The sequence below is a fragment of the Pezoporus flaviventris genome, unplaced genomic scaffold (genome assembly GCF_033815535.1).
Source record: "Pezoporus flaviventris isolate CSIRO_AGI_PZ_B2104156 unplaced genomic scaffold, CSIRO_AGI_Pfla_v1 ptg000068l, whole genome shotgun sequence".
NCBI classification, from domain to species: Eukaryota; Metazoa; Chordata; class Aves; order Psittaciformes; family Psittacidae; genus Pezoporus; species Pezoporus flaviventris.
The window spans coordinates 878124-950212 of record NW_026892616.1 but is presented as its reverse complement, the minus strand read 5'-3'; positions in this window follow the sequence as shown (position 1 = coordinate 950212).

Genomic DNA, 72089 nt, shown 5'->3' with positions numbered 1-72089 from the left:
AGGCAGAAAGGCAGGCAGGCAGGGAGGAATGCAGGCAGGAAGGCAGGCAGGAAGGCAGGCAGGAAGGAAGGCAGGCAGGAAAGAAGGCAGGAAGGCAGAAGGAAGGCAGGCAGGAACACAGGAAGGCAGGCAGGCAGGAACACAGGAAACAGGCAGGCAGGAACACAGGAACACAGGGAGGAATTCAGGAAGGCAGGCAGGCAGGCAGACGGAAGGCAGGAGGGCAGGCAGGAAGGCAGGAAGTATGCTGTTCTAGTTTTCAGATCTTTTTACAATGAAAAACATATTTTCAACATCTTATATACCTGAAAAAAAAAAAAAATCATACATTGCAAAAGCAGTTAATACAGCCTGGAAAACAATCAGACTGCTTTAGGATGCTGATGAGTTCTTTTGATGTTAATTCCCATGTTCTTGACATGTCTCTCCCACTATCTTCTGTTATTAACTTCTACAAATGAAAATGTTAAATAATCTTGTACAACCTTAACAAGACTCTGTATAAGCACAGAGTCATCTTAGAATTAGTAGTGTATACTGTCATGACATTAATTTGTTTTGTTCTACTTTTCCATTCAGGACTTTACACTACAATTTTTCTTTTGATGCTTTATTAATATTCTTGTGAAATTAAATAAATTAAAAATAAAATTTTCATTAAAACCCAGGACAAGGCTGATATTTTCAGGAAATAGGACCTGTACAAGGGCAAAATCCAATTTTACTATAAATATTTTCTTGAACAATCAAAATAGACAACTTCATTAAAATTTCATTTCATCTTCACTTTCCTATTATACATGTCTAGATTAATATTCTTAGAGTGTTGGTTGAAATTCCTCATTGATATGCCTAGGCACTCTAACCTTGCAACGTTAATCTGAACACAAACATTCAACTCTGCCTTGTCACTGTTTTAGCTTGTGTCTTATGATCAAATCCCTTAGATGGGTGGATATCTATCACTTTGCTGCCATTGGTCTGAGCTGATTTATGGATGACATCTAGAAGCAATAGTCATTTTGAACAGTTTAATGCTTCATAAAAGAGAGCAAGAAATTTCATAGTACTCCTGTGCTCTCGTAACTACAACTATTCAATATTTCTCAGTACAATTTATTATACTGTGGAATAATACATTGACTTCTTTTTCCATTGCTTAAGGCTTGTACTAGCCAGTAAGATCCTGTGTATTAGCTATATATCTGAAAGTGAAAAGAATCAAAGTAAAATGCAAACATACATTGACAATGTTGCAAGTAGATTTTACTCATGCTGTTATACTTTGGGAGCTGTGAAATTTTAACACTGTTTTGTAACATTCTACCCAGCAAAGCAGAGACATGAAAGCTTTCTCAGTTTTCCCACAAAACAGTAACTAATATCAAAATAGAACAGATGTAAAAATATAGTTGAATATGAAGCACAGTGAACTTATTTCTATACATTTATGATGAGAGAAAAATCATATTAATTAGAGGAAAATCATATTAATTAATAATTGATAATGCTGTAAAAAATAAAATCTCTATTTATCTTCCTCTACAGAAAAAAAAGAAAGTAAAAGAGACATTTTTCAGATGAAGTAACATTCTTAAAGTTGTCTTTTCTATTAGATAAATAGTTCAAGAGAAAAAATAATAATGAGAAGTTTTGCCTTATCATTTTTGTTTAGTTAACTGGTTTACTCATATGATATGATTAATCCTTTGTATATTTAATTTTAGTGTTTGAAAGACCAATCTGTGAAGTGAGAAAAATGAAGGTCTAATACATCATATAATAGAGGTGCTGGTGTAATAAAATAATAAACAACACTGTTTATGTGGATATGTGTTCTGGTGTTATAATTTTATTTTATTTTCAATTAGGAATTCTAGTATAGCGGGCAGTTTGTGCAAACTGTGAGGTTGCCCAGGGAGGTTGTGAATGCTACACCTCTGGCAGTGTTCAAGACCAGGTTGTACGAGGCCTTGGGTGATATGATTTAGCGTGACGTGTCCCTGCCCATGGCAGCAGGGTTGGAACTTGATGATCTTAAGGTCCTTTCCAACCCTAACTATTCTATGATTCTATGATTCTATGATATCTCCGTTGCCTCACATTTTGCTGTGAAGAAGTCACACTGCAATCATCCTGAAACAAGGAAGAAGCAATAAAATACATTGCTAAAATTTACCCTTGAATGAATCCTGGCACATTATTATTGTAAAAGCCTTGTTTGACCATTTTCCTTCTATTCTGTTAATCTGTATGTATTTAAAAAAAACTACTCTGCTCAGTTTCACTTAGAACAGCAAATAACATTGCTGAGCCCCACACCAGTATTAAATAGAAGTGGAGAAAATATATCCTTCTTTTCAGTAATTTTTTTGTCCAGAATTGAGTGTCCCTTTTTCAAAGGAAAAAATTGTTTGCTTTCACAATTTTCACTCAGTGAAGAAAGGGAGAGGGATAAAAATGAAGGGGAGGAGTAAGAGAAGGCTTCTTAACTTTGTTGCCAACCTGTTATGTAGAAAATACACAAATGGATAATAGAAATAACATGCAAGCTTTATATAGCTTTTGATTAAACTTAAAGACAGCGTAAGTAATTCCATAGTAGAACAAAAAATGAAATACAGTAAAGGAATAGGAACACCCTGATTTGCCAAAGCTGTATACCACTGGCAGAGTTTACAATTGTCTCCCTAAACATTTGGCATCAGCTTAGAATCATAGAATCATGGAACAGTTAGGGTTGGAAAGGACCTTAAGATCATCTAGTTCCAAACTCCCTGCCATGAGCAGGGACACCTCACACTAAACCTTGACACACAAGACTGCATCCAGCCCGGCCTTGAACACTGCCAGGGATGGAGCAATCACAACCTCCCTGGGCAACCCATTCCAGGGCCTCACCACTGTCCTGGGTGCACAGCACTGCACCAGTCAACACAAAGAAAAAAACATGACTGCTACTGCTGAACCCAGGACAACCACCCTCATAGTGAAGAACTTCTTCCTTATATCCAATCTAAACTTCCCCAGTTTAAGTTTGAACACCTTACCCCCTGTCCTATCACTACAGTTCCTAATGAAGAGTCCCTCCACAGCATCCTTATAAGTCCCCTTCAGACACTGGAAGGGTGCTATGAGGTCTCCACGCAGCCTTCTCTTCTCCAGGCTGAACAGCTCCAACTTTCTCAGCCTCTCTTCATACAGGAGGTGCTCCAGCCCCCTGATCATCCTCATGGCCCTTCTCTGGACTTGTTCCAACAGATCCATGTCCTTTTTATGTTGAGGACACCAGAACTGCACACAATACGCCAGGTGAGGTCTCACAAGAGCAGAGTAGAGGGGCAGGATCACCTCCTTCCACCTGCTGGTCACGCTCCTTTTGATGCAGCTCAGGATACAGTTGGCTTTCTGGGCTGCTAGCACACACTGCCAGCTCATGTTTATTTTCTCATCAACCAACACCCCCAAGTCCTTCTCTGCAGGGCTGCTCTGAGTCTCTTCTCTGTTCAGCCTGTATCTGTGCCTGGGATTGCTGCAACCCTGGTGTAGGACCTTGCACTTGTCATGGTTAAACTTCATGAGGTTGACATCAGCCCACCTCACAAGAGTATCAAGGTCCCTCTGGATGGCATTCCTTCCCTCCAGCGTATCAACTGAACCACACAGCTTGGTGTCATCGGCAAACTTGCTGAGGACACACTCAATCCCAACGTCCATGTCAATGACAAAGATGTTGAAGAAGACCGGTCCCGACACCGATCCCTGAGGGACACCACTCGTTACTGGTCTCCAGCCAGACATTGAGCCATTGACCACAACTCTTTGCGCTCAGTGATCCAGGCAGTTCTTTATTCACCGAGTGGTCCATCTATCAAATTGATGTCTCTCCAATTTAGAGACAAGGATGTCATGTGGGACAGTGTCAAGGCTTTGCACAAGTCCAGGTAGATGACATCAACTGCTCTACCCCTGTCCATCTGTTCTGTAGCCCCATCACAGAAGGCCACCAAATTGGTCAGGCAGGATTTCCCCTTAGTGAAGCCATGCTGGCTGTCACCAAGCACCTTGTTGTTTTTCATGTTCCTTAGTATGCCTTCCAGGAGAATTTGCTCTATGATCCTGCCAGGCACAGAGGTGAGACTGACTGCTCTGCAGTTCCCTGGGTCATCCATTTTCCCCTTCTTAAAAATGGGGTTATATTTCCCTTTTTCCAGTCATCGGGAACTTTGCCTGTCTGCCATGATTTTTCAAATATGATGGACAGTGGCTTAGCTCATTCGCCAAATGAGTCTCATATTCATGTAATAAATGAACAAAATGTTGCTTTCAGAAAGAAACATACACATTCGGCAATGTAATATAAAGATGTTAAAATCTAATATACGCCGATCCATTTTACACAATGTCTTTACAGTACCACAATTGTGTGGGTCAGCGCTGAGGCTACCTAGTTTTCAGATTTTCCTCTTAAGTTCAGTACTGATGATCTGATTAAATTCTATCACTTAGCTCCAGCAAATTCCTGATCTGTATTTTAACCGCATTTTATGAGTTGAGAAGTACAAATGGTTGCTTCTCTATCTCGCAAAAGCTCCTTGCTTAGCCATAAAATAAATAGACACATAACTAATACCCACTGATTGTGGAAATACCAGCTTCCTATCACTACTCAGACATATGTATGTTGTGTATGTTCTATACACTCTTGTTCTACCAGGCAGATATTTCCTTCTAGCTGTTTATATGCCATAAGGAATTTGAAAACTCAAGCACAATTGTCAACTGGTTTCTTAGCACTCACTTACAGAGCTTTGCAGATGCATTTGTCACAACTGTGAACAGATAAACCAGGGTCATTACCAAAGCAAATGGAACATCGCAGGGCTTATACAGGATTCTTCTTTTTTTTATATACACACAAAGTAACTGGGTGTTTTACGCAGAAAATCCTTAACTTGTTCATGAGTCTAGCCTATTGATTTTAATTGAGAGAAATAAGAACAACAACAAAGAAGCCTTTTATCTTCTCAGTTGTTTTTTCCCCTCTGAAACAGATTCTGTGCACTCCTTTTTGATAAATTAGTGTGTAAAATTGCAGAGAAAGCTCAACTAAAGTAATTTAGAGACAGTAATTACCTCCATATTATTGTTATTGTAGTTCTTACCACACACCACAAAGCAGAAAATAAGAGTCTCTGACTCATAGAATACTTGAAAGATATTCTAAAGATTCTCTACAGTGAGCCTTTTTGTGTCACCTCATTGACAAAACTAGTAAACAGATAATAGCAATCATCTAAGCATGAGTTAGCAAGTATTGGTAATCTTAAAAGGCAATTTTTACACATAAATGCAGATTTAGGCACACCTATAATTGGTGTTTTATCCATATGTCAGTTATATGCTTAGATGAAGAAACCTACCTAAGGAGTTGAATCACTTTAATAGCTTTTACGTTCTGTATTTCAATGGCAATCTCTGGTCAGAGTACAAGTGCAGTGTAGTGAGAGACTGGGATTTAAACAGACCAAGTGAATGGAGAAAAGAAAAAAAAAAAACCCTCATATTCACACAGCTGCAAAACTTTTATTTCATTTAGTGTAAAAAGAAAGCTAATGCAAAGTAAGAATATATGCAGTGTAGCAGCAGCTGCTGTTTGCTACTCACCATGAAGCCCATATCTGTTTCTTGATACTTCCACCTTGTTAAATTGCTTTACAATTTTTTCAAAAGTGAATTGCTTTATTAATCTTCTTTTTTTTTTTTTTTTTTGCATAGGAAAGATGTTATTCGTAATATCTCATCAGAGCAAGCGATTTGAATAAATTATCTAATTATCTTAATCACTGTATACCAGATACTTACAGAAACAAATTTTGCACAATTTATGTAAATATAAAAATAAACTATAATTATTATACATTAATTCTCTAACCGAGTACAACACTGTTCAGGTCACCCTTTCAAGTCGTATAAACTCAGAGATCTGATAACAATTACAACACACTACATTTCTGTATTATGTTTCACATAGAAAGCTTCAATATTTGTTTTCACGGGACAAAAAGCCAAAATACCATCTTTTAAAGATTTTTCTTTTTCAAGAGGATTTGCCAAAAAAATAAAAGTTATTTTGAAAATACAGACCTATACAGCATTAACCTTCTTCTCCCTGAACAGCTGTGAGTCTCTTAGTAATTTTTTTCATGCCACCATTTCCTATTTTCTAACTTGGGTTCTCAAATAGATTGCTTCTCAAATAATGTGTCATGGTTACCTGACTTGAAAGATGCATGTGAGTAATTTATAACAGAAGATGTATTCGGAACAGTGAGACTATTTGGGAGAATATTTATTGTACTAAATACTAAAATCTATATCTTCCAGCTAACATAGTATTGGTATTAAACTGACAGACTAAAAATCTGCATGTATTGTGGCCAGACAATGTACTATTTGAAACTATATTTAGATTAATGCAGCATGAAAACAAGTACTTCCTGTATGGTTTTCGTGGCAAGGTTTTGGCAGGCACGGGAGTGACTTCTATCAGAAGCTCCTAGAATTTTCCCTCATATCTGATAGAGCCAATGCCAGCCGGCTCCAAGAGGGACCTGCCACTGGCCAAGGCCAAGGCCATCAGCAATGGTGGTATCTCTGGGATAACATAGTTAAAAAGGGGGGAAAAGTGCTGTGCAACAACAGCAGTGGAGAAAGGAGTGAGACTATGTGAGAGAAACAGCCCTGCAGACACCAAGGTCACTGAAGAAGGAGGTGGAGGAGGCACTTCAGGTGCAGTGCCAGAGTAGAGATTAACCTGCAGATTGTGGTGAAGACCATGCTGTGGTGAAGACCCGGCTGTCACCCTGCATCCCATGAAGGTACAGAGTACAGCAGGTATCTGGAGGTCCCCATGATGGATCAGGGGCAGAGATAATGCCAATATCTCTAAATGCTTCTCAGCAAGGCTGCTGTCAATCCAGTCTCCATCCAACCTGTATTGGTTCTTGGGGTTGCCCCAACCCACATGCAGGACCTTGTACTTGGCCTTCACAATCTTAACACTGGCCCAACACTCAAGTCTGTCGAGGTCCCTCTGGATGATATTTGTTTCCTCCAGTACACCAGCTACACCACACAGCTTGGTGTCATTGGCAAACTTGCTGAGGGTGTGCTTAATCCCAATGTCCATGTTACCAACAAAGATGTTGAACAGAAAGGAATGTGACTCATCAATGATCTTCACTTGGATGTTGAGCTGCTGACTGCAACTCTATGAGTGATGCCATTGAGCCAATTCCTTATCCACTGAGTAGTCCATTCATCAAATCCACGTCTTTCCAGTTTACAGACAAGGATGTCATGTGGAACAGTGTCACATGTCTTGCACATGTCCAGGAAGGTCCTGGAAGGAACTGTAGCCCTGTGGAGAGAGAAGCTCATACTTAAGCAGGTTTGCTGGCAGGACCTGTGATCCCATGGGGCACCCACTCACTGGAGCAGTCTGTGCCTGAAGGACTGACCCCTGCACAAAGGACCCAGGTCCTGTGGGTTGCTGTCTCTTGTCAGAGGGACTGTATGCTAGAGCAGAGGAAGAATGTGAGGAAGAAGGAATGGCAGAGACAATGTGTGATGAACTGACCACACTCCCCATTCCTCACCCTGCTGTGCCACTTTTGTGGAGGAATCACTGAAACTGGGAGTGAATTTGAGCCAGGGAAGAAGAGAGCAATGGAGTGAAGGTGGTTTAAGATTTGGTTTTATGTGTCATCCTGCTCTAAAATAATGGAAAATAAACTAATTTCCCCAAAGTTGAGTCTGTTTTACCCATTATTGCTGAGTGATCTCTCCCTATCTTTCTCTTGAACCACAAGCCTTGTTTTGTGTTTTGTCTCCAGTCCAGCTAACGAGCAGGAGAGCTATAGCAACCTGTCTGACACCTGTTGAATAGCCAAGGATAAACCACCACAACAATTTTTTTTTCTTATTCAGTTTAAGTAAAATCTGAGAAAATTTTACACTAAAAAAGAAGCAAGGTTTTAAGAATAAGATTGTCAAGCTTTTGACACTGTCCTAAATCTGTTCCAAGAAGAGCCAGTGACTGTATTATTACAGATTTCAAATAAATAAGTCTAAGGATCCTACTGTGGCTCTTTCAAACAGACTAAATCAAGGAGGCAGAAAGTAGAGGCATGGCTGAAAAGCAGTGATTGCTTTAATATTTCCTATTTTTTGAGCTTCACAAGCATCAGTTTTCCCATAGATAGTTGTATAGCTTAGGGTTGCTCAAATCAAGAAAATCAGAGGCAGATCCAGGGTGCTAAATCCAGAAAGTCATGCAGCTGTTTAATGATACTTTTGCTTTCCAAAGTTTAAATTAAATCACTATGTGTTGAGTTGCCTAAATATGGAGATACCTAAAGGCTTTAGGATGGGAACACAAGACAAGACAAGGCAAGGCAAGGAAAAGAAAGGCAAAGAAAGGCAAAGCAAGGGAAAAATGTTCTCTAAATCATTCTGCAATATCATGTACGCTGACCATGCTGTCAGTTTTGCAGTTGTCTTATGTTAAGATGATGTAATATGTAAGTGATTTTGATTTAAGTGATTTAATATTTAAGTGATATGAGAGCTAAAATTCTTGTCATTTCAAACCACGACTTTTAGGAATTTTCAGAAGTTCTGCCACTGCAATTACTTCCCCTTCACGTCTGTCTCCGTAAGAGGAGAAAATAACTAAGCAGTCTCTTCTATTCAATAAACATAGTCATACCTTCATTGAATTAATTAGATGCTTATAAACAGCAGTTCTTTAGGGAAGACTATGTTAATTTGGGATGACAGTTATTTACTTTTGTTCTGTGCTTATGTATTTGGCGGGCGATAACAAATATTCCATTCTGCATTATCTTGTCAGCTCAGCTTGCTGGAGAGCATTCTGGTAAGGTAAACCAACAATGAAACTGAGCTTAAATTAAGATTTCTAGCATAATGAAACTCAATATTCACAGCTCCTATTCCACAGTTGAGATCATGCAGTCATTGTAATACAGTTAAACTGAGGTAGGAAAAGTATATGCTGTAGAATACTGACAATTCTCACTGAATTGCTTTTAAAACTGAGAAAGCAAACCAATAGTGAAACTGAGCTGACACCTGATGTTATCTTCATTTAAATATAAATGCTTTTAAAGAACTTACATTGGTACTGCAGATAATATTGAATTTGCATACCACAAGCTTTATTAATGTGTTGTTAAGAAAAATGTAAAGCATGGTTGTGCTATGAATCTTTTATCTTTACTGAAAAAAGTACATTCCCATGGGAGTGAGGCACCTGATGCAGATTGACACTTTCTCATGTGTACATAGTATCTAGCAATTAACTTTCAGCATAATGTAGTTGTTTGGCACTGTTTCTACATTATATGGCCATTGTTCCACATGAAAATTTTAAAATTCCAATATGGGATTTAAAAGATTCATTTATGTTTTGTGCTGAGACGGATTACATGGTAATCTGGGCTACTCCATTCATGCCCAGAACAACCAAAGCAGGCTCAGAGGCCCAAGGCTTAGTGCATGCATAGGTCTTCATGGCCCAAAAATTCACAGAATATATTTTTTAATGTGTTTATGTATTAATGTTTACATGTATATATATGAGGGTTATCCGCAATCTCCTTTTCACCTGTAATCCATGACTTTGAAGAAGAGAGATTTTGAAAATATATCTGTCACTACTTCAGCCTGAGCCAAATGTCTCAGTATTTATCTGATGCTGTATTTATGCAATGGCCTTTGGCTCCATGAAGGTGGGGGATGATTTTCCTGTGGTGTCTGCCCTGAGGCTGCGAAGATCAAGGGGCCCAGCAACAATGGGCCTGGAAACAAAGGGCACGGAGACAACAGCACAGATCCTGCAGCTGCTGGCACAGCACTGAGCCTCAGGGCACAGAGTGACTGTGGCTGGGGCTCACCTGCCCTGCCTGGAATATCCCAGAGCAGCTCACAGCACGTGCACAGGTGTGGGAATGAGTCTGCGCCTGCAGGAGGGCTCCAAGAGACCCTGACCCAATGGAAAGGGCAACAGGCAGGTTACAGCCGAGCGGTGTGAGCTTGGCATGGTGGGAGCTGGTCGGATCATGGACTGAAATAGAAAGTATTTCAACTCGCTGACTGAGAAGTCATCGCTGGAAACATGACATGGTGAGCCTGTTTATCTTTGATTTCTTTCTTTTCTCATTTTCTCCTTCTACTTGGGATCTTTTCTAACATAAGAACTTGCTGAGGCTTTTGTCCTGTACATAATTCAACAGAATTCTTCCATTGTTCATGGTGAACTTTTAAATAGAGTTGTGCCTCATTTTTAAGTCTCCTCACTTTCTTTGGCATTACAGTAATGCTTGTGAGAAGTATATTCCATATCTCTTGGGACAAGAGGCATATAGCTGGCACACCATTTCATTTGCTTGCAGATATATAAAGAAATATTCATTTAATTGGAGCTAAAACAAGCAGAGCTAAAACAGAGCTAAAACAAAGCCGAAACATATGCTCATTGTGCCATGGAAAACACAAAATTAGGTTGTGAGGTTTTTTTGGTTTGTGAAGTGAAATTAATAGCTCAACAGTTTGCAGGTTGTCATGAATATGAAAATCTAACACTATGTTAGACTAATTAGAGAAAGATTAAGAGAGAGAACAGGAAAGGGGAAATATTTATTTTCAAAATGCCTTTGTCTCCTTTTTTTTTCTGTTTTTTTTTAGTTTGTTTTTGTTTGGGTTTTTTAGTTTTTGGTTGTGGGTTGTTTGTTTTTTTCCCACCATCTTTGCACGTCTGGATACATACCTACAGTTATCAGGCCCAAGTATGAATATTTCTTGAGGGTTTTTTTAATTTGTCTTTTAATAACTGGAAAAGTTACAGCCAAGAAAAAAAACTATTTGGGGAACTTAAGATCATGCAACTTTACACTCTCATAAGGGTCTTGTAATATGATGATGCACATTTCTGGATAATTTTCCCTGGCTACCTTCTCAGTAGGAAATTAAAAAAAAAAAAAATCCTACAAAAAAAACCACAAAAAACACACCAAACTAAACAGCCCTCCCCTCCCCCTCGATTTTTTCTCAGTTAATCAAAATATATTTAAAAATCAACATGTGGAGGAAATATACAGTATTTCTTTATAACTTGTCATCCTTTTTTCCATTTAGAGTGCACTGCATTCTAGTTAGGTTTCCAGAGTGGAAAAGATTAGGCCCAGGACACTAATGTATAAATTCAAGCTGAGTTGATCTCAATGTCAAATGACTGCCCAATATATATTGTTCATCTTCTTCCAGATAGGATTCAGCATCCATAAAAGAAAGTATATGCATGCAATACAATGATATAGTAAAATAAGGTTCCTGGTGTTTTGAATGAAACAATCTGGGATTTGGTGAATTCCCACCTTAAGGGGATTTTTTTCATGGTATTTTCTTTTTTTCATTTTTTTCCCCTCAGTGTCAAAAGACATAGTTTATTAGAAAAATGTGGAAGAGAGTTTAATCTTCAGATTTTGAATATCATAAATTGGCTACTATCAGCCTCTATAATAAAGATGACAACCTGTCTTATGCTAAGCAACTGATAGCTGACATGATCACCCACTCACACACATTAGCACTAACAAATTGAAATACTTGTAAAAAAACAATATCATGACCCTATTTATGACTGAATGAACAACAGATCTACCACCAGATCATTAGAACTGAAGTTTTCAATGTTGTAATGTCTGATGCATGCAATACTAAATAATTCAGCTTATTGCTATTCTGTTAAAATAAGAAACACTACATATGCTGTAGGTTTCCTTAATGCTATTAATGCATGCTAAAACTAGAAATAAATTACAGTTTTTTATTATTTATATTTATTATCTGTCAGTATATTAATTGCAAATCCAACCTTTGGTATCTATCCACTTTGGAATGTGTCTGTGGCACTTTCTTTCAAGTGATTTCAGAATCAGTATTTTAAATTGTCTTCAATATTTCAAAAATTGAGTACTAACTGCAACTAAGCAAATTCAAAGGAGTGAGGTTTGTCTAAACCTGTGTCATTTTTAATGATAAACTGGTTTAGAACACAATGGTAATATTTTAATAGACTGCTTATATTTTCATTACATGAATAATTTATTCCCATGAATGGAACACATTTGTTTAGGGGAAAAAATGTCTTGACTAGATAAATTTCACTTTTCATTAAGCATATTTAGCTTTCTTACCCATTCTGCAAAACATTCATTATTCCACTTTCACTGGAGAAAAATCTAAACAGTTATGTTTGCAAAGATCTCAGGACCATTATTAAAAAATGAAGTATTGTCATGTCTACTGTCATGTCCAGTGATTGCAACTGGAATGAAACTTTCAATCAGTTGTTAAGAAGGCAAGGGGAGGAGAAGAAAGTAAGAAGAATGGGAATAGGCTTTTTTCTTCAAGAACTTTTCACCTTATTCTGCAAAAGCAATTCCTAAAGGAATCTTCCTGTAGACTTCAATAAAAATTGCAATGAGCAATCAATCAGTGAGAGTTGAATATCAAAAGACCAGATAGCAAAGAATTGGTTTTAGTGCTTTTATTCAAAAACTTTTTTTAATCATATGCTTCTTTTTAAGGTTGGCTAAACATTTCTAGGGGGCAATTTCCTACAGTGATTTGAGAAAGGAGCCTTAGTATGGGATTCACTTTGTGAATCTCCTTTTTTCACTTGCTACATAAATAGCTTGAACTAAGTATATACATGCTAAATGACTGACTAACAGCTGAGATTAATTTCCTCATTTGGAGGTTCTTGATTTCCTTACTGATTTGTAACAGTGAAAAAGGGTAAAATAGGTAAATATTTTTAGATATATTTCCTTATTCTTCTCTGTATTTTTCACAGTGATATAATGAATATTGCTTAAGCGCTGGCAGATAAACCTCAGGTGTAAAGGGTGGGGCCAGTTCTGCACTCGCTGTGCCTCACCTAAAAAATCCACTGTGAAGGCCTGAAGGTTTACTCACAGTTGCAAAGCCCTGTAGTGACAGGCAAGGGATGAAATGGCAGGTGATAAGGTGCACTGGAAGCTGCAGACCCAACCCTGCATTCAGGCGGTTCAGGCATTGGTCACTCGAGTATGACCCAAGAGATGGCAGTCTTGTTTGGAAACATCCTGAATTACCAAGCAGCCTTTTTTCCAAAAGGATTTGCCTGTCCCACGTTGCCCTTTTAGTCCTCATCGTGCTTGTAGTAAGCATGGGTAAAGCCCTTCCCAAATCTTTGTTCATGAAGCCAAGCCATCAATAAATATTGCTAGGGTTATTTTTGGTTTTGTGTTTTTTGGTTTTTTTTTGGTTTTTTTTTCTGTGCAGACTGAATAAAGGCTTTCTCTACTATTTATTAACAGAAGCAATAGATAAAGTAGATTCCATCATTCCATTATTGTGGTTCTCAAATGTGCCTTTGAATAAGCTGCATCCAGAGAAAACCTTTAAGAGACAAAACACCGGACAGTTTAACTTCTGGAAAAAAGTTGTAGACACAATTTTTATTTGTGACTAATACTGTTAGGTTTTTTTTCCTATACATATTATGGCTTCTATCAAGTATTTTTCTGAGGAAAAAAATTAAATACATATAGCCATGCGTATCACTTAGCTGAAAAAAATGGAAAATGTATTTTGGTATCTCTCATTAAGAGAAAATAATATTTTTCGTCAGTCATGTTAGCCAGGAACGGGACATATTTGGCACCTGTCGGTACCTCTGTGCTCCATGAGGTTTTGAATATACTCTGACAGACAACAGCTAACTTTCTTCTAAGCAAGTAATATTTCCTCCCTGATGTAATAGAGGCTCAATACATAGAGGTCCCATAAATACAAATTATTGAGCTACATGTGAAAAGTAAGGCAGGCTTAATTTTTATGAATGTCTTTTGTTTTTTACATGGTGAATAACACTTTTAATGAAAATAAAGTAGTAAGAATATATTTTACAGTGGAGGAGCTTTTTTTTTAGAATGTCCTGAATCATGGGGAAGCAGAATTGCACTTTGTTGGAGAAAGTGGAATACTGAAAGAACCCATAGCACTGTAAACTTTAAAAGAACTTAAATTGCATAAAATTTAAAAGAATATAAAGGAAGTGGTTATGCACACAATACACACAGAAAAGCTAAATAAAACATTACTATGAACATCTTGCATTTCATAGACAACTAACAAGGGAATAAAGGGGGTAGAAAAAAAATGCATCGCAGATGTAATTTCTAGCCTCTGTTTCTGCAAATATTTTTTTTGCATTCTTGAGACAAACTAAGTACTCTTTTGTTGCTAAGCTCCATCAACAAGTGTCTTAAGACTCAAACCAGATGTTTGTGTATTTCAGGCCCATTGCTGCCAATATTCAGTGTACCTTTGCCCAGAGGAGTAAGGGAACTAATAGAGTATATCTGTGGCATTAACTTGCTGAGAAATGGTCCAGCTACTCCAGAGATTTGCTTCAGAGAACACAGACTTTGATTCAGATTTTTTTTCCCCACAGTGCTTATCACAGATATCCCAAATACCTGTGAGTCACTCTGGTGTAAATGGGAAAAGATAAGTAATGGACTGGGTTGCATTATAGCTAATTTCCCAAAGAAACAAAGAAAAGCTAAAAAAGTTTATAGTTAAAAATGCATGCATATAAACTTTTACAGCTTAAACACACTGGATTGCAAGGAAATCGAGGATCACTTTCTTCCTTGAAACACCATAATCAAGGAATAAAATTGTATTTATGGATTTTGCCACTCACAAAGTAAGATAAAAAAAAGTACTTTTTCCCAGAGATAAAATCTATTTTTTTAATGACTATTTTTCATTAATACTTCTCACTCCAGGAAAACTGTAAGTTTATTTTCAGGAGTAAATAGATGGAGAAAGGACTCAACACATCAGTGGTTCACTTGGAAAGTTCAGAGAAATATACAAGCTTAGGAAGAATGACTGTGAAAGCATAAATAAGGTTGATGACAGAATTCACAAGAATAACATATTTGTGTCTGCATCCTGTGGTATCTGGAGTATATGGATTTTCTTCTGAATGCTCTTTTACTAGTCATAAGGAACTGTGATTTAGTTTCAACCTGTAAGAGCATTTGGTCTGCATAATTTTGGAGGGAGTTTTGAGTGGGAGTGGTAAAATTGTATCTTTTCTGTTAATTTCACTAGCAAGATATTGGTTCATTTCATTTCAATATTTTAAACAAAACAACACCCATCTCCTTGATATCCTTTAGAACTAGTGTGTAAAACCCGTTTATGAATAATGCATTTCTGTTATTTATCAGATAAAGTATTGCATATAACTCATGGATGGCAAACTCACTGTGTTCCAGATGTTCTACATCTCCTGTACATATGCTGTTTAGAATGTCTGTACACAAACAGTAAACCTAATGAATAAATATTTGTACCTTATTTGAGGGAAATATATAGGGCATCTGCCCAGCAAGATCATTGCAGTTCATCTGCATCAGACCCTTTCCATGTGCTTGTATTTGATCTGTCAGAGATGGGGTTAACTTTCCCCAGAGCAGCCTCTGTTGGGCACCTGCTATCTAGCCAGTGTCAGCCCACCACAGGGCTCAGTAGAGGTGAACTTTATATTCCCAGGATTTCTGGAAGTATGGAAACTTTAAACACCCTCTGAGCAAATTGGCAGATATTCAAAAAGTCAAGGTTCCAGAATACTGCGAATACAACTTACATGCAAATTCCAAGTGGCCAGTGAAGGTTTTAGAAAAATCTGAATACATGCATGACATTCAATTCATGAAAATGCTTGATGTCTACAAATTTCTTTAGACATCATCTTTGATTATTCCAAGATTAAAGATTATTAATTTTTTTAAGAATATATATCCTGCATGCCAAAATGTGAGATGGAACTTTGATTAACAACTCTGTACAGGTTCATGACCAGACACTTTCTTTTTCCAAGAAGTGTCCTACTTCTTCAGTTCTTAAAAAAAAATGTAGACTTTAATGAGACATGATTGGAAATTTGTATATAATAGGCAAATCTGTATTTCAGAGTTCAAATAAGATTGCACGTGTGACCAAAAATATGGGACACCTTTCTGAGTTTGTTAGAAAGTTTTCTTTTTCCATCCAAGTGGTCACTTCTATTTATAAGCAACCTGTAGTTTCTTTTGGAGGAAAAAGAGTTTCAAGGACATCTGTTACCTTAAAAAATATTAAAAGTTCTGTTCTGTATTTTATGATATTTTATGCTATTCTTAAATAATTTTCTAACTTTCAGTATGAAACAGAATACATTTAGGGGGAGGAAGAGTCACTTTTGTTCACTGTTCTGCATTTAATAATAAACAGGTCCTCCTGACAGTCTTTTGAGAGTGGAAGAAGTCACATACAGGCAGACCCTTAAAAGGACTATGCATAAGCCGTTTAACTTGAAGTCTGCCTTAGTCATAAACTTCAGAGTGGAGAGGGTTGGACAAGGCTATTACTAGCAAGGTTCATAACTCACTGGACAGTCTAAATGGCATGCATGAAGCATGATCAGCATGTTACTCGATTATTCTTTCACAGTCACAGTCCCAGGTGCAGTTCCAGGTCTCTGATTGTCAGTGGTAACCCTGTGTTTTTAGAAGGCCAGAGCTCATACACAGTGTTTCTTTTGAGCTCGAGGCCATTATATAAAGGCACAAGCAATCTAAAGACACTTTTTGGGGCCTGAATATGTGAGTAGTTTATATTAGATTGTTACAGAAAGTGAAAGAAAATGCACCAAGTATATGATGCTCGAGAGCTGATACCAAAAATAAAACACACAAAAATTCCTTAATTTTTAAGCATTTCCTATTGACTAAGCTTAGAAATCTCTTCACATATTGTTCTAGTTGTGAATTTCCATTTTGGCTGCTTAATACCACTCCTCGAATGAAAGAAAATTTAACTTACTGACTTAGCATTGTGAAAATGATTCCTGGAGCTGACCCTTTTATTTAGCCATGATGGAACTGAACTGTCTTAAAAACTATAACTCTTCTTTTAATACCATTTTCTTGTTTTTTTTAGTTTTGTTTTTTTGGGGGGGGTGGGTTGGAGAAAAAGGTATGTTAAGCTAAATTCTTTCCAATGCTTTCTATTCATTGTACTACTAGGAGATAGTACTAAGAGATTTCTGACGATTAATTGCGATTACTATTTCAGAGACATAGACTTTCTGCATTCTTCCATTAAATTTTACTATACGAAGTGGCTGAAATCTGAAGAAACCTGATAATGAGATAATGGAGAAAATAGCATCTACAAGAGGAAGTGTACGTCTTCACCTGTAAGTACCTCCCATGAGACAATAATTGCAAATTATTAAACATCCTCTTAAATACTACACTCTGTTTAAAACAATCATGCATTTGGGAGTTAGGTTTTGTGAGATGAATCCATTCCTATACTAAGTTTAAAAAACGAGGGATGGCTCAAACTTTCTATGCTCTTTTTAAAAGGAGCTGTCAACATCTGACTGTTATTTGGCACTCCACTTTGATAGAAAATAGAGAAAATGCCATTTAAACAGAACTAAACTTTTTCCATGTGAGGGCAGTCAAACACTGGAACAGTTTTTCCAAAGAAGCTGTGGGACTGTGGGATCTACATCCTTGATGATTCCTGGATGGTATTCAGAACCTGACTTGACATGTCCCTGGGCAACCTGCTGTAGTTGGTTTAGCTCTGAGTCAGTAGAATTTGGACTAGATCTCTAAAGGTACCTTCCAAAATCAGCCATCCCATTGTTTTCTAAATACCACCTGCCCTGGGATACATAGATAATGAAAATACTTACCATATGACTCATATAAAGCACTTAGAGTTTGTTCTGGTCTAACAAAAGATGTAATTAACAATATTGAAAAAATCATTTTTTTTAAAATGAAAAAATAATTTACAAGTCCTGAACTTCGTACTTTTTCAGTCTCTCGAGTTTTTTTTTTGGTTTGTTTTTTTTCCCCACAGTGTCACACTTAAGTTCTTCAATATAACATATGTCTTAGTTTCATGCTGAAGGCATGGCTGACCAATGGCCCACCAAAGCACCATTTCCTCCCAGACCCATTCAGACTGAGCAGTCTGTGAAGAATGGAAGAGACCTGCATTACTCCAACAGTGCTCTTTGTCTTGATTGTAAAAATTCTGTTAGGTACCCTCAGCATGTCATCAGTTTAATCAAAAAGAATATGCTGTGGAAACTATAGATAGGCTGTAGGTACCAAAGCAGTACAGTCTTTGCAGTAGCAGATCTAAGTTTAACATAGTAAGTCATAATATTCCCTCTCCAGGTCATATTTGTTCTGGCATCTTTTACAATGCACAGAGACTCTGCAGGGAGGATGTGTTAAGATTAACAGCTTTTTTTTCTTCTTTTTTTTTTTTAATATAAATAAACCAAGATGCACATAATAGACATGACCAGTAAGCTGCTAGGCTAAGTATTAATATGTCTGCTATCCCTCATAAGACAAGTCTACATTCTGTGATTTTGAACTGGTTTGGTATATGATGCTACTGAGCTGTTGCCTTGCAGCTCCCTGCTTTATTCCTAGGACTTAATACCTTTTTTGCTTCAGTATTTTTCTTAAGGTTCTTGGAGTCATAATTATCTGTATCCAGACATCGTCACTTGTTTGTTCTTTCTGCTCTTGTACTACACTGTACATTCCCCAAGCTTTTTTCTCACAGCTTAGCAATGTTCTCAGTAAATCCAACTCAAGGTCACACTGTTTTAGATCTGAAAATACCTTGAATCAGAGACAGGTGAAAGATGCATGGTGCTTTGCTGACAGACAGGAGAGAATAGGATTCCCTAAACATCAAACACCAGAATTTGGAAACATTAAAGGATTATGCATTCAGCCAGCTTGGGAGACAGTGTGACTTCTATGAGGTACATAGAACATAATTAAAATACACACTTTCAAGTTATAACAGTCAAGCACATCTTCTAGGAGGAGCTAAAAGGTTAAGTGTGACCTGTTCTGGAAAAAAAAGTGCATTTTCTGAGGGTCAAAACATAATCCCAAGGTTACAACCTGCAAGAAAAAAAAAAAACGGCTCTGTTCTTCAGTGATCACAGCAACTACAGTACTGGTAGAACTGCTGTTTTTGAATGGGTTTTGAACTGATAAAGTCTGCCATGGACAGTTTCCAGAGTACTAAACTTTGTTTCTGGGACACGGGAACTGTCTTAAAATGCATGTTGACTTTCAGGTGTCTGATGGTTTCTGTGACAGTGCCATGTCTGCTCCCTTCACATCTTGCATTTAACAGATCACAGTAGATCATACCATTTCTGGATAACAAGTTACCTCACTGTTTATGTGTAATAATAAAAAATTCTAAAGAATTCTATGGTATAACCTGTACAGACATATATTTAAGGAAACAGGCCATCATTATTGGATCCCAGGAGAAAGTCTCTCCATCTGTTTGAAAAAGCCAGAAATCTTGAAATTCGAGATCCGTGATACTAATGCTTCCCTCCCTGAAATTCCTTTTGTTGAGTATTACACTTCCTTTTGACAACCCTGAGTTTTTTAAGTATAACTATATTGAAGAATGTTTATACTAAAAACCCAAAATGAATTTTGAGAGGGGATTAATATAAGACATATACGTAAGTATGTATTTTTCTCATTTTAAGTTTTAGATTTCTTTTCCCTAAGAAGCACTACTTTTTGTTCTTAATGGAAACAATCCATTTACCTTGTTGTGTCACAAATGACCTTGCAAGTTTGAAGTGAGGCTCCATGCTGATCAAGTTGGCAAGCTTGACATAAGCATAAAAATATAGGATCTGATCTCCCACATGCAAATGTTTCAGAACATGTAGTTATTTTGCAGTTTTGAAGTTTCAGGTAGCTGAACTTATCAAACCTTGTAATTTTTAAAATACTACTGTTGGCAAATCAAATACAGATATTGACCAGTCAGTATTGATCAAAATTGTTACTGGTCAAGGTCTGCAAACTCATTCAACATGTGGAACAGAGAAACTCCAAAAAATGAAGATACTGATGCAACCATCACAGCCTATCATTAGACCCAATCTCTCTGGACCATGCTGTAAGGCATGGAAAAGTCTCAATAAAAAAGCACTTAACCTTTTTGAGAATAATTTCCTTTACAAAAATCTCAGAATGCCTTGTGTTTTGCATTTGAATTCACTGGGCATTTACATAATTGATTCCCAATTATAAAAATAGATAAAGACAATAATAAGAAAATTGCTGATTATGCAAAAAGCTACTAAAATACCAGATTTTTTTTTCCTGAAAAGTAGGTGTTGCTATATAAAGAATTCATACCAGTGAAAATGCTGTATATGTCCTATCCACTCCTTAGCCATGTCTTCCTCTTTTCTATATATACTATGTCTTTATTTCCTCCACCTGTAGAAAAGACATAAAAAAAATTCTTCATTGGACTCAAAACTGAGAAGGAAAGAAGCCAGGCTGCTCTGCAACCCTTCTGTTCTTCAAGGAGACTAGAATGATATCCAAATACTGACTACTAACACATAACTCTAAAGGAAATGCAATACTAAAAGAAGTTGAAAGGCATAAATGCCACATTAAAACATGTCTCACTAATGTCAGTGGTAACCATTTATTTGAGTAAGCTAGCTAGCTATTTTAATCTAAGATTTCTGTATCACACAGATTGGCATGTTGCTTCTTAGGCTATCTGCCATCTGTGACTGAATTACTTGCAGGGAATATTTTGTCTTTGTGTGAGGGAGGTTGAAGCAGCATCTATCGTCTGAAAACTCCAAGGACAGTTAGAAACAAAGGAAGTTTTTTAAATTGATGAGATCCATCAGATGGGTACATCAGGGATTCTGCATAAAAATTATTTTAAGCTCCAAGCATGTGACTGGCAGTTGTAGAGAGACTTGGAGTGACTAACAACAAACGTACAAGGCACTTTAGAAAGAAGTGCTATTGCTCTTCACCTGCTCTCTTTCCTCTGAAGTTTCTCACTTTTACAAGTGGGGCGTATGCTGGGAAAGAATAGTAATCACTCCACATTCAAGGCAATGAGTAAATCCTCAGGGGAGCTAAGGGACATATGTGGAAGCAATTGCTGTGACTCCTTTTGAAAGGTTACAGAATGCAGTCCCTTAACTCCCTGTCATTCTTTGTTCTGCTGACTAACATAGAAACAAGCATGGGACTCAGCTGCTCCCTTTCATACTTGCCTCCCTCTCTTCATCTTATGCTTGCCACCCTTTCTGAGCCCATCAAAGCTTTGGACTTTGTAACAGCACTTTGCTAGAAGCAGTTGCTGCTAGTAGGCTCCCTCCTGTACTCACAACTTGTATATATGTATACACAGTGCAAAAAAGTGTTTGCTAGACCTAATCAGACAAAAATCTCAAATGCACATGTAAAAATACCAGTTATGATGAAAAAAATAATAGTTTAACAACACAGAAAACATTTTTTCTGGTCTGTGACTGAAAATGTTGAGCAAAACACCATTTTTTTGGTCTTAATCTAATTTCTCAAAATAAAATTATAAGACAAAATTCCATGGCATCCATTATTATAGGAAAAAGAAAAAATCATTAAGTTAATGACTGTCTTTTTCTTGCTATTTGACTCCATGAGCTGTGAACAGTGAAAAAGTTCTATCCACAAATCAAATACAAGCACAAAATGTGCTTGTGTTTAGCACATTAAAACACCTGGCAAAACTCAGGAATGTTTAAAGTTTTTAACAACTTGAATCTACAAAATGTCAGTTGGTCAGCCTTTTTACTTGTTCTTCTTGAAAAACTGAACTTTATTTATGGATGTTTAACAACAGTCGAAGATATGTTTTTGAAAAGAACTATAGTCTCCTAGAAGATGGACTGGGATTTAATTGAAAAAGGAGACTGAAAAAGCAATTTTGGAGGACAAAATCATAAAATTATTAAATTTAACAGTTCTGGTAATTTCTGAATTGAGTACTTATTTTTGTTTTAAATCTTTAATTAAAGAAGTAACTTGTTTTCCTAATTTTCTATGAAATATACAATGAGAACAGTTGAATTCTAGGAACCTAGGAGCCTAGAAGTTGCAATAACAGGGATGATGCAGACTATAACAAGAGTTAAATAGTTGACCTGTTGTGAACATAAAAGTTTCAATACTTTTTGTTCTTAAAAGGAATACGAAACGAGGTATGTTTATCATTTTGCAATGATTCCTTTTTTTTTACAAAAAAGTAAGTTTCTGAATATCTCAAATACAAGAAGGCAGGTATGTTAAATTAAAACAGAATTGAAGTGTTTTTCAGGGCACCTTGAGCAGTCCCAGATTTCAATGCAGCATTCACTACTTCTTCAGTGAATATTACTCTTTGAATCTGGCCATCTTTCTGGCATCTTAGCTTGGGCTACCAAAACAAGCTTTGAACATCACTACTGGTGGCCGACAATACAAGGCAAATAGATAAGGAAAATATAATTCTTGTCCTCACTAATTGTTTTAAACAAGATTTATTTAGGATAAGCTTACTGTTTCTTATTTATGCTACTTAACCTTCTTTCATATTCATAAAATATTATTTTAGGCATATCATTGTGTTAGGACGGTCTTTTCACAAATGTCATGACATTTGTCCTCCAGGCTGATTTCTGTTCTCTTCCCTCATTAGCATTTTTTCTTGGCAATTGTCCATGTTCTTATGCCTGTGCCAATTCATGACACCTGGCCGCAGTAACCTTTCAAACAGTTTAGGACATGGAATTCCCTAGGTTGAGGATGATTTAAATATGCATCTGAAGCTATGTCTGTTTGGACAGATGCCTAGATGTTTCATGAGGCTCAATTCTTATTTATAATTTAAATAATATGAGCTTATTTTGCCAAAGGTAATATTTTTTTTTCAGATTTTATTCTTCAAGAGACATATGCACAATAATGCAGGAGGAATCACACAGGCAGAGATATGAGAGATGTCAAGGCAGGAGGGACACCACAGAAGAAGAAACATTGAAGAAAAGCAAAATAACTACCCAGAGGAGGGCAGGAGAAAAAGCATCTGCCCCAAGCAGGGAAAGAGAGGAGGCCAAGGAGGAGGTATGACTGCAAAGGCAGTGCAGATGATGGAAGAATCTATATCGGAGCAACAGAGTAGAACCCACAGTGCTCTGACCTCTAACTCCTGTAGTGCCTGTTGCCTGTATACAGTGTGTGGCTGGGGAATCGGGCACTAGAAAGTGGGGAGAAAAGGTGTTCTACGCAGGTGCTTATGCATTTGTTTCTTTCTTGTTTTTCATTATCAGAATCATTAACCAAAAGTTTGCTAATTGGCAATTAAATTGATTGAAGTTCCCTTACTTGAAGTCTGGTTGGTTTTTTTTTCAGAATTATAGTATAAATATTTTAATAATATTATTAATAATTATAATAAATATAATTATTATGAAATAATATATCAATGAATTCTGGAAAAAATATTAAAAAGCATAAAAGTAGGATCACTAGGTGATTATTTAAGATCATTTATCCAATTGATGTAAACGGAGCCACTGGACATAATCCATAATTAAACACGATTTTCATTTTTCAGCAAATTACATTTTTAATGTATAATATGCTCTCTGTCTTTTTCTCATGTCCTGCGTAGTATTTTTTCTGCAAATTATAAACCTCCTCTTTTAATGTGAAATTATTTTTGTGCATGTAAAAATAACTCATTTAGTGAATTAGCAATACCTTAAAAGTAGACACTTTCAAAGGTGCTAAAACATTTTCTAGGTCAGAGTGTACTTTTTCCACAAATATACATTGTAGTAACGCTATCAGCTCCCCACACTCTTTTGATTAAAAAAATAAAAGATTATTTTTACTTTAACTTGCACTTATCTTGCTTTTTCTCTAATCCCCTGTATTTATTCCGTAAATATATGCCTTCTGTAACTTTTCTGCAGTGAGATATTTCTTGTCATTGACACTGATAAATAACATGTGCTTCATGTGAATAATCTCTATGATAAATATTTTCAGAAGAGGGGTCAAAGAATCTCTTGATTAACTTCAATAAAGCAGAATGGTGAAAGGGAAATTCCCTTTATGGCTAGTGGAACTAGAGCCTAGATAGTCAAGAACATATTTCAACCCCAAATTTACCATGTCTTGCTGTAGGAGTACTCCCTGCAGTTAATTTTGCATTTAGTGTCTGGACTTGATTTATGTACAGACTGTTGTTGTAGAGTTTTCCAACAAAATATTTTATATTTCTGTTCTTCTTGAGAGTGATTAGAGGTGAATATCTGTGCCTTACACAAATTATGACATTATGAAAGTAAGTTTCAAAAGAGTGTAAACATATATGGTATCTACAACAGCTTGCTTATCTGTATCAATATGGTGACCCAGATCTCTGACAACTAGGTTTGTTTACCTTCTTCTTGGCATGTATTTGAAATAACGCATAAGAAAGTGCATACAGCAATATGTTAAAATATAGGTAGTAGACACACCAAACCCTATGTTTTCATATGTATTAAGGTATACAAGGTCAACGTAGTACCTAATGTATTAGATGTATTGCTAAGTTCTTAAGAAAACACAACTATCTACATAGGTCTACATGCGTAAAAGCTGAGATAATTTGAGACTGTAACGGTACGTATAAGTGAAAAATGAGATATTGGTCTACAATATTTAATCAGATGGATTAAGGCTAGGATAGATTTCATTCAATACCAGAATCAATAACCAAAAGTTTGCTAATTGGCAGGCAATTAAATTGACTGAAGTTCCCTTACTTAAAATGTTTCTTATAATTATTTTCTATGTTTATTCTACAAAAAAAAAAAAATTTGATCTGAATTTACTGATAATTTTTGGTTAGTACAAAACAGTGTTTTGTGAAAGTAAGCTTTTTTTTTCCTTCTCCCCCCCAAAAAAAACAAAACACAAAACCGCCCCAAAACTAAAATTGCACCATTCTTCAGTATTATATGGAATACATACATTCAGACATTCTCTTTACAGACTCAGTCAGATGAGGAATAACACCTATTTGGGATTTTTATTTCTTAGTAAAAGAAAAAAATTCTTAGGTTAGAATTTATGCCATAATCTAACTATATTTTTATGAAACATTTTTACATTCTCCTTATACTGGAAACAACCATGAGTCACAAGTTTAATACCTTCCATGACAAAAGGTCATTAGCTGTTTTATATAGGCATACAGGTATCTAATTGGATTAATGAAGTCATAGAATCATAGAATCATAGTCCTTGTAAAAGGATTCTGTTTGTTCAGCAGAATTGTCTTATTGATTTTTATGCACTACACTGCATACCCAGCAATTACCTGCAGACATTAATTTTACCAGTATGAGTCAGAAAAGGTATTTTTATTATATTTTTCTACACTGTGTTATGCTACAGGACTCTAGACCAGAGTGCTTTAGTTTGCCAAGGCCATGAGATACTATTGTGAAGCTAATTCATTAATAAGGACTTGGGTCCAGTGTCAGTACCTGAGAAGAGAATGAACAGAATTATATGAAAAATGGAGTCATAGTTTTATTTACACCTGAATGTAGTATACATCCAGGCAGAAACCTTAGCTAAGAAAAAGAAAAGCTACAGAACTATGGAAAAGTATTCTTGATTGAAAATTGTATTTCATAGGGTTATCATTGGAAGGTGTTGCCACGAAGCACGAAAAAGAGTCCTACACTATGTCAGCAATTTGTAGCAGCAGTTTTGAGCCCTATATGAGAGTGCTTTTGAGAATGTTTTAATCTATCATTATATGGATGACCTTTTAATTGCTGCAGAACCAGAACAAACAGCCCAAAAAGTGAAATGAAGAGTGATACAAGCAGCCTCAACAGCAGGATTCCTAATTGCAGAAGAAAAGCTTCAAAAAGCTCCACCCTGAAAATATTTAGGGTGGAAAATATTCACGATGAAAATATCCTAACAAAACTTTCAACCTCAGAATATCACCCTTTGGACAGGAATAAAGACTCTAAATGATTTACAAATACTCTTAGGAACCATAAATTGGATCTGTCCTCTTTGGAATATCTACGGAAGAACTCCATCCCATTTTCAAATTATTGGAGGGGGATCCATGTTTGACATCTTCTCGAGCGCTCACCCCCTCTGCATGAACCGCCCTTGATAAAGTGGTTGTAAAATTAACCAGTCAAGTTAGCCATAAAAATAGATACTGGCCCAGGTTATACAGCACACAAAACACAAACATTTCTTCAACAGTGGGGAATTCAAATGTCACAGGTATTCTACATTCCCCCACAGGCCAAGCAATTATTGAACACACACATAGCACCCTTAAAACTATGCTGTAGAAACAAAAAAGGGGGAGTTCAGGGTTAATCCCACAAGAATGTATAGCAAAAGTTTGTTATGTTTTGAATTTTTTAAATCGCTGGATCGAAGATAGACCTCCTGTACAGTGCCATTTCAGGGGTTCTAAGAATTTTGAACAGGGGAAAGCTCATGTTAAAGCACGTAATCTTGAAATTCATGAATGGGAAGGCCTGTTCCCTTTAATAACCTGGGGATGAAGATATGCTTGTGTTTCCATAGATAAAGGACCTTGTTGGGTCCTTGTGTGATGGGTTCGTCCTGCCTTTTCTTCTGCCTCTTCATCACAAGAGGACTGACCCTACTGTGGTTTCCCACCCAGCCAAAAGAGAACATTAGCCAATGCGACAGGACAAGACACCCTGTGCCTGTCGGTTGCCACACCTACGAGTCCTTTCAGACTGCTGGATGGTGGCTGTCATTCTCTCAGCAGCCCAAGCAGTGGCAGCCCCAAATCTTATAGATAAGTGGGATGGCTGGGTGGTATAACAACACAGCCACAAGAAATTAATTTGTTAAGATCTGTAAAAATGGATATGTATCTGTATTTTCATTATATAGCTTGAAACCAATAATGCAGAATGTTAACTGTTCTTTAACTTTATTTGCTAGGCTAGGCTAGTGAAAAAATTGAGTGTTAGTTTTGCTAGTTTTTATTAGCTTATACAGTTTCTTATTAATTGAGTCCTTAAGCAGGTGTTGATAGTGAATATTCAAAACAAAGAAGGGGAGATGTGAGAAGTGAAGGCGATATAATTTGCATGAAGAACAGTTTGGGAATGAGCTCTGAGGCCTTGGTGTTTTGACAAGCCCTGGGGCGATGAGCTGGGGCTTTGAAAGCCAGAGAATGTGGGGGTTGTGAGAGGGGTTGTTAGAGGGGGTTGTGATTGGGCTATTTACCTGGAGAGTTTTGCAGGGGCCAATGAGATTGAACGCTGTATGTATGTGCAGGTTGGTAAAGTACCGAACAAGGGGATAAAAAGGGCTTGGTGGTAATAAATGAGGATTTGAGTCTCTGCCAGAATATTCTGCCAGATTTTAATTATTATTTAGCTGTTAATATTTTAGTTCAAAAGTACAAAGTAACACTTTTGCAACATAAATACTACAGAAACAGTTTCTTTATGTTAAAATATCCAGAAATATTTTAAAGACATATTTCAAAATAATTGCATCTGAAATAAATTATTAGATTGTAAGATAGATTTTTTATGTTTTTCCTCTGGTCCCCATCCCCACAGGTAGCATTTTTTTCACTTATTCCACATTTTATTGCATTTGTTATTTTATTATCCCTGAAAGTTAAATGCTGACTTTAGTTTATGCAAAATGCAGATGCATCTTAGAAAATGCTATCTTCCTCTAGATAAATACTAGACAAATCTTGAATTTGTCACAGTCAGTATCAGTTTTAGAAGCATAAACTTTGAACAGAAAGGATGTGTCAGCTTCAGCAATACCATGCAGAACTTGAGTAAATATTGTCCCTAAAATATGTTACCAAATTGTAAACTTTATACATTAAGAAAAATCATATCTGTTAACTACCCATAAGTAACACACTGCAAAACCTTTACATTAGAGAACATAAATCAACTTTTTTTAATTATATTTTAAATAGTTTCTGTTTTCAGATGTGAAATCCTTCCCCAGTCTCCTATAACTGTCAAATAAGTTGAAATGATCCACAATAATGAATAATCATAATTAACTAGCTAGGAAGCATGCCTCGCTTCACTTTCCTTACACTGTTACCGATGTCATTATCAGCTCTTTGCACATGGAGAATATCACTTCAGCTGTCATAGAATTAAATGAAATCTATTTGGAAACATCTGGCTCCTCAGAAGAAAATATGAATAATTTCACAATTCTGCCTGCTGTATTCAAATTATGATGTAATGGAGGACATCAGCATGCTGCGGACCTAGTGATTAACCCAGAGCAGCTGAGAAATAGGCCTAGTGAGATGAGCAAGGCACATAGATCAGCTCAATCTCTTATCTTTTTCTCAGGGCTCTTAAATACAACAGTGACCTTGTGATGGGAAACAGTAAGTTACACTTGAGCCCATTTAGAAGGTCACATATTTCACAATATGTTACAGGAGCTAAGTGCTTTTTTTTCAATTCAGTTATATATATATATAAAAAGAGTATTATATATGTATGTATAATACAGAAAGTATGTATACACATACACTTTGCAAGCCTTTAGTTTTCCAATAAAGGTATAAGTCCTTAGCGTGTTCACTTTTTCTTTTCATTAATTAGCATATGCAGCCATTCCTCCCTTGCTTGGTTCCTATTCTGATTAGATATCTGACTGCAGCTGTTGAAGTAATATGGAAAATGATATGTTAGTATAGCAACTAGGACAAGAAAAAAATGTAAAAACTTCCAATATTATTTCCAGTCTTCCCACATAAGTGTGGACACATCAACAAAATCTCAGTTTTAAAGTATACTCACTTTACTGCCTTGTGTTCTGGAGACTGTGGAGCTCATTTAATTCAGACTGCAGACGAATCCAGTTTCTTGCCTGAAATGCTCATTCAGGCAGTTATTGCTATAGAGCAATTGGACTAATGATCCTAGATTTATTCTGGTAGCAGTCTATGATACTTACGCTAAATTAAGCAATTCAGTGCAGTCAGACACTCATCCACATTGTCCTGTTTGGCATCATTTGCAGACACTTTGTGCTATCCAAACAGTTATAACAGAATGGGGAATCTACATCCTAACACATTTTTCTATACTGCTTACTTTAAAGAGATAATAGGAACCACTGATTACAGTAAAGACAAAGAGTAAATAAAGAGAATGAATCAAAGACTTTAAAATTAATCAATTTAAAAGAAGGATTATTTTCATGAAGGAAGTGGGGAAACCAAAACCAAAACAAATCCCACAAAAAGAAGACAAACCAGAACTGTGATCTGTGAATCACTGGTGAGGAAAAAAAAGCCCTCAAATGTTTCTACTTTGAGCAGGGCTCTTTCTGCTACTCCAAGACACAATGTAATCTTTTACTCTAATTATTAGAGGGGAGTAAATGTCACAGAATTTGGCAATTTTCTAGTGCCAGTTGCTGCTGCAAACAGTTTTGGTAATTTAAATACTGAATTACAACTTCAAGTCTTTGTAAATACTGTGATTGAATTTGCTTTTATTTATTTATTTATTTATATTTACTTGATTTATGAGAGGTGTTTTTTTGTTACCCATACAGAAAGGTAACCTTTATAGGAACCAAAATTTCCTCCTCAATATTTAGTGGGAATAATGAACAGGTTCAGCATTAAAACTGTACTTTTTTATTTGTTCCTGTATGTCATGAGGTATGTAACATTGTTATGCCCATTGCATACATGCTAGATTCAAAAAGGGACTTTGTTACTTGCCTGTGAGGAGCTACCATAACCATATATTGAACTCCTGGCAAGGAATCCAAAATCCAGAGTAGCTGACAAAAGTCACTTAAAAAATATATCTGAGTAAACCCTTGAGTACTGACATAGAGTTATCCAACAGCAGAATGCTAAGAGCAGGTTTACAAATTCTGTCATCTTCAAGAATGTAGAAGATACTTAAGTCCAGGGTGCATTTGTAGACCAGTCTTTTTCCCTGCGTACTTCCTTAGCTATGAGTACTGAAAAACTTTTTTAAAAAAATAAATACAGACCTGAAATTATCACTATTAACCAAAAAGTATTTGATCAGTGAGAGCCCTCTTGATTTCACTGAATTTGATGAGAAAAATAATTTTAATTACTAGCTATCATTTCCAGTTAACCAAGCTACCTCAGATATCCGAGGAGAGCATATATAGTTAAAGTCCTTCTTTTCACTCTGCTGCCTCTTGACTGTAATGAAGTTCTACACTTCCAAAAGTCTGAGAAAGTGTGGATTTAAGAACTTGGATGAATTAATATTAGCTGCTCTGACTGGCTACTAGCCTCCATAACACTGAAGGTGTTTGCATCTAATCCACTTAGGCTGAAGTGAGTATCCTAAGAAATGTTATAGCATATAGGTGTTCAAGGCCAGGTTGGACAGAGCCTTGAGTGACATGGTTTAGTGGGAGGTGTCCCTGCCCATGGCAGGGGGGTTGGAACTAGATGATCTTAAGGTCCTTTCCAACCCTAACTATTCTACGATTCTATGATTCTATGATATCTTTTGTTCTAGACAGAGAATAAATCCTTCAGAATTTTTCCCTGCTGACACTATTGAAAACATTGGGAAACAGAATTTTTTAAGACAAGACATGAAGCTGTACTATAAAAATCTACAGCTTTTTTTCCTGACAACAAGTTGATATTTGAAATCTGCCAATTAATCTCCTTTGGATTAGCACTTTATGATGTTTACACCAACTTAAGACACAAATCTAAATTAAAGTTACATTTCACCTGAAAAGATTTATGAATTCCTATTTTCTTACTTATTAAAAGGGGATACCAAGGTACCTTATTGCCTCTATTGTCAACATGTGTTGAATGAAACGGGCCTAATAACCTTCTGAAAGAATGAATGCAAATGCATGTGTGAAATTATTTTCTAGAAAATGATCTTCTGAACATTCCACTTATAATGTCAGTTTCTGGTGGGAGGATAACATTCCTTTGGTGGGTTGACTCAGAAGGTTATTTCACAATTAAATCAACAAGTAATGAACAGGAAAAAAATATAATTCAACCATACCCAGAAATCACATCTGGAAAAATTCTGGTTTGTTAATTTAGTAATCATAAGAATACCCTCCAAATAATCTTACACTTTCAATTAAAATCTGTAAAGAAGGTTTGAATTTTTCAAAGCTTCCATTTTCTGCTCTATTAATTTAAATAATATAATAGAAAGTGAGTCAGGTAGTCATAGTCTGGGGTTTCAGTTGAAGTGAAAAATACAGCAAGAACGTCTCTTTGCCACAAAGAGTCTTTCTGGTAAAAAAAACCAGCAAATTTTGTTTTTCTCAGTTCTTCCTAGCTATGCAACAACAAAAAAAAATGAAGTCCCACAAAAATTAGTATGAGATTTTAGTTGGGAAAAGCACAGCTTGAGTTTGTAAAGCGCTTACATTTATATCTGATCAGCAATATGTTTTTTTGTTTTGTTATCACAAGTTTTTTCTCTGTCTCATTTTTTAGTGAAAAGCCCTGCTGTTTACTTCCCACATATAACAAGTGTTATGTCCCCCTAGGCTATAATATTAAACATCCTGACACACACTTTTTTCAGTTCCCTTGATGGTGCTTTAGACTGAAATGGGTTTATTGGTTTTTTTCCAAGATTTGGTAACATAGTGTCATTGAGCTTTTTCCACATGTGGTATAATTAACATCTAAATTTTTTAAAGAGCAAGTGGGAGGCCAAGAGTGGATGTTTTTTTATCAAAAATAAAGAACTAGTGTTTAAGATTTAATGAAACAGTATCACTAGTATCAACACATCCCTTATTAAATGAACTTTGCTATTTATTCTGGTAAAAAGACTACTATTTCAATAAAGTAGTGATCTTTTCAGGAATGGCACAAGTCCTTCAAAAAACTACGTGTGTTTTGTTTTCTATATATTTTTTGTAGTGTACCACCTTATTCAATACATTAAGTGTGATCTGACCAGGAACAAAAGCTCAGGGGAAAAAAGAAGCTTTTAATTAAAGATACAGAAATATATGTAATGGAAAGTTGCAATCTTATTAACTTAGGAACAGAATGATGCATCCCTCCCCTTCCCCCCCCCCCCCTCCCCCCCACCCATCTGCCTGTCGTGACATATGACATCGTAAAAGTCAAAAGGTGAACAAGATATTTCCTATGAGGAGTAATGCAAACTTGATGTTATTTAGCCAGCCTAGGGTTTTTTTTTCTGTTTCTGAGTGCCAAGACAAGTCACCTGGCATCAAATGGCGTGTCCATATTTGCATAATACTGCAGATATCAGACAGAACTCACTGAGGTCAGGAGGTAGAACTATTCTGTAACTTACATTGTTTTTTTGGCTTAGAGCTGGGCATGATTTGTATGTTACTCATGTTCTTACTACAGTCTCCTCCCATTCCCAATATCTATTTCTACAGGCTCCCCTAAATTTAGTAACAGAGTATATTTGCAGCAGCTTTATAGTCTTTAGTAATAAGTTACAGAAAACATGTTTGTTATCAATAAACATGCAACTCCTTGTAGTCTCCAGAGATCTGAATGTTTGGGATCTTGCTGCATTAAGTTTGGTATTAACAGTGGTAAATATTTTCTCAGTAAGTTTAAAGAGTTGCCCAATTTTGTACTATCATAGCTTTATTTAAGACCACATTTGCCAATAGAGGTCTTATATTCACTTCCAAATAAATGAATATGGAGTTGCAAAAATTTCCACTGCTTCTAGAGCAGCCATAACAGGTGGTTCCTCCTTATTTGACATTTACATACTGCATGTTATTTCCCTTTAGAAAGGTAATGAATGCAGGAATTTCTTTTTCATTTGTGTGGCCTGCCACAGCAGTAGTATAGCACTGTCTGGTAGAAGAAGGCAGTGGTTCAGGAAAAGTATATGCTTAGTGGGAGAAAATGCTGGAGGGCTGAGTGTTGGAAACTGAAAATAAGGAAAAGAGAAAGGAATCTGGGCATGTGCATTTTCAGATGGATTTCTGAGAGCAGAAACACACCTCCAGTGTAACTCAAAAGACACAAGTTTGTTTATAAGCTCTTTTATGTCTGTTCTGTTCTCATGTTGAATTTGCACTGTCTTTTAAATGAAAAATAGCTGTAGATTTGATTGGTTAGTTGATTGGTTGGTTGGGGGTTTTGTGTGTAAATTGATACAGAGAAAACTCCAGGAACAAATTCTAAAGGTTTCTATATTCAATTTTGCGATTTTGTGCCCCCTTGTTTCAAAATGAGGTAAACTCTATAAGGAAAATATACAGGAAGGTCTACTTAACAATCCGGCCAACTCAGTTAAATTAAACTATTGTCATTTACTCGCTTACAATTGATTTGTTCACAAAATAATTACAGACTTCAGAAATCTGTAAGGCCACTGTAAACTTTCAAAAAACATCTTCTCCAAATAAGCAAGAAAAAATAAACTAGCAAAGAAAAGATTTGTTTCCATACCACTTCCAGCTGTAGGCAGTCAAGTGTTGGTAAAACTCAGCCATAAATGTATAGCTCAGCCATAAATGTATAGCTGTAATACCCTTTAGAACAGGTAAGTTAGAGTAGTCCTGAATCATCTGACACTGGTCAGCAAAACACTTTTATATGTCTGATCTACTTCACTACAGGGATGTACTGCAGTATTTACGAAACTATTTATTTGGTGACTTCTTTTTTAGAGGTCCTCTAAACTATACCTGCAAGTAACCGGTGTAATGGGCGGCTATGTGCACAGATATGCACTTGGGCATTATATTCTAGCTTACCATCCCAGAGCACTCTTGTAGTTAGACATCACTTACAATTCCATATTTGTATTCCATTATCAGAGCCCTGCTAATGTTTACTGAAAACATTGCACCTCCATCTCAGTGCCTGTGCCTTGGTCTGCTGAATTAGAAAGATAAACAATAAAGATTGTCACTGGGTATTAGGGCATAATAACAACTTTCAAAGGGGAGTGTTAACTCCAGTGTGGGTCCCATTATTTTAACGGTTTATCAACTTACTTTGTCTGTTTTCCAGAGAAATCAATGTAATTTATTAAAAAGAAAAAAAATGAAGGGATTCCCCCAGTATTATTTCTAAGTTGTCTGCACTGTATACTGATCTAGGTCTATAACTTTAACACAGTTTTGTGGGATTTTAATGCAATTGCTGTCTTCAAGGACATGAATATTCATATATGTCTCTGGAATCTCAAGGAGATCAATGCACTTCAGTAAAAATAAAATGTTAACCTTACTGGAGCCTTATCTATCTAAATGTTGGAAACACCACTGAATAAATTAACCTGGCACTGCTGGATTAGTTGGGGAATTCTTTTATCTTATAAAACAGCTGAGATAACTCTGACACATCATACAATTTTTGAACTGCTTCTGGTTTGTGTACCTGTTCTATTATTAAGAAAGACTGAAAAAGCAGGACTGGAAAAGAACATAATGGGATAGTGTTTGGTCAATTAGTTATGCAGTTCCTACAGTTGCCACAGACAAAATGGTTAATTTGTATTTCACTATTAAGAACAGTCAGAACTAACAGTTGAAATATCTGTCTTACTTGATTATTGATTCCAAGCTAAATAGAAAGATGTGTGACCAGATAGCAACAGCTTGCAGTGTTAAGGGCTTGATCTTACCAACACATAATGAACATGGTTTTAGGAAGAATTGTGCTACATGAAGTATCTGTGGTTGGTGCTTTAAAGAAAAGCAAAAGACTAATTGAGTATGGCAGGCCACAGCAAGCTCATAGAACCACGTAAAATGCAGATAGCAGTATGGCAGTGAATCAGGTATTAAGATAAGACCTCCTTGGATGGATAAGGAGCTACTGAGAAAAATTTAAAGGAAAAAAGAGGCTTAGAAAAGGTGGAAGCAAGGACAGGCGGCATAGGAAGAGTACAGGGATGTTGTTTGGGAAGCTAGGGACCAGGTTAGGAAAGCTAAGGCCCAATTAGAATTAAATTTGGCTAGGGATGGTAAGGATAACAGGAAGGGATTCTATATGTATGTAGTGAATAAAAAACAGACTAGGCACTATGCAGGCCCTCTTCGGAAGCTATCAGGAGAACTGGCTACACAGGATTTGAAGAAGGCTGAGGTTCTGAATGACTTCTGTGCCTCGGTCTTCACTGGCAAAGGCTCTGACTGCACCACCCAGGTCTTGGAAGGTAGATGCAGGGACTGTGAGAATGAAGACCCAAGGCCCACTCTAGGAGAGGATCTGGTTCAAGACCATGTTAAGAACCTAAACATACACAAGTCCATGGGATCTGATGAAATCCATCTGCAGGCCCTGAAAGAGCTGGCAAATGAAGTTACGAAGCCACTGTCCATCATATTTGAAAAATCATGGCAGTTAGGTGAAGTTCCCAAAGACTGGAAAAAGGGAAATATAACCCCCATTTTCAAGAAGGGGAAAATGGATGACCCGGGGAACTACAGACCAGTCGGTCTCCCCTCTGTGCCTGGCAAAATCTTGGAGCAGATTCTCCTGGAAGGCATGCTAAGGCACATGAAAAACAACAAGGTGCTTGGTGACAGCCAGCATGGCTTCACTAAGGGGAAATCCTGCCTGACCAATTTGGTGGCCTTCTATGATGGGGCTACAGAACTGATGGACAGGGGTAGAGCAGTTGATGTCATCTACCTGGACTTGTGCAAAGTGTTCAACACTGTCCCACACGACATCCTTATCTCTAAATTGGAGAGACATCAATTTGATAGGTGGACCACTCGGTGGATAAAGAACTGGCTGGATGGCAACACACAAAGAGTCATGGTCAATGTCTCAATGTCCAGTTGGAGACCAGTAACGAGTGGTGTCCCTCAGGGATTGGTGTTGGGACCAGCCTTATTCAACATCTTTGTCGCTGACATGGACAGTGGGATTGAGTGCGCCCTCAGCAAGTCTGCCGATGACACCAAGCTGTGTGGTTCGGTTGATACGCTGGAGGGAAGGAATGCCATCCAGAGGGACCTCGACACGCTTGTGTGGTGGGCTGATGCCAGCCTCATGAAGTTTAACCATGCCAAGTGCAAGGTCCTACACTTGGGTTGGAGGAATCCCAGTCACAGCTGCAGGTTGGGCAGAGAAGAGATTCAGAGCAGCCCTGCAGAGAAGGACTTGGGGGTGTTGGTTGATGAGAAAATCAACATGAGCTGGCAGTGTGCGCTTGCAGCCCAGAAAGCCAACCATATCCTGGACTGCATCAAAAGGAGCGTGACCAGCAGGTGGAAGGAGGTGATCCTGCCCGTCTACGCTGCTCTTGTGAGACCTCACTTGGAGTATTGTGTGCAGTTCTGGTGTCCTCAACATCAAAAGGACATGGAAATGTTGGGACAAGTCCAGGGGAGGGCCACGAGGATGATCAGGGGACTGGAGCATCTTTCGTTTGAAGACAGGCTGAGAATGTTGGGGCTGTTCAGCCTGTAAAAGAGAAGGCTGTGTGGAGACCTCATAGCAGCCTTCCAGTATCTGAAGGGTGCCTATAGGGATGCTGGAGAGGGACTCTTCATGAGGGACTGTTGTGACAGGACAAGGAGTAACAAGTTAAAACTTAAAACAGGGGAAATTTAGATTGGACATAAGGAAGAAATTCTTTCCTGTTAGGGTGTTGAGGCACTGGAATAGGTTGCCCAGGGAGGTTGTGAATCCTCCATAACTGGCGGTGTTCAAGACCAGGTTGGAGAGAGGCTTTGCTGTCATGGTTTAGTGTGGCATGTGGGTTGGAACTAGATGATCTTAAGGTCCTTTCCAACCCTAACCATTCTATGATTCTATCATTTTAAAAGTATGTTAAGGTTCTTGTATGCATCCAGAGAAGGACAGCAAAGTTGATGAAAGGGCTGAAAGGTATGTCTTATGAGGAGCACTGTGTTCTTTGGGCTTTTCTAGTTTGGTGGAAAGGATGATGAGGGTGTGACCTTATAGCTTTCTACAGGTTCCTGAAAAGGGGAAGTGGAGAGGGAGATGCTGATCTCTTTTCCCTGGTGTCCAGTGATAGTGTTTGTGGGAATGGTTCAAAGCTGCAGCAGGAGAGGTTTAGACTGAACATTAGGAAGCATTTCTTTACTGAGAGGATTGCCAAACATTGAAACAGATTTCCTAGAGAGGTATTTGATGCCCCAATCCTGTCAGATGCTTTGATGATTCTTGAAAAAATGAATCTTAAAACAGTAAGAAGGAAATGCAGGATACAGATTTTAGAACCTGGTAAATAAAGGTTAAAGAAGAAAAAGAACTATTTTTAAATTATCATAACTATCAGTTTATTTAACAAATAGCAAGAAATGGAGCCATAAAAGTGTATGAAAAATTACCTGACAGACTTGTCTTTCGTGAATTGGAGCACATTAAATTCTTATAAAATTCAGGAGTAATGGAACAAAATAATACACTAATAAGGTGTCAATTGCTATATTTTGAAAATTGCACATTTCTAAGAATGTTATGTTTATTACGAAGGATCATGTTGAAATAATATAGGTAAAAGCAGTTAAATGTGGAAGGAAATGTCGTAATAAAATTGTATCTTGGAAACATTCTGTAATAGAAAGAAACAAAATTTGAATGAAGTTTTTCTATTTGAGCATCATTTCCTTTTTCTTTCATGATTCCAAGATAACCTGTTTGTGGGAGTAATTTGTTTTGCTTTCTAAAGGTGTGAGGTTATTAGATTTCTTAACTAAACTAGTTTTAAACCAAAGGAGGCTTTTTTAGTAAAATGTCTTCATAGTTTCATTAAGTTCAATTTGTGTTAGATGCATTTTCATTCTGAGAGAGTGTTGCTCCAATAAATTGAGACAGATTGGAGTGTTGCTCCAATAAATTGAGACAGATAGAAACCTAACATGCATTCATAGCAAAAAATAAAAAAATGTTTTCAGGCAGGAATGTTTTCTACTGTAAAAAGTTTAATTCTGTTCCCTTATCTGAAAACTATGTCAATAATCATATGATCTTCAATATGTTAGAACAGCTTCAAGACATTTTAAAAGTAGATTTCTGATTAATTTAACCAGCTTTAATTATCCTAAATAGGCAGTTTTCATATAAATTCACAGTTTCCAATGCAATACATTGAAAAGTTTGAGCTGAAATTGGATCTATTTTCAAACAATAACTGGAAAAAAATGAAGTATATCGTAAGCAATATTTAAATTTACAGGGAACATAAATAATCAGTTTTGTATAATTGTACTTTTTTGCCTGTTTTTCAGGCTGCTGAGATTTCTATGCCTTTCAGCAAAATATTTTACAACCAAAACTGAAAGTTGGCATTTAATTTAAATGTTTTAGCATCAAGCTGTGCTTCTATTTGCTACTAAACAAGGCAAAATCAATTCTTTAATATACCGGTTTTGGTAAGATCTTGCTTATACTAAAACAAAGGCTAAAAAATAAATGGGTTAATATTATTATTAAGTCAAATTTCCACATAGTTTTAGTCATAATCAAGTTTGGTTTGCCATATGAAACAAATATTAAGTACAAAGAATTTTATAAAATATGTATTAAAAATGGACTGAGGAATAGATTGATTCTGAATTTTAGTTATGGTATGTTTGTACATAAGAAGCTGTAGAGATCTGGAGAATATTTCTATATGTTTATTTATCTGAAAAATCATCAATATAAGGGCTTAAGCTTAGGATGCCTTCTGGAATATATAAAAAAATAATAATATCGGTTTCCTTATGGAAAAAATGTGCTTTTTTTCCATGGCAGCAATTTAGCATTGTTAAATGAAACATTCTAAACAAACCATGTCAGGTGAACTCCTTAAGAACATTAGTGCTAATTTACAGGCAAGCTCAAATTAACCATTCAGCATCTTTTTCATTCCAGTGTGGGTCAACCCTAAACCAAATTTTTTTCCAGATACCATATGGCTTAACATTTTGTGACATAAAACTTCTACTGTCCAGCCTGCTTGAGTCTTTTCAGTCACACAAATGACTGGCACTGTCATTTGTTAATATTGTTAAATAAAATTCTAAGTCTGTTAATGATGATTGTGGTTCTCTAAAGATACTTGTCTTACAAGTTGTTCAGCATAAAGACAAAACTAACCAAGGCAAATAACTTCTCCTGTCAAGCTGTTAATGATGCTATATTATGTAAATGTATCTTAGTCGCCAAACTCCAAATTTACAAATAATTTCTTTCAGGCCATCTTTGAATGTTGCATATTCAGTATTCCCTAATGTGTAGTGGCTTGTACTACCATTAAAAAAGTTAAATCCTATTTTCACTTTGTATGTGACTAATTTGTGAAACTCATAGGTTTCTTTAGTAAAGCCTTTGATGACATTTCACACACCATTCTCCTGGTGAAACTGGCTGCTTATGGCTTAGATAGGCATACTCTTTGCTGGGTAAAAAACAGGGTGGATGGCTAGGCCCAAAGGGGAATGGTGAATGGAATTAAATTCAGTGGGTAGCTGGTCACAAATGACGTTCCACAGGGCTCAGTTCTGTTTAATAACTTTTCCAGTGATCTGCATGAGAGAGTTCAGGGCAGACTCAGTAACTTTGAAGATGACACCAAGTTAGTCAGGGGTGTTTATCTTTTCAAGGCTCTGCAGAGGGATCTGGACAGGCTGTTCAATGAGCCGAGGTTAACTGTATGGGATTCAGTCACAGGTCCTGCATTTGAGTCACCAGCACCACCATGCAATACTACACGCTTTAGGGAAGAGCAGCTGGAAAACTGCCTGGTGGACAAGAACCTGGGGGTGTTGGCTGACAGCTGGCTGAACTGGAGCCAGCAGTGTGCCTAACTGGCCCAGAGGGCTGACAGCATCCTGGCCCGTATCAGCAATAGTGTGGCCAGCAGGGTGAGGGCAGTGACCATCCCCATGTACTCATAAGCGGTGAGGCTGCACCTCAAATCCTGTGTTCAGTTCTGGGCCCTTCACTACAAGAAAAAGCATGTCTGAAGCTTAAACCATGACACTGGTGAAAGGTCTGGAGCACAAGCCTTACAAGGAGCTGGGTGCTGTTTAGTCTGGAGAAAAGGAGGCTGAGGGGAGACTATTCCTCTTCCACAACTATCTGAAAGGACGTTCTAGTGAGGTGGGTGTCAGTCTCTTTTCCACAAATAAAAAGTCGTAGGATGAGAAGAAAAACACACATGTATACATGTTTATGTGTCCATTGCAATTGCACTACTTAGCTGTGTCTGTTTAGATCAATTTTTATTTCCCACATAGCATATTACAGTGTTTTAGTGCTAATTTCTTCTTCCACAACATTTAATTCTAAATAACAGTCTTTCACTGGAGTTGTAGATCTGAGCCATAATAATGCATGTGTTAATTCTTAATTTTGCCAATTTATTTCTTTAAAGCTAATTGGAACAGAATTGCAACATAGCATTAATATTTTGGTCAATATACAAGAAAAACACTGCTGTGTATCCTTAAAATCTGTATCACACATGAGTTCCAATTAATCAATTAGTGCTTATCTTTTACAATTTATATAATTCATTAATTTATTTAATATTACTGCCATATTAGTTCATTTTTTTCATTAGAAAACTTGTTTCAAAATCCCTTTATTTCTAGTGGCTTTAGCTTGTAATAATACTCAAATGTTTCAGCATCAATTGATGATTTTTGGAATTTGTGTGACCTCAAAATGCCTCATCTGTGAGGGAATAAAAACACATTGTCAATGTCACATATATTTCAATTTTTCATGGATTTCATCTTTCTCCTGTATATTTCAGGGATGATGAAAAGCATAAAGTTATTGATTTTTAAAAATGTACATTATGTTCCTAGGTGATATTTCAGGTAATAAGCAATTTATGGATAAAGGCCCAATACTTCTTTTGCTGTGATCAGTGAAAAAGTAACCATTCATTTCTATGAAAGCATGGTTAACCTAATATTTATAGTATCAGAAAATGTTTCTGTATCCTGACATACCATCCAATATTTATAAGTCAGCAATATTTTTCAAAATATTTTAAAATTTGTCCTGTATTATTTCATAATATTATATGTTACATATAAGATACATGTGTGTATGTATATATATATTATATGTAACAGTATATGGGACTATCACAATTTTTGAATGCTGTTAAAATAAAATTAGACATCTGTCAAAAACTGAAACTCATGCATTCGTAGAACACTGCATGAAATTGACTGTTTCATAAATAACAGTGAAAGTGTGAATACAGCCATAATCTGATATTCATTACTACACAATTTTCTACTAGTTTTACATACAAGCATTTTGTTTGTTGAATGCTTTGCCATGTGTGTCATGTGTAACATATTTCTTCATGTGCTATTTATTTCAAGAGGTATAAAGACATTATATGTCCCAGTGATTGACATATTTCATAAATGCTTTCTTGTCTCATTAAAAAACGGCATTTCAGTTACAAATAAGGGATAATAAACCCAATACAATTGATTTTTTCTTTTTTTTTTTTTTCCCAGTTCTTGTACTGGTTTATATTTTCTGAAGGGGTATGCTAATATGTATTTGGAAAAATGGAATTAAACAAAAAAAAAACATAATTTAGGCTTTTAAGTGTGGTGGAAGGTAACATCACAATTATCCTGTAATTCTTGGCATTAAACCCACTTAGGAAAACCATGGGGATGATTACAGTAACTCCAGGATGTGCCTTGTTAAGTGGGAAGCTTAATTGGAACAACATGGAGGGATATGAAGATGAAAACATATGAGGGGTACTTCGTGAAAATAGTGTCTTACAGCTCTCAGTCAGAAGGAAATGTTTGCTTCTTCATGTTTTTGTCTCACTAAAATACTTGGGTCTGAGGCCCCTGTTTCTTATGGCTTCTTTATATTCCCTTCTGATGATGATAATGTGTCCTGGGTTCTGCTCTAACAGTTATTTTTCTCCTCCTTAGTGGCTGGTGCAGTGCTGTGTTTTCAGCTTTAGTCTGAGAACAAGGCTGATAACACACAGATGTTTAAGTTGTTGCTAAGTGATGCTTACTTTGACCAAGGACTTTTCAGTCTTCATGATCTGCCAGTGAAGAGGGGCTCAAGAACTGGGGAGGAAGCAGAGACAGGACACCTGACCCAAACTAGCCAAAGGTGTCTTCCATACCACAGCATGTTGTGCCCAGTATACAAACTGGGAGGAGTTACCCAGAAGGGCTGGATTGCTGCTTTCATCCGGCTGGGTATCGGTCGGCGGGTGTGAACAATTGTATTCTCTTCACTTGTTATTTCCCTTAACATTATTATTATTGGTAGTAGCAGTAGTGGTTTGTGTTATACCTTAGTTACTGGACTGTTCTTATCTCAACCTGTGGGAGTTACCCTTTTTCTATTCTCCTCCCCATCCCTCCAGGAGCAGGGGGGAAGAAGGAGGGGGGGAGAGAGGAAGTGGCTGCATGGGTCTGAGTTACGGGCTTAAACTGCAACATAATGTAATGCATGGGGAAGGGTGAGGAGTAAGTTGGGAAAGGGGTTTTAATGATATTTCTATCTTATAGATCATAATTTTGTATCATAGAATATCTCAAGTTGGAAGCTACCCACAAGGATTATTAAGCCCAACTTCCTGCCCCTACCACTAAACCAGATGCCTTAAGAGTGTCATCCAGATGCATCTACAGCTGCAATAAAGGCATATTAGTGTTCTCTTCTGTTATCTCCATAAATAAAGCTCTTTAGGTGCTTCATTGTAGATATGATGTTCGTGATTTTAATTGTTGTTTTGTTTACCTTTCTGAACTTTTCTGTTTTCAAGTGTCCAAAAGCACTTTAGAGGAAACTTTCTAATTCCTCAACTATGATTTACATTTTGCTTCTCATACATTTCTAGTGTTGCTGTATATTTGGTTCTGTGCATACAGAAGGAATGAGGATGGTAAGTACAAGTCAATGAATGAGTTTGAGAAAAGTTTTTAACACTTCCTAGCAACTTCCACTAGCCTTAACCCACAATAAAGAGGGTCAGGGCATGGGACATTTTAGAAAATCTAGCTCCTTTCCTCTTAAATCTTGCAGGTTTATAGGACATCAGTAGCCTTACAGCTACATCAAATATAAAAGCTACAGTAAGAACTGTTTCTTCATGTACTCTTACAAATCTTTCAGGATTTGAAGAGATTTCCCTGACCTATGTTGCTTTAAGTCTCTGGATAAAATATCAAATAAATAGGAAGATACAGTTTATGAAAGATTGAGGAAGCATATAAAATTTGATTTACTGCAAATAATTCATTATGCCTCTTTGCAGCACTGTGAAATCATTTTTTTCAGTTTCAGGTTTTGGTTATAAATACACATGCAATGAATACAGAACATGATTATTTTACACAGACAGCAAGTTTGCTAACTGATTGCACATGTGCTCACATGCTAACACATTGCACATATAGTGGTATACGTATATTAAGAGACATAGCAAACATTCCACTTGAATGTGTTGAAGTAACAGCAACTGTGGGATGAAACTGAAATTAATGTCATACTGAGTTCTTTGAAAGCCTGTAATTTTGAAACAGTGGCAGAGCTTCTTAATTGTGAAAATTCTCAACTATTTTTTACCCTATATGTATTTGCAAGGCTTTTTATTTTGTAAAATTGTTTTTTGGCTATGTAAGATACTATAATCTTTGCATATTTTTAAAAAAAAGGACTTTATGAATAAATGAAAACAAGTCTAAATTTTGTAATTGATTTTCTAGACAGTGTTCAAGTACTGAAAATAGCAAAATTATTATAAAAATTCAGAAATAATATTCTGCTTTTGAAAGATACTGACCATCTTTTTACACCTTGTGCCACTTTTTGCAAGTTAACACTTACAGACCATTTTTCCTGTTACTTGAGATTCACTTGTTCTATTTTCAAAAGAAATTTCCTTTTTATTGTCCACTGAAATTAGATAACATCATGCATTAAAAATGAAAAGCATATAAACAACATTAAAAAAAAAACCCAACAACTTGAAGACATATTAGACTACTGGAAATCAGAGATTTTTGATGAACTGCTAAAAAAAAAATGACTGCTAACTCCACTGCCTTTTGTGGTCTTAGTGTCTAATTCTATTTATGCCTTACAGGAGCGTTATGAGTGCAAAAGGATCACATAGGGGAATCTTCTGGGGGAAGTGAAGATTGATTTTCATTCTTAGAACATAGGTCCTCTTGGGAAATTTCTTAGTAATACAAAATATTGCCATGCTCCAAGTGAAAATTTTCAATAAAGCATTTAAAATACTCATTCAAACAATACCAATGTTCACGAAAGCTGCCAGCTGAACCAGCACTGGAAGAAGTAGCTAAACCACTATTAGTAGTGATGGAGAAATATTACCATGAATACACTGTAGACCCTTAATGACACATGGTTGTCAGAAATTTAGATTTGTCAAACAGAAAGGAGTTTCGCATAAAAAATCTACCTGGAGCATAATAAAGATTTTTAGTTCTTACACAAGAAAATTTACACTGGAAAACAATGAATAAGTTTCATTTACATTCAGAAGTATATGTACTTTTTCCATTTATAGCAGACATATTTTGCCTCAGTATTGCTTGTGTTATATGCAGGGAACAAGTGTCTAAGAATTACAATTCAAATCTTCAAGGGAAAAAAGCAACAAACAACAACTCTCTAAACAAATAAAAAAATCTGTTTCAAGAGACAAACAAAGGTGAAAAAAATTACAGTTAAATTCGTACCATCTTTCAAAACTCTATTCTTGAGATAATGAAAGGAAACATTGCTTTACTTAACTGTTGTAAATGAATATAATAGAAGACAAAGCTTTTTATTTAGATTCCCGGAAGTACTGTGAAGATGTTATTGTATATGTCTTTCAGCTAGGCTGTATCTTACGATACTGCATCTTGATATTAATCAACTGCAAAATCTGTCAAAGACCATACCTCTAACATGACAGTTGCTGAGCTAATGTGCAAGACTGTCAGATGGGGAAATAAAAAGAGTTGGAAGAAATTCACCTGTTTGCTTCACAGAAGCTTGTAAAGTAACATTTGAGTGAACCTAGAGAAGAATATCCTGACTGTTGTTTTCACTTTGCATCCTGAGGGGTTTGGGAGGATCCAAAAAGGGTCAGAAAATACATTCAGGACCTTGGGGACTGTCCTGATTTCCACAGTTGATAGATTTTTTTTAAGATAACATGAATAGAAGCACAAAAAGCACAGTGAAAAATGTTTTTCAAATAGATTCAAGCAGTAGCTTACACAGTATTCTAGATAGATTTCTATATACTAATATATCTGGGATTTCATGAAACAGTAAACTTTAAATTTTAAAATTAGCTGTTTCGGTTCATTATTTTATCATGCATGGATATAGTGATTGTGAAAAACAGCAATGCCAAAATTACTAATAGTTTTAGATTCAGTTGCCATTTCTACTGTTAAAGGGAATAACTCAACTGACACATGAGAGAAAATGGAGAAGAGTTATAAGATGGTATCTTCAGGTGGATAAATATACCATTTCACACTTTCCTTTAGAACTAACATAGCTCCAGCTGATGTCTACAAAGTCCTCTTCCCTTTCAATCTTCTTCCACTCCTCATTAAAAAAAAAAAAAAAAATCTAACTAAAAATGCTTACTGCAGTTGTTAAATCTCAGACTAAGAGTGTCTTTTTTTTAAAGAAAAAGACATGGTCAGATTTCAATGTGAATATAAATATAGTATGCAGCTTTACAATTATTAGACATTCCATAAAAAGTGTGAAAAATATTAAAAAGCAGCATTTATATTTAATGATTGCTTATTTAGCCAGATGTTTTGAATCATGGTCGAAAGGTATCTAAGTTGGGTGCCTGCTGTTCAGTTATGACTTTTTTTCCAAGCCTCAGGTATGTGTCAACAGTATGAGTGCAGTTGATATGAGTGAAAAATTAGGATGACTATCTTTAAAATTTTTACAGAGCATTTCCTTCACCTTAGGCTTCCCTCTAATCTGCTGTGCTGGAGGCAGTCTCTCTCAGAACAGTGGTACACAACCTAGCAGAGTTATTGTGATAAAACCTAGCATACACCTGCAGCACTCTGAAGTCTTCATAAGGTGGAAGCTTGGTACTACCACAACTTGCTGTTTGCACAAGAAAAAGGAAAACTTGTGTATCTGGGTCAGAGTAAGTTCCATCTTTCCCTTTTGGTATATCATAGTGTCTACTTTAAAGAAATACAAGCATGCATGCATAGGTAAATACATTGGGGTCGATGTTTTCTGCTTCCTGGCCATCATAGTAACCTCTCTGCAAGCCGTATTGTAAACCCCCTGCCTCTGAGGCTCAATGGCCTGAGTGCCAAGGGTCTAAGGACCAGTTTGGAGATAGCTCAGCAGCACAACAGTTGCTCCAACTTCTGAGAGAAAACTACAGGAAAGAGTGCAGAAATATTTATATATATATATATATATATATATATGAGTAGGAATGCTGAGAGAGACACTGTCATTAGTTAAAGGATTCAAAACAGAGAAGCGCCTATGTGGAAAATAATATAATCCTGAAAGTAAACCGAAACAGAACAGAGGTGATAGGTGAAGTCTAGCTGGATGTTTCCTGAATTTCTAGGCCCAAGTCATTAGTGTCACTACCAATACCTCTATAGGACAGGCTGGCAACTCAACGGTAATGAGGAATCATTTCAGGGAGCTGTGGGGACTTCCCTTCTGCCTGATGCTTGCCTGCCTAAGAAATGGTCTTTAGGTACGTTATCAAGAGAGGTAAGTACCTGAATTCTCAGCCTGTAATAAGTCCATTACATCCTATCTATCTTTTGTGCATGGAAGACAGCTAATAATTAGTTTATATTCTTAAGCTCTGTTATGTTCTCGCAGGGTCTCTTTGCACCTGGCTAATTATGCCCTGACAGACAGAAACAGAAGAGTGGACCACTCCTTGTAGAGGTGGTTGTTGAGGAGCTTGGAGGGGATCTTGCAGACGAGGTCCTGCAGTGCCAAGGGCTCCGTGTGAGGCTTTGGCCACTGCCCCCACAAGCACTCGCAGCATCCCTGGTCCTCTGGCTCATGAGCAGGCAGCTGGCTTTCCACTTGTGCTCCTGCAGATGCCCATCAGCACCAAGAGAGCCATGGGTCTCACCCATGAGCACCAAGGGCTCACCTGCAGTATGGCAGCCAGCAGCAGCATGGGCTGGTTTTCCAGGGGGCCCTCCTCTCCTCTGTCACGGGCCTCCCTGATCTTCCTGAAGGCATGCTTCCTGGCTTCCTGCCAGAGGATCTCCTCCATGGATGGCCTGTGCTCCTTCAGCAGAGCCAGCAGGTTCTGCAGGGACAGAGGAGGAGGCAGCTCCTGAGGTAGGTGCTGAAGATAGCCCCTCTCTGAAGGAGCTGGCAGGATGAAATGGGATGGGACAGGATGGGATGGGGACCCCTTGGCCAGGCTGGCTTACCTGGATGGGCTGAGGCAGCATGCCATCCTGGCTGCAGAGACATGCCAGGGGCCGGACAAAGAGAGCGCCCCCTGCCGGCAGGGGCTGATGGCTCTGGCATTTCTGCTGTAGCCAAGGTCCCTGGCCACAGAAATGGACAGGGCAGCCTCCTCCTGCTCCTGCGGGTCCCTCCTGCATAGAGTAAAATTCACCAGAACAGATATATCAGAATAAAGAAGACTTGCTTTACAAACTTAATGTTCCACTCTTCGAACAAGGCAAAAAAGTCATCAAGTGCCTCTTGTAATTTGTCAGTGCTCAGCATGTTTACAAAATAACCCACATTTTATTGTTGGTGTTTTTCAATAAAGCTTTCAGACTTGTGAGATTTTATAGCTTTGAACAATACATGTGCACAGTCTCAGAACTGACTGTTTTATCCCTGTGTCTGTTAGTATGGCTTGTGAGAGGAGTTGGGGACAGATACAATTATCCATCTATGTTTTAGGTAGAAACAGGGGGAAACTTGACCTGTCTGGAACCAAAGTCTGTCATTGTACAGCCATTTCTCTTAAACTGGGAGATGATAAAAGATATATTCTTTCAGACTCAGTCTTTTTATACTTCTGTTTTAACTATCCCTCTTTAATGTCAGAGGAAAGAAAAAAATGGAAAAAAACCCCAAAACTGACAAAAAAAACACAAGACCCACACTAAACAAACAGAGAAGACACTGAAGTAGGGAATGCTACTGAGTATGCTTTCCATGGCAATAATCTAAATAAACACCTTTTCATTTCTTCCCATTTCGAGTTGTTCTTTTGCCTCTAGAAATGTTTGTAGCTTCTAATCCTCCAAAATTTCAAAGTATAGCATAGAAGCCCTATGCAAAGGAAAGTTTCTGCTGCAAGAAAAGAATCTAAGCTTTATCTACCTGATCATAATTTCATATCCTTCAAGTGCTATACATTGAGGTGACATACAATTTCTAGACCTCATACAGAAGTCAGGTTTATGAAAGTATGGATCTTTTTCCTTTCTTACATAAGGAGGAAGGATGTGTGAAGGTGAAATTTCTTTCTTCCCAGTATCTTTGATTTGTTATCAAATATGATGCATTTCTGGTACAAAAATGTCATATACAGTACAGTGAAAAAGTAACATGAAATTATGCAATTTCAGCTTCAAATAGCTGAATGCAGAGTATTTTTCAAAAGTGTCATACAAAAAGCATTTAAAATAAAATACACTTTCTGGAGGGAAAATATGTTTTTGTCATCAAATGAAATCTTTGCCCTTGAAATGTATTAAGTTTTGTTGTTTCCAAGTATAAAGCTTCAGACATTATGTAGAACTAATGCTCAGTTTCTTAGTAAAATAAATCAAGATTTCTGAAAAGCCTAGGTGTATAGTTATCATCATCAGAAAGCCAATGTAAGAATAGAAAATGCAAAGGGTTTTTTTTTACATCTTACCCTGCCTGGAAACTTATGAAAATATCCCAGCGTCATCAAAATCGTATGACTGCTAATAAAAGAATCTTTCCCTTAAAATTGGAAATAAGAAGAAAAAAAACACTCCTGCTTTAAACTTTTGTCAAATCCCAGTGGTATTTTAATGACAAGAAAATGATTCTGATTTTTAAGTTAATTTTCTTTCTAATTTTAATTACTAAATGAAAAATTGGTTTAAGTTCATAAAGTGGCTCTTAAGATAACAAAATCAGATCATCCCCTAATCTTTAAAGTTGCAGGGTATCAGGGTATTCATTGAAGAACTGATATTTATCCTTCTGTAAAAGAAACAATTTCTTTCCCTTTTATATTTAATTTTCCTTCCTTAATGATGCTGGGGTTTTTTGGTTTTGTTGTGGTTTTGGATTGGGATTTTTTTGTTTGTTTTACTTAAGCCTAAATACTCAGGATCAAGTTTGTAGTTTTCTTTATGTTCCATGCCAGTTTTGATTACTTTGATTAATAATTAAATTAAAGTCAGGCACCTGGGAAGCAATAATCAGTACAAGCTAAGGGTCAAATGACTGGGAAGGAGCTTTGGAGTGAAAGTCATGGAAGTCCTAAAGGACAGCAAGCCGATCATATACCAGCATGTGCCCTTGTAATACACAAGTCCTTCAGCCTCCTGAGCTGTGTTAGGAGGATTGTTTCAGAGGTGATCTTTGTTCACCACTGATGAGGCCATACCTGGAGGACCAGTTATGAGTTCTCTGGTGAAGGGGAGATGCAAGCATGCTGGAAAAAGTCCGGAGTAGATCCTCAGAGATGATTCAGACACTCAAGCATCTGGCATACAGAAAAAGGCTCAGAAAGCCTTTTTTCTAGCTGGACAGTCAGCTTCAGGACTCCAATCTAGAGGAGAGAAGGATCAGGAACATCTTATCAGTGTGTATGAATACCCGGTGGGATGGTACTTTTTTTCCTATTGCATTTTTCTGAAGTCTGTGATACTGCATAGATTTTCCTTCTACTTTCTTAATCCCTATTATACAGTATTGTGCATATTGTGTTTTCTCAATAAATATTGTAAATGATAGTGGTGTTTCCTACCGCATTATAGGAAAAACGAAATGTGTGCTGACATATAACACGTTTGACTACAAATATCTGTCTTCCTTATATGAATGTGAAAGCCTTGACAAACAAGTATCCTTTTAATGTGTCATTGGATTATTTGTCTAGAATCCCATAGTATCCATGAGATATTATTTTCATCAATCAATTCCTCTAGTCAATAAAGAAACAGGTGCTGAATCCTGGTTTTGCCCAGAAGACAAGAAGAAAATTCTGCACCCAGCAGAAGTGTGTTATCTATCAATCTTGTAGAAATTTTCACAGTAGCCATTCTATCTAACAAGTAAGAGGCAAGTTCTCAAAGCAAATATTCTCAGAGTATGAGTCCTACCATGGTTATGCCTTTGAACTTGGAGACTAAGAAAATGAAAATCTCATTCTTCAAATATCCTTGTTTTTTAATTATTTTTTCAGTATTCAAGGCCCTGCAGATCATTTGAACTGCAAATTCATATTTGTATATGTACAGTATATATGATTCACTGAATATTTAAGTATTAACTACAGCATAGGTATACCACTATATCACTGTGCAAGATGATAGCTCTCTCTGAACTGCAATTCAGAGCTGCTTGATGAGCTAGTAACATAATACCAAAGCAGCAGATTCAAGTGAGAAATGCATTAGAGAACACTTCTAAGACAGATGGATGACCTTTTGCTTATAGCAACACCCATTTTTTTTTTCCTGTTTGATAAGTCTGAACAGCTTTGTCTTTATTTCTTTATATCAGCTTAATAGCTGTTTGTATTCAGACGCTACAGTAATCTATGAGTAGGACTTACTTCCCCAAAAAACTACACAAAGTAATATTACCTGTATTTTCTTCTAAGGTGGTAGAAAGAACATATATTTTGCTGCCCGATCTAGTCAGTAAGGAAAGATGAAATCTCAAAATGTTTATGCTGAATAATGCATATATTTTCCCTACTCTCCCCTTTCCTTTTAATTCCAGTAGAATTACGTCTCTTCATTATATCGTCTTTCCCATTTGAAGCACTAAAAAATACAATGAGGTGAAACTCTAAAAAAAAAAACAAAAAAGCCAACAACCAAAACAAAACAAAAGAACAAAAATCAAGCTCATGAAATAAGCTTAAAATTGAAAGTCTTACTAAACAAAGTGAAATGGAAGAAGGTACTATTAACACCTTGGATGTAGCTTCCTTCCTTTATTCAAGAGTGTGTTGTGTAATAAGGGTGAATCAGTGAAAAAAGGATAATCTGTCTACCAGAATTTAACTCAGAAGGGAATCACAGAACTATCTGTCTGCTCTGGGAAAACAAACAAACAAAACCCCCTCTCAACTACTTTAAAAAATATTTAGTCCAATTGGATATTTAGGAGCAGATAAAATAAACAGCGCTAGAGCTAATGCAAATGGACAATATGTGAAAAGCAGTGTACGAAAATTACAGAAGAATTCTGATGTGAGACAACCCAAAAATTTTAAGTTGCTTTGGAAGACTGGTGATCTGATCTCTTATCCAGAAGTCATTAAAGGACCTCAGTCTTTAAACAAATAAACAAATATCACATATTTTTGTTCAAAGATATATGTGTGTTTATGTACTTCCATCTTTCTAGGATATTCAAATGTGGTAGCACTGAACAAAAGTCAAGGAGTGATGCAGGAAAAACATGGATTTTTTTCCACACAGCATTAGGAAAAAAAAAAAAAAGTATGGTAAATAGACTGAAGGTTCTATAAGAACTTCAATTGCATTTTTCTGTTTAAAAGAGCTCAGTCACTTACAGACTTGATTTAAAACAAGGGAAAGGTGAGAAATACACCTCAAAGTCTGTTGTCAACTTGAAAAATTTCCTTTTTCCTCTCCTTTTGATTCTCACCTTTAGGCTAGATCAGCTGCAGATAAGTGTTTCAGTGCAGATAATCTCTTAATTGCTGTAATTAAACTAAGTCAAAAATGTTAACAGCCTAATAAATTCTTGTTAGCTTTAAATATAAAAAGGACAGGTCCTCACTGCTTTTTAGTTCGTGAACAAATACAAAGTCTTTCTTTGGTGATCAAAGTTTAAAGCAGAAAAAGCTATTGTTTGTACCTGATTTAAAATTCACAGAAACAGAATCACAGAATCATCAGGACTGCTGGAGTTTCTCATCTCTAACCTGCTCCTGTGCAAAGAAAGGTCAGCTACAGCAGGTCTTCCCTGGCCATGTCCAGTTAGATCAGATTTTCAGTATCTCCAAGCTGGAGACTTCATGGTGTCTCTGTGCAACTTGTGCCAGTGTTTGATCACTCCTACAGTAAAAGAAAAAAAAACAAACAAAAACAACAAACGGGGGGGGGGGGGGGGGGAAGTGTTTTCATGTGTTTAGATGGAATTTTATGTGTTTTAATTTATGTGTCAGTGGGCACCACTGAGAAGTCTGGCTCCATCTTCTTCATTCCCTCCCACATTGACAAGATGCCCCTGAGCCTTCTCTTCTCTAGACTGAATTCCTGGAGCTGACTGTCCATCTAGAAAAAAGGCTCTCTGAGCTTTTTTCTGTATGCCAGATGTTTGAGTGTCTGAGTCATCTCTGAGGACCTACTCTGGACTTTTTCCATCATGTTTGTGTCTCCCTTGCACCAAAGAGCCCAGAACTGGTGTCCTGGGTTCAGCAGTAGCAGTCATGTTTCTCCTCCTTGGTAACTGGTGCAGTGCTGTGTTTTGACTTCTAGCTTGAGAACAGTGTTGGTGAAGCCGATGTCGGTTGTTGCTAAGTGATGTTTACCCTGACCAAGGACTCTGTGGGGCTCATGCTCTGCCAGGGAGGAGGGGAAGCTGTGAGGGCAGAGGCTGGCAGTGCCAGATGGCATGGGAGAGCCTGAGCTGGGATGGGGGGGGTTTGTCAACCAGCTCTCACTCACTGTGCCCCAGAGCTGATCCAGAATGGGAGCCAAGCATTAGGACACCGATGTTTGAGACTCTTAATCTCAGGGTCGTGGGTTCAAGCCCCACGTTGGGCGCCAAAAAGAACTGTCGTGGTTTAAACCCAGTCAGGTAACTCGTTCACTCACTTCCCCCCCTTTCTTTCCCTCCCCCCTACTCCCGGAGGGATGGAGAGGAGAATCAAAAGAATGCAACTCCCACGGGTTGAGATAAGAACAGTTTAGTAACTAAGGTATAACACAAATCACTACTGCTACCACCAATGATAATAATGATAAAGGAAATAACAAGGGAAGAGAATACAACACCTCACCACCAGCCGACCGATAACTTGCCCCCCCCAGCCCCGACCAAGCACCGACCGATACCTCCTCCAACCCTGCAGTCTCCCAGCCCTTCCGGCTAACTCCCAGTAACATCCTGGGCATGACGTGCTGTGGTATGGAATACCTACCATCGGTGTCCTAATGCTTGGCTCCCATTCTGGATCAGCTCTGGGGCACAGTGAGTGAGAGCTGGTTGACAAACCCCCCCCATCCCAGCTCAGGCTCTCCCATGCCATCTGGCACTGCCAGCCTCTGCCCTCACAGCTTCCCCTCCTCCCTGGCAGAGCATGAGCCCCACAGAGTCCTTGGTCAGGGTAAACACCACTTAGCAACAACCAACAACATCGGCTTCACCAACACTGTTCTCAAGCTAGAAGTCAAAACACAGCACTGCACCAGTTACCAAGGAGGAGAAACATGACTGCTACTGCTGAACCCAGGACATTATACTTGGACCAGCGAGCTATGATGGTGCAAACACATCGGTGTCCTAATGTTTGGCTCCCATTCTGGATCAGCTCTGGGGCACAGTGAGTGAGAGCTGGTTGACAAACCCCCCCCATCCCAGCTCAGGCTCTCCCATGCCATCTGGCACTGCCAGCCTCTGCCCTCACAGCTTCCCCTCCTCCCTGGCAGAGCATGAGCCCCACAGAGTCCTTGGTCAGGGTAAACATCACTTAGCAACAACCGACAACATCGGCTTCACCAACACTGTTCTCAAGCTAGAAGTCAAAACACAGCACTGCACCAGTTACCAAGGAGGAGAAACATGACTGCTACTGCTGAACCCAGGACAGCTGGGCACCGACCTCCAGGTGTGGCCTCATCAGTGCTGAACAGAGAAAGACCACCCCTCTTGACTTCCTGCCAACATTCCTCCTAACACAGCTCAGGAGGTTGATGTCAAGCAGAATAAAAAAATCATAATAATGTAGTTCAGGAAATTAGTGTGTGACTTTATATTTCAGCACATGACGTATAGGGTCATTGGAATATTTTATTTCTCTTTTCGTATTTTTCATAGTGTTGTCTAACCAGTTACATTTTTGAGTTCATTAAAACCTTGGTAAAGATAAATTTTATTTTCTAACTGATATTGTCTTAGTTCATTTTTTTGTTTTGTTTTGTTTTTTGAATCCATGGTTTCTATGTCAAAAGTTTTAAGTTCCATTTAGAGAGATTAGGTTTGTCATTATAGAAGTAATATAAGAGGTCACAGAGAACTGCGGTTTCCAACAAAGCAGTTACTTTATGGATAGAGGAAAGTCAAAATCAATGAATTACTAAAGCATAGAGAAAGTCACTCTTTCTTTATCCATAGAGGAACTGTATGGTTTTATATGTGTTTAAATGAATTTCTAAATATTCTCTTGGGCTTAAATCAATGCCTAATCTGGAATTGCTATTGACCTCAACAGTAACAAACTCAGATCAACACTGTCTAGGAATAAGAGGTACCTTTCAGACTAGGTCTTCTGAAAATTGACAATATTAAAAAAACATATCAACAGATGACTTTTAAGTCATTCAAATAAATCAAAGAGTAATCCAAAAGCTGACTTCCAGGTCCTGTATTATTCTCAGCTGTAAGTATCCTTCACAGAGTCAGAGCTTCCATCACTTCTTATGCTGTGACTGCAAAGGAAAAATTGAGACTTGCAGAGAGAAATAAAGGTAAAGCTTTTTGTTGATCTTTAATTGGTGTAAGAGCCCTTGTGAAGTCAGGCATCACAGTGTGCATCTAACAAAATGTTAACGGGCACAGACTGGTCATTCTTTAGTTCTGGTGCACCATGTCTAAACTGGATGCATGAAGCAAAAGTTGTAGTATATAAATAAAACTGCCTGTGACAACACAGCAGTGCATTAATCTTCCAGTACAATACTTTCTGATACAAGCTAATTTGCTAACTTTCTTACAAAAATTTACTCACCATGTGTCCTGGGTTTAGCAGTGGCATCAATTTTTCTCCTTCTTGGTAGCTGGTGCAGCGCTGTGTGTTGACTGGTAATACCGATGTTTTCGGTTGTTGCTAAGTAATGTTTACCCTAACCGAGGACTTTGTGAGGCTCATGATCTGCCAGGGAGGAGGGGAAGCCGGGAGGAAGCAGAGCCAAAGAGGTATTCCATACCACAGCACGTCATGCCCGGGGTGGGGGGTAACTGGGAGTTACCCAGAAGGACACGGGCTTCTGGGTCAGACTCGTTTCTCGGCGGGTGGTATTGTATTCTCTTCCCTTGTTATTTTCTCTTATCATTGCTGTCGGTGGTAGCGGTGGTGATTTGTGTTGTACATTGGTTGCTGGACTGTTCTCGTCTCAACCCCTGAGAGTTGCACCACTCTTTCAAGTCTCCTCCTTCGGGAGCGGGGAAGGGGAGAGCCCCCGGGGGGGGGGGGGCGGCTCGATTGCCCTCAGCCTGGCACCACTCACTGGGAGTGAGTGAACAAGCTGTCTGGCTAGGGTTTGAACCACAACACCATGGTAACCCTATTAGAATATTTTCAACAACTGAGTTTAGGCTTCTCAAGCATGGGGTACATGCTTGGCAAAAATGGTCCTTAAGTTCTCTCTTCAAGTACTACTCTAACTGGTACAATGACAGCAATCAAACAGATGCTGGAATAAAGAAAAAAAAAGAATAAAATGGCATGGAAGCTATAGCATTAAATGTTTTGAAGTAGAATTAAATGTTTGGAAGCTTCTGACAATAATCTAGTTTGACATCTAAGCTACTGAAATAAAAGTGATGAATAAATAAAGAACAATATTAATGTGCATTCAGAACTTGATATCAGTATTGCATTCTTGTCTATTTATTTATTCTCAGTATGAACTGCAACATTGTTAAATCATAGAATAAAATCATAGAATGGTTTGGGTTGGAAGGGACCATAAAGGTCCTACACCTGGGTCGGAGCAATTCCAGGTACAGCTACGGGTTGGGGAGAGAAGAGATTCAGAGCAGCCTTGAGGAGAAGGAGTGGGGGGTGTTTACTGATGAGAAACTGAACATGAGCTGGCAGTGTGGGTCAGGAGACCTCTATGGTGAATGAGGAAACTTCGAGGGAAAAAAGAGGCTTATAAAAGTTGGAAGCAAGGACAGGTGGCCTGGGAAGAATCTGCATGTTATCCATCCTGATATCCCAGATGTTGTCCGGAAAGCTAGGGACCAGGTTAGAAAAGCTAAGGTCCAGTTAGAATTAAATTTGACAGGGGTTGTTAAAGATAACAGGAAGTGTGCGCTCGCAGCACAGAAAGCCAGCTGTATCCTGGGCTGCATCAAAGGGAGTGTGACCAGCAGGTCGAAGGGGGTGATACTGCCCCTCTACTCTGCTCTCCTGAGACCTTACTTTGGAGTATTGTGTGTGGTTCTGGTGTCCTCAACATAAAAAGGACATGAAAATGTTGGAACAAGTCCAGAGGAGGGCCACAAGGATGATCAGGGGACTGGAGCACCTCCCATATGAATAGAGGCTGAGAAAGTTGGGGCTGTTCAGCCTGGAGAAGAGAAGGCTGAGTGAAGACCTCACAGCAGCCTTCCAGTACTTGAAGGGGGCCTATAGGGATGCTGGGGATGGAGTATTCATTAGGGACTGTAGTGACGGGACAAGGAGTAACAAGTTAAAACCAGAGGGGAAGATTGAAACTTAAATAGGGGAAGTTTAGATTGGCTATAAGGAAGAAATTCTTTCCTGTAAGGGTGGTAAGCCCTCTGGTGATCTTTGTGGCCCTCCTCAGGACTCACCTGAGTAGGTCCATGACCTTCTTATGGTGGTGGCCCTGAGGTGGATGCAGTACTCCGGGTGGGGTCTCACAAGAGTGGAGGAGAGGGGGAGAATTACATCCACTACCATGCTCCTTTTGATGCAGCCCAGCATCAAAAAGTTGGCTTTCTGGGTTGCAAGTGCACACTGCTGGGTCATGTTGAACTTCTTGTCAACCAATACCCCAAAGTCATTCTCCTCAGGGCTGCTCTCAATCCTTTCTCTGCCCAGCCTGTATTTGTGCTTGGGATTACTCCAATCAAGGTGCAGAAACTTGCATTTGACTTGTTGAACTTTATAAGGTTTTCACGGGCCTTGTGAAGCAGTAATGATGAAAATTATGTATATCACATAAAATATTAAAGATTTTTACTTCAGAAATATGCTTAAAATACCATAATTTGAATAAAAATATTGGCAAGAAATGAAATAGAGTTGTTTTTTGTCCTGTTCTCACCTGGTAAAGAATCTACTGGCCCCATTTAAGTTTATGAAAATACCCAATTTGCACCAGGAAACTCAGTATGTATCTAAAATGTTTGAAATACCTTGCACACTAGTACAATTATACTAGTAAATGTATAATTCAATACTGTTTTATGTCTACCTTCCTGAGGAGTTTGAAGCTTAGTAATAGTGACATAATGTTATTATACCACATGAAGTGAGAAGATGAAATCATATAAAGCAAAAGCAAGTAACTCGGGGGCATCCTGTAGGTGTATTTTAAGATAGTAAAATACAAAACACTACAGAAAATCACTGCAATGCTGAATAGAGACACTCTTTATGAGCAGTACCCATTCTGGCAGAAAAAGAGAGTAGATCTACTGCAGCTTAACCCATCAATTAAATTACAGAACAATTCACTTGTTCGGTGTTGGCATGGGTTCGTATTTCACACTGCTATTTTACAGGAACAAGAGCTCTTTCGGGAGCTCATCCTAAAGAAAAAGGAACGAAGGCTTTTTAACTGCAGTACATGAGCCCAATTGCCTTTTGCCAGCTCTGTGGGGTACTCATTAAATAAAGAAACCACACCTTCTTACACAGACTTTTTTCTGCATTCTTTCTGAAACCAGGAGAAGTTGCTTTCTCTCCTTAATCTATTTCAGGGATTTCACAGAACATGAAAACTGTCTTCAGCTCTTTTACAGGCTTTAGCAGACTGTCATCTGGTCCTGCAGAAGGCTAGTAATATGCAGGCTCCTTTATAAAAAAATAAAAGAAACTAGGAAACTGCTCTATGCAGTTAATAGCTCAAAGGTACCATCAAAGAAACCTTCCTGTAAGGGTGTTAGGGAACAAACTGTTATCTACCCTTTAAATATTAACTTTCCTCTTCAAAACTCCAGAGTAAACAAATAATATTTTACCAATCTTTCCTTTAACATGCAGCCTAATTTACTAAGAAGGTACAAATAAGGCTGAAGAAAATGTTGTTTATTTTCCTAGGTAGGAATTGATCATATGTCACAATTCTGTGTTTGTAATACTTAATTATCACAGTGTTTTGCCCTTCTATATAGATGCTGACAACACCAGGGATGTGATATATTTCTAGGAGATGTAGGCGGAGGTTGCAGACAGGGAAGAATTTCAGAGAGTAAATTAAAGGGACTGTTATACCAAGGAAAAGGTCAAGGAACTGAATAAGAAAATCTGATAACTGTAGAAGTAAAGAGAAAAAAAAAAGATGAAAAAACAAACACAACTGTTAAACATTTTCTGTGAAATAAATGTGAGACATACGGAGAAGCTTAGTGACACATAATTCACTGAGACTCTTCACTCTTTGCTGGGTTTTCTTTGATTATGCAGGTAAGCCAAACTGAGTGTATAGTTTGCAATGCTTATATATTGATAATTTGGTGTTTAATATGCTCATATTTTAATACAGCTTCATCAACAAAACAAAGAAGCAAAAAAAAAAAAAACAAAAAAAACACTAAAAAACCCACCATCCAATCTAAATAAAATGCATTTTGCTGATCTTTGTAAGACTGAGCTTCCAGGTATCAAGTTGAGAAGCAGCAACTCTCAGGTTCCTGGGAATTGTAGAACAATGCTAAAAAGCCTTAATTCCTGACATATTTATTGCAGCTTTTCTTTGTATATATATATATATAAAAAAATACATGTATATAGAATAATACATCACAGGACAGGGAAGCAAATGTTTCCTTGAAAATTTTAACAGAAAGGTTGACAGGTCAGCCACTAGTCAGGACGGAAAGTTTTTCTAATTAGAAGTAGTATTTCGATTCAGTCTAAAATAGGGGTAATCTGGTTAGGCTAAAGCAATCCATATGAAAAGAAGGATAAAAAACAAATTATGCTAGCTAAAAGGTTTTTAAAATAATTATTTTTGCTGGGCATGGAGAATACTTTAACATGTGATTTTAATGCAGATGAGCCAAGTGCAGGAATTGCTACGTCAGTCTATTGGTATCATCCTACTACAGTAATAAGTTTTCAGGAAAATAATAAGTAGTAGATCTTTAAAAGCAACAAATGCATAATATGATAAATTTTTTTTTAACTTGAATACATAACGAAACACTTGCCTGTTTACACCTTTTGAGAAGAATAATAAATGTTTTTTGTTTCTGTAAGATATGTAAAAAAACCCAAACCCACTACATACATAGAATAAAACAAATGAAATAATGTTGTGGTTTAAACCCAGTCAGGTAACTTGTTCACTCACTCCCAGTGAGTGGTGCCGAGCTGACAACAATCGAGGGCCGTGTCACCCCCCTGCACCGGGGCTCTCCCCTTCCCCGCTCCCGGAGGAACGGGGAGGAGGATCGAGAGAGTGCAACTCCTACGGGTTGAGACAAGAACAGTCCAGCAACAAATCACCACCGCTACTATCAACTACAACAATGATAAGGGAAAATAACAAGGGAACAGAATACGATACCACTGGCCAAGAAAACGAGTTCCACCCGGAAGCTCCTGTCCTTCCGGGTAACTCCCAGTTACCCCTCACCCCGGCCATGACGTGCTGTGGTATGGAATACCTCCCCGGCTAGCCCGGGTCAGGCGCTCCATCTCTGCTTCCTCACAGCTTCCCCTCCTCCCTGGCAGAGCATGAGCCTCACAAAGTCCTTGGTCAGGGTAAACATCACTTAGCAACAACTGAAAACATCGGGTTCACCAACTCTGTTCTCAGGCTGGAAGTCAAAACACAGCACTGCACCAGCTAGCACAAAGGAAAAACATGACTGCTACTGCTGAACACAGGACATTATCCACCCCTTATTCCATACCATTCACGTCGTGCTCAGATCCCACATTTTCAATACACCATCGCTCTCCCACATATATATATCCATATACATACAGACCAAGAGGAAAAAATCATTTTCTTAGTGCATGGACCAATCCCTATAATGCTGCCGAGTCCATTCGGTCCATGATGGTCCAAGTTCATTCTCTGTTGGGATGATGGCTGGAGGGAAGTCAGGGCCAGTCGCTGGTGACCTGGAGACATCTAGTTGATGGGCTATAAAAGCATTACACAGCAGGCAACAGCATACAATTGAGTTCACTGGCTGTTTTCCCCTAAAATCAAATCCCCTTGAGGTATACATCGGAATTCCCCATCTTCCCGCATTACCCACCAAGTATATCCAGGTCCCTGAGCAAAAGCAATCCCACGAGTGGGTTTGCCTTTGCCTGAATCAGGAATAACCCAGACTGTCTTCCCCAGCAAATTCTTCATATGCACCACGGGAACTTTGTCCCCCTCTACAATATGTAAAAGTTCTGACTGGGCTGGGCTGGCCCTGTTGGCAGATCCTCTGGTGTTGACCAACCAGGTGGCCTTTGGTAAGTGTGTATCCCAATGCTTGAAAGTTCCCCCGCCCATCGCTCTCAGTGTAGGTTTTAACAGCCCATTGTACCGTTCGATTTTCCCAGAGGCTGGTGCATGGTAGGGGATGTGATATACCCACTCAATGCCATGCTCTTTGGCCCAAATATCTATCAGGTTATTCCGGAAATGAGTCCCATTGTCTGACTCAATTCTCTCTGGGGTGCCGTGTCGCCACAAAATCTGTTTCTCAAGGCCCAGGATAGTGTTCCGGGCAGTGGCATGGGGCACAGCGTATGTTTCCAGCCACCCGGTGGTTGCTTCCACCATGGTAAGCACATGGCGCTTGCCTTGGCGGGTTGGTGGCAGTGTGATGTAGTCAATCTGCCAGGCCTCCCCATATTTATACTTCAACCATCGTCCTCCATACCAAAGAGGCTTTAACCGCTTGGCTTGTTTAATTGCAGCACATGTTTCACACTCATGAATAACCTGGGCAATAGTGTCCATTGTTAAGTCCACCCCTCGATCATGGGCCCATCTATATGTTGCATCTCTGCTCTGATGGCCTGAAGTGTCATGGGCCCACCGGGCCAAAAATAATTCACCTTTATGTTGCCAATCTAAGTCCATCTGAGCCACTTCAATCTTAGCCGCTTTATCCACTTGTTGGTTGTTCTGGTGTTCCTCAGTGGCCCGACTCTTGGGTACATGGGCATCTACATGACGTACCTTCACCACCAGGTTCTGCACCCGGGCAGCAATGTCTTTCCACAGTGCAGCAGCCCAGATGGGTTTACCTCTGCGTTGCCAGTTGCTCTGCTTCCATTGCTTCAACCACCCCCACAGGGCATTTGCCACCATCCATGAGTCAGTATAGAGATAAAGTACTGGCCACTTTTCTCGTTCAGCAATGTCCAGGGCCAGCTGGATGGCTTTCACCTCGGCAAACTGACTTGATTCACTTGGCTGCCTTTGACTCTAGTTCATACTGAAGTTCTAGCATGTCCGGTACGGCAGCACTCAATGGTGGTGTGACTTCATTCAGGCCATGATAGCCTATTGTTAGTCTCCATTCTCCATTAGACTTTCGCACTGGCCATATGGGGCTATTAAAGGGTGAGCGAGTCCTGCTGATCACCCCCTGACTCTCCAGTCTACGGATCAGCTGATGGATGGGAATCAGGGAGTCTCAGTTGGTGCGATATTGCCGCCGGTGCGCTGTTGTGGTCGCAATTGGCACTTGTTGTTCTTCAACTTTCAGCAACCCCACAGCAGAGGGATCTTCTGAGAGACCAGGCAAGGTGGACAGCTGCTCAATTTCCTCAGTCTCCAAAGCAGCAATACCAAAAGCCCACCGGTACCCTTTTGGGTCTTTGAAGTACCCTCTCTTGAGGTAGTCTATGCCGAGGATGCATGGAGCCTCTGGACCAGTCACAATAGGGTGCTTTTGCCATTCCCTCCCAGTCAGGCTGATTTCAGCCTCCAGCACAGTCAACTCTTGGGATCCTCCTGTTAATAGCTGAGACGTGTGTTGGTACACGTGAGGAGCTGGATAAATCAGATAGATCGTCCCTCAATTGTTCGAGGTCCTGGGACAGTTTTTTCACAGCTGAGATGATGGAAGGGGTGAGATTGTCTTCGAACTCTCGGAGTTTATGAATCATTTCATCCACTGTTAGTGGTACTATGTCATTCCAGGTCACTGTTGCCAATGAATGGGCATATGATTACGGTGTAAGTTTTCGCCACATGGGTCGTGTACATTCAACTTCATCTGGATCTATAGGTGTATCCCCGTTATTCGGCTTGATGTGATAGAGCATCTCTACGATGGCCGATTCCCTCAGAGACTGGATGCCTTTGTCTATAGTAGTCCACTTGGCCGAACGACTCGTAACATCGTCCTTGTACGGAAACCTTTCTTTCACAGCTGCCAAGAGCCGCCTCCAAAGGCTGAGGGACTTTTTCTCTCTTGCAATTGCTTTGTCAATTCCCCCTTCTCTAGCAAGTGATCCCAGCTGCTTGGCTTCTGTACCTTCTAGTTCGTGACCATCGGCCCCATTGTCCCAGCATCGGAGTAAACAGGTGATGATGTGCTCCCCGGGTTGACGAGTGAAATCTTTTTGCATATCCCGCAGCTCGGTTGAGGTCCGAGGTCGAGAAGTTACCTCTTCTTCTTCTTCTTCATCATGTGATGATGACTCCTGATCAGATTCTGGACCGGGTGGTGAATTCATTGGTTCTTCATCTCGCTTCACCCTGCTTGCCTCCTTTTTGCTTGTTCTCTTGCGTACAGGGGCAACCCATATTGGTACTAATTGGTCCTCTGGTTTGGCTGCAGTGATTATCACTGTGGTTTGAGTAGCAACTGTACTTGTTGCTGGGGGTGGTGCAGCTGCTGTGCTTGGAGCTGGGGTACCCGCGCTGTCTGTTGCAGTTGAAGTTTGAGCAGCTGCTGTACTTGCCGCTGGGGTAGCTGTGCTGTTCATTGCAGCCAAAGTTTGAGTAGCGACTTTCGCTTTGCCCTCAGATCCGCTGACATTCTTTTCCTTTTGAAGGTGCTGGATAGTGTTGAACAAGGCCCTGTAAGCATAGGCCAAGCCCCAGCACGTTGCCGTGATTTGTCCATCTCTGGTATGGCCAGAATGACCACACACCTCATTTAAGTGTTTTACTAATTCTTCTGGATTTTGCAGTTGTTTGGTAGTGAAATTCCAAAGTACTGGAGGGGCCCACTGACCTAGATACTTGCCCATACTATCCCACACACCCTGCCACTCATGGCTGTCCAGCCTCAGGGAAAATCTCTTGGTCCTCCTACATCGTCGTTTGACCCCAGACAAGACCCAAACCTGACTCTGCTTAACTCTTGAAATCAGTAGTGGGCAAAACACACTCTGTATGCGTGTTAGCATGGTGATTCCCATCACCATCAGCAAACAAGTCTCAACAGCATTAAAAGGCCATTCAAAAAATTCAAAACTCTCAAATGTAAATGGTCTGGGGGGACGACTAGGAGGGTGAAAGGATGTCTCCTTCACAGGTTGAGCACCTGAGAAGGAGAAAAAAGATGTGTAATTGCTAAGCACCTCTATCATATACCTCCCAAAGTATAAAGGTGGTGACCACACTGGGAACATAAGCCAGATCAGTTTCATGGTCAATGATTCTATTGTATTACAAGTCATTACCATAAAGTACAATGGGACAAAAACCTTAGCCCAAGCCCCACACTTGAAAAACACTAATACAGCAAATACGGGATGGAAGTAAGATACGATATACTGAAACTGTGAGATCAAGAGGAACAACCTTGAGAGCCAATAAATCAGCATTGTGACGAGTGACTATCAATCCAGTCAGATCCGTTCTTATCTCAACCCCTCGTGCCCCACGTTGAGCGCCAAAAAGAACTGTCGTGGTTTAAACCCAGTCAGGCAACTTGTTCACTCACTCCCAGTGAGTGGTGCCGAGCTGACAACAATCGAGGTCCCTGTTCCCCCCCCCCACACCGGGGCTCTCCCCTTCCCCGCTCCCGGAGGAACGGGGAGGAGGATCGAGAGAGTGCAACTCCTACGGGTTGAGACAAGAACAGTCCAGCAACAGATCACCAACCGCTACTATCAACTACAACGATAAGGGAAAATAACAAGGGAACAGAATACGATACCACTGGCCAAGAAAGCGAGTTCCACCCGGAAGCCTGTGTCCTTCCAGGTAACTCCCAGTTACCCCCCACCCCGGCCATGACGTGCTGTGGTATGGAATACCTCCCCGGCTAGCCCAGGTCAGGCGCCCCGTCCCTGCTTCCTCACAGCTTCCTCTCCTCCCTGGCAGAGCATGAGCCTCACAAAGTCCTTGGTCAGGGTAAACATCACTTAGCAACAACTGAAAACATCGGCTTCACCAACACTGTTCTCAGGCTGGAAGTCAAAACACAGCACTGCACCAGCTACCACAAAGGAAAAAACATGACTGCTACTGCTGAACCCAGGACAAATAATAAAAAAAAAAAATATCTTTTTAACATGCCTTTCTCTGGTTGAATGTCAGATAAATTGAAAGTGAACTTACTTCTGTCTTGGCTTATCTCCAAAGTATCTCCTGAAAAATCAATCAGAATCGACTTTTAGTCTGAGGTTTTACAGTTTGGAAAGCTTTAATGGTTGGGGTTTGTTTGTTTTCCTTGGTTTTAGTTTTAACTTCATTAGTATGTAGGTCCAACATTTATAATATGTTTTAAATATCTTTTTCTACAGTTACAGTTGCAAGCAAAAAAGGTAGTGCTACACCACGTAGCAATCCCTGTGCTTCAGTTGCTCTTCCCTGACTTGGTAAGTGTCAGTTCTGGACTTCCAATCTTTTATCCTGAAGAAATTGATATGTTTCTGTGTAACAGGACAAAAAGAGAAATTACAAGGTTTCTTAGTTCCATCTAGTGGTTAGAAGAGGTATATGTTTCAAAGCACCAAACTGACAACAGTACTTACTGGTTAATAATAGGTTAACAAAAACAGTATCAATAAAACTTCTGTAAAACGTGTAAGTTAAAAATACAAAGTTGCAATAATAAAAAAGTCCACCTCCTCTGCTCTTTTCATTAGTCTACGTGTGAGAGAAAATAGGTTCTGATGTCTAAGACTGTAATTACCTGGCTGGTATGAAATAGCAGACAACTAAAGAATTTGGTAAGCAGCTGTATTGTTTGCAATAGTCATGCAGTATGTTTGTTCAAAATTGGTTTTCTGATAAAAAGCAAAGAAACAAATAAAAATTCTTTCCATCTTCACTGGCCTTCAGTCATGGTGATGCTGGTTTAGCTTACATACAATTCCATGCAATTGCATTGCAGAACATGAAAATTGGTCATAATTACAACAGTATATTAAACTGCACAGTTTCTCATTGTGCCTTATAACCAATTGTATAACATTTACAACGATTTTTTTTAATTAGTTTTTTATTTCCCGTAATGTTTACCTGGGAAAAGTGTATTTATTTTGTTGTTATTAGTATTCATTCCTTTTACCCTCTGAAATTAAAATCAAACAGATCAGTTTTGGTCTGTTTGGTAATGATGCTTACCTCATGGATACAAACAATGTAGGGAACATATGACAGTGTCAGTCGTGAGAATAAGCATAGACATAAAGTGATTGTATATGGCTAAAGTAAATTAAAAGCTGCGATTGCAATGGTCAAAACCACATCTTTCAAGAACATTGAACAGAATATCCCTTGCTTGGGTTATCTGACAAATTCACAGATTCATGCATTTTCTTTCTTCCTTGCTGAACTAACTTCCCAAACAAACAAACAAACAAAAAAATCATTAGATTACCGAAATCATATTAAATAGCTATACAAATGTGATTTTTACAAAGAAAGAATATACATATAATATTTTTTTTTTTCTGCAGTGGCACAGAAAAACAGTAATAAACCCACCAAAAAAGCAACAAAACAAGGCAGGAAATATGATATAAAATGAAAGAGACAAATTGTAGTTTTTTAGTACCAGTTGAGACCTTGTTTTCAAAAGCTCTCTTCACTTAGCTTTTCTTTTTTTATGACTGTAGATGTGAGCTCTTTCGAAGACACAAAGTCACTTGCAGAAGCAGTGCACTTACTGCATGAACATACTGGAGAGTCCAGGAAAGGGCCACAAAGATGATGAAGGGTCTGGAGCATCTTTCCTACGAGGAAAGGCTGAGACAGCTGGGGTTGTTCATCCTGGGAAAGAGAAGACTCAGGAGGCTATTAATATATCTAAATTCGTGCGGGGAGGATGTAAAAAGAACAGAGCCAGACTCTCCTTAGTGGTGCCCAGTTATAGGAATAGAGGCGGCGGGCACAAACAAAAACAGGATGTCTGAACATCAGGAAACACTTTGTTGCAATGAGGATGACTAAGCACAGGTTGTCCAGGCAGGCTGTGGATTCTTCATTCTTGGAGATGTTCTAAAGCTGCCTGGACATGATCCTGAACAGCCAGCTATAGGTTATCCTGCTTAAGCAAGAAGGTTATACCAGGTAGTGACTGTCAAGAGGTCTCTTCCAAACTCAATCACTCTGATTCTCTGAAGATGAGCTTCCAGTCTTTGTCTTATTAAAAAAAGTTACCTTGCAAAATGTACTTGAAGTGGAAAAATGCTTGAGAATAAGTCTGCTATTAGCATCATTGCTTCATTTGTAGTTTGCTTTCTCTAGACTCATGCTCTGTGAAACATGAATTCTGGAATACAGGCCCTAAACACCATGGTATACAGAATCTCAGAATGAAGAATGTTGGGAAGCTGCTCAGAGATAACTAAATAAAATGATGAAGATTAGTCTATCTGGAAGTTATTTCCATCTTTCTGTGCAACTTCATTCTGGTTCCTAAGTTGTCAGTGGCATTCAAGAACATTAAGATAGCTGAGAACATACCTTTGGACATCAATGTGTCATGGTTTAACCCCTGCCTGCAACTAAGTACCACTCAGCCACTTGCTCACCCCACCTTTCCCCATTCCCCAGGTGGGATGGTGAGGAGAATTGAAAGCATGTAAATCCTGGAGGGTGAGATAAGATTTAATAACTAAAATAAGGTAAAATATAATACTAAACAGGGAATAAAAAGGAAAGAGATCTAGAACTAAATAGGAAAAGGGAAGGGGAAAAAAACAATACCAACCAACAGCAGTGATGCACAGTGCACTTACTCACTGCCTGCTGACTGATACCCAGCCTGACCTGAGCAGCAATCTGCCGCTTTCAGGTAACTCCCCCCAGTATATATACTGGGCATGACGTGCTGTGGTATGGAATACCCCTTTGGTTAGTTTGGGTCAGGAGTCCTACCTCTGCTTCCTAACGGCTTCTTATGCCTCTCCTCACTGCCAGAGGAGAGTCTTTGATCAGGGTAAGTGCTACTTAGCAAGGCCTAAAACATCTGTGTGTTAACAGCATTATTCTCAGACTAAAGTCGAAACACAGCCCTACACCAGCTACTAGGAAGAAAATTTACTCTATCCCAGCTGAAACCAAGACACCCTGTTACAAAAAGTTTGGGGTTGGGCGCTTTTGTTTTTTTCAAAACTTTCTGGCCCAATATAAAAGAATAAAAGTTTCCAGTTGTAGCATTTAAACAAATGCTTTGTTAAAATTTAAACACATTTTTTTGTTGTCTCTTCATCATCTGCTTTTAAAGTTGACAAAGGTATTAATTTACAATTCATAAATTTCAAATTACCCTCCAAAAGCCAGATCTTCAAAGATAGCTGAAGTAAATTTTTTTTTCACCAACATGAAGTGTTCATCCTTTCAGAGGATTTTAGGGGTGGGAGGCAGTTGATCTCATTGTTGCACATGTATGCTAAACATCGAGATACTTGGTTATTCACATAAGAGCTGTGATAAGGTCATAGTCTGTTAAATGTCCAAGCATCTAAATGGGAACTGTAAATAGTGCATTTCTTCAGAAGTCTGGTCCCTGACTCTTTTCAGACAGGTTGATGTTTGTATGCTAATCTTTCCCAAATGCTGCCTATGTTCACATCTCCAGTCTTCAATGTAATAAATCATGATGGTATTCCTAATCGTATCTACATTTCTTTTAGTTTTCCTGCTGAAGAGAGATTATTTAAGGAAAAGAGTCAGCATTCAGACCATTTTTTATTCAGCATTAATTTCAGCTTCTTCATTTATTAACTGACCTATTTTCTTTCTGTTGGTTCTTTTCCCTCTGAGATATTCCTTTGTTCCTGTTGTCATGTTATCTAATATGCACTTACTCTTTCTTTTCTTTGAATTAAAACCAGACAAAAGTTCTTCCTGAAAGTAATTGTTTTCTTCTCTGTTGCTGCATCTATTTTTATTCACCATTAGACAATATTTTTTATGACATTCTGCTAATTTTTCTAGGGGGTTAGTATATATAAGAATTCCCTAGTTCTGCATCATTTATTACTTACTGCTAATTAGAGTCTAATGGCTCCATAAAGGCTTCTCTGCTACTCGAAGTGTAACAATGACTTGTAGATTTGATGCTTTGTGGGGCTCAAAGAGGGGAGAGGAGATGGGGAAATGTATATTAAAAAAGATACAGATTAGTCTATTTAGTAGTGAAAATGCCTGAAACACCCTAGAACTTGTCTGTCAGTCTCTGAGAGGTGAGTGAAACAGACTCAACAATTTACTACACATGAGAAAAAAGTAAATGTATAATGTACTTAAGTGGTAAATAATGTAATCATAGCACAGATTTATTTTTTAACTTCCCTATTTCTAATCCACTTCCAAAATCAGAATAGCAAACATCTAATACAAAACTGGATGGGAAAGAACTGCTGACCTTGAAGCTGCTTTAGCTGGTGAAGCTTGAAGGACAAACAGATCTTTCTGAATGGGAATTCCTGATTATTCCAGTGACAAATCTTACAGGAGGTTATAAAGTTTCTATAGGTATTCAAGGAAGCAGACACCCAGTGCACAATAGCTGAGATTCTCAAAATCACTTTGTCCTGGAACAGTGTACTTTACATTTAGTTTATATGGAAGGCAATTTCAAAGCCTCAGACACTAAATTCTAGTACTTTTCCCTGTTCTGAGAGGAGAAACTACATGGTTAAAAGCTGAGCTGAGGAAAGACAAGAATATGCTCTCACCAAGTTTCATAAACACCCCATCCACTGATAGATAACAGATGCTGGAAAGCTTAATAGCAGATGACCAATGCAATGACAGTGTAAGCAGAAGAGCTTTGGAATTGCTATTACTTCAGTGTGCTCAGATAAGGCCTCTAAAGATTCCAGTGAGGCTGATAACAAGGGCTGAATGCTTGATCAGTCCCTTCCTCCTCTGTTTGTCTCCTTTCAGCCATATCACCCAGATGTAAGAATTTGACACTTTCTACTCTCCAGTATGAAACCCAAGTATCTTCAGGCTTTTTCTGACTGTTTAGGGACCAAGGAAAGACCATGTTGTGTGAATAGGAACAATCATGGGCAAGATGTGAAAGCAATATCCATATCCTTTCCAGAAATATACTACTGTTCACGCAAGACTAATATCGTCTGTGCTTAACCACTTCTAAAAGGATGCAACAAGGTAACAAGGCAACTGGCCATGGTGAAATTATATGCTGCAGGTGTGCCGTGGCTCTCCTTCTCTTCCACCATTCTCTGTTGTCACAGTAAAGCATGCTGAATTTACAACCCCTTCCTTGTAAGAGTGGCTTTAATTGTAAGCAATTGCAGGTGTCTGCATTTGAAATTATACTTGTGTTTGCAAAGCTCATACTAGCAGGTTTACTTTTGTTTTAATTCAGCTGATGTAATATACCATTATTATATAACATGTTTAATCTATTTTTAAAGTTAGTTGTTTTGTTTTTTTTTTGGGGGGGGGCGGGGAATATTAACAGGGAAAACTGGTGACTGTAATATACAAACTATACAACATATAGCAGCAAAAACCTAACTGACTTGAACAGTTGCATAATGTCCCACAGCATTCTGTGAAAAATAAAAAATCCATAGAGAAGAAGGAAAGTAAAATACAAATGAGACAGATTAATGAAAATGGAGCCATAATGTGAGATTTTCCTCTCATTTGAATACCTTACCTTCACAAACACATACCTGGTTTTACGTACTAGTATTATCTGCTGTTTATTCAGAGTATTTATTTTCAAGATGATACTCGGGTTTCTTTTATATCTGTTTTATTTTATTTTCCAGCTTATTTCGGAACATTCTGTAAACTTTGCCTTTTTCTAATTACTTTAGAATATATGTTTGCCACAAAATAAAAATAATAGGAATAAAAAGCAATAAAACTCTGCTCAGAGATTTTTTTTTTTTTTTTGGTACTGCTTTAGTTTTAGGACCAGTGCATTACTTAAAATATGAATATATTTTTAACACCACCTGTGCACTGGGAGTTTTGCAATTTAGTAGTATCTTTTCTTAGTAAAATACTAGCATGCGATATCTAAAACCCTACTGAAATCTGTAAAAAATGAAGCCAGGGATAAATGAAAACACTGTCCAGAGATGTAAAGGTTGCACAGCCACCAGGTCTCCACTTCTGCTATGGTGTGGAAAACGTATTACTCACTGCAGTGTATTAATAAGGTTGGTTTAAACCTCTGTTACACTCTTTTCTATCCTTCATTCATCTGTATCTCTAAAGATGTTTCTGTATTTTAATACTGACTACAGACACTACAGTTTTATAATATTATCAGGTTCCTAAAGCACAGATGTGAAAAGTCTAGGTGTAAGGAGGGATTAGTACCATATGGTTACTGACACATGTAAACAGATATTTTTATTTTTTTTTAAGATCTCCACAGAATTTTTCCTACTGAAATGGCTGTAAAATTGAGACGGACTGTATTACTGCTAAAATGCAGATAGCTGGGAGAGATCCACGTTCTATAATTGTCAGAAACTTCTGGCTCATATTGAGTCCAGAATTTGTGAGGTCTGGGAGCCCTTGCTAATAATTCACGGATAGAGCCCATCCCTCTGCTTGAGAAGCTTTTGCTATGTCTGAGCTGATTAGGGAGTGAGAACCCAAGAACTGAAAATCCCTGACTGCTGCAACTCCTCTCAGATTTTACAAGAATGTGCAGGATGAAGAGAAGCATAAACTCTTGGCTTCGAGACATAACCTAAGCAAATAAGAATTCCCAATATCTGGGAACCCTTCTCAAAACTGGAAGAGAGGAGTTAACCTGAATTCTGTCAGGCTTCTACTGAGCTATTTTGTTGCAAGTTTTTGTCCGTATTTTCTGAACTAGAAAAGAAAAACACTAAATCTTTTAAATCCTAATAATATGAAGAAGAGTAGGGAAGGTGAAGGAAGTTTTTTTTTTTCTCCTATTCTCTTTCATGTAGTAGTAATAACAACAGAAAGACTTTTTTATCTTTCTTCCCCTCCCTCACCCCTACTCCTTCACCAAGATACACTTTTGAGTGTTAAATTCAGAGAAATAAAGGGAGAGAAGGAGTAAAATAAAAATAAATAGACCAAGGACAGGAAAAAAGAGTAGAGGGGATTCTTGGAGTTATGACAGATTGAAAGAAGAAAGATCTTGGAGAAGCCATACTCAAAATACAAAGAGTGGGAGACAAGGGTTTTAAAGAGAGAGTTAATAAAGTTAACTTT